Source organism: Lacerta agilis, chromosome 8 (genome assembly GCF_009819535.1).
Source record: "Lacerta agilis isolate rLacAgi1 chromosome 8, rLacAgi1.pri, whole genome shotgun sequence".
Classification (NCBI taxonomy): domain Eukaryota; kingdom Metazoa; phylum Chordata; class Lepidosauria; order Squamata; family Lacertidae; genus Lacerta; species Lacerta agilis.
This window is the reverse complement of record NC_046319.1, coordinates 70,259,574-70,319,354: the sequence shown is the minus strand read 5'-3', so window position 1 is coordinate 70,319,354 and position 59,781 is coordinate 70,259,574. Positions and strand designations below refer to the sequence as shown.

Sequence of the window (59,781 nt, the reverse complement as noted above, 5' to 3'; positions counted from 1 at the left end):
TGGAGCCTCAACTTCAGGATCTGCCCTTCCAGCGAGCACTCAGGGCTGATTTCTTTAAGGATGGATAAGTTTGATCTTCTTGCAGTCCATGGGACTCTCAAGAGTCTCTTCCAGCACCATAATTCAAAAGCATCAATTCTTCGGTGACCAGTCTTCTTTATGGTCCAGCTCTCACTTCCATACATTACTACTGGGGAAACCATAGCTTTAACTATACGGACCTTTGTCGGCAAGGTGATGTCTCTGCTTTTTAAGATGCTGTCTAGGTTTGTCATTGCTTTTCTCCCAAGAAGCAGGCGTCTTTTAATTTCATGACTGCTGTCACCATCTGCAGTGATCGTGGAGCCCAAGAAAGTAAAATCTCTCACTGCCTCCATTTCTTCCCCTTCCATTTAGCAAGAGGTGATGGGACCAGGTGCCATGATCTTAGTTTTTTTGATGTTGAGCTTCAGACCATATTTTGCACTCTCCTCTTTCACCCTCATTAAAAGGTTCTTTAATTCCTCCTCAAGTTTACATTTGCCAGCAAATACTTTTTTTGGTTTCAAGGTTCTGAAAACTGAGCTGCGCATTAGATTCGATGGCGCATTAGACTTGAGAAAATACTACTGTACAGTAATTTGCACAAGCAAACACAGACACAGTTTGCACAGCAAGGAGGCTTGACGTGCATAAAGTATTATACCAAGTTAATACCGGTGATAACCTCCGCTCCGCTGTCCCACTTTAGCTAGCTCCCCACCTGGCTCCCGCCTGCCTTGTTACTTATCAACCAGTCCAGGAGGTGGCACTGCCCACCAGCTTCCTAGAATTAGCTGTTTCTGCCTACATACAGTGCAATCAAAGCACGTCCAAGGCACGTTTAAGGCACATGTCTTCCCCCAAGAAAGCTGGGAACTGTAGTTTAAGCGTGCTGGGAATTGTAGCTCTTTGAGGAGGAAAATGCAGTTCCTAGGAAATTCATGTACTGTATTGAATGTATGGAGTGGATCCCCCTATGGCTCCATCTCCACTTTCTGTTGGCTGGTGAGTGTATTCTGCAGACATGTTTAAGACTTTGTGCATCTGATTATGTGGAATCTAGATCATAAAAGCATCATGCTATAATTAACGCCTTAGGCTTTAAGACTTTCTCCTGCGACAAATTATCTGTCCAGAAACTGATGCGGAGGCTATTTATGCACAGGCTTTGCCCAAACCATTGCTGTTCTGCCCCCAAAGGGTCAGTTACTTGGTGATAGCAAATCTATGTATTAGTATTAGGTGGCAGGAATAACAATGCTGCACTTTTAAGAAAAAATAGTGCCTCCCCCCCCCCCCCTTTAGACCCCAAGGCAGGTTGGGAAATGTAGGCACAGCAATATACTTTCTATTGGCTCTGACCAGAGAGTGGGAAGAAACCTCCCTTCCTCCTTTATAATCTAGTGCCAGTCTAGTAGTGGAAAACCCAAGAAGAAAAGGTGAACTCACTTTGTCCTTACAGAGCTCCACGGAAAACTTCATAAAAAGCTTTTAAGCATCTGCATTCAGAGCCTACTGGAATGTGAGCAATATTTCAACATATGCCTTGTTTATCTCCAACAAATCTATGTCTGAGAGCTTTCTATCCAGAAAGAGAGAGAAATCTCCAGACGGAACAAATGCCATCAGGCACCTTCAGTCCCTGAACTGTGCCAGCCAGTCTTTATGAGGAGAAATTTGCATCAGTTTGATTCCCTGCTCCCTCTTCCCTCCCTGTCCCTTTCCCATTGGGTGTTGTGTTTTTTGAGACTGTAAGCCTGAGGGCAGGGACTGTCTTGCTTTAATTTATTGGACATAAGCCGCTCTGGGAGCCACTTCAGGAAAAAAGTGCTTTCATACATTTATTTAAGTATTTCTACGGCATCTGCATTCCCCTATCCCAGAAGAGCCTGTACTTTTGTAATTACCTTTGTAATTTAATTTTTTTAAAAAGCTCTATGATATCATTTCCCAAAATGTAAACAGCCATGGCTGTTTACATATGGTCTCCCTGAAAGTATTCTGGGAAACGTAGTTTGTTAAGGGTGCCGAGAGTTTATTAGGAGACCCCTGTTCCCTTCCCTGTGTTACAGAGCTACAATTCCCAGATGGAATTCCCAAGGGACTTTGGGAATTGTAGCTCTAGGTGGGGAAGAGTGGTCTCCTAACACCTCAACATCCTTTACAGGTCTTTGGGGAAAACAATGACTGTTTAATGTGGTACCATGATGCGTTAAAGGTACAGTCATACCTCATGTTACAATTGCTGCGGGTTACGTCTTTTCAGGTTGCGCAAACTCGGAAGTACCGGAACGGGTTACTTACGGGTTTCGGCACTTCGCATATGCGCAGAAGCGCTAAATCGCGCTTCGTGCATGCGCAGAAGCGCCGAATTACGTCACGCACATGCGCAGAAGCTACGTGATACGAACGCTGCAGGTTGTGGACGTGCCTCTGTCACAGATTACGTCTGCAACCCGAGCGTCCACTGTATAGTACGAATGTAGCTTGAAAAATCAGGAACCATAAAAAGGCAGAGCAAGAAGGAACCTGAACCTGAGCAGCAGACTGAGCAGCCAGGCACCCATAGTTTTCCCCACTAGTAGTTCTATTTAAATTATAGTACAGTAACTATTTCTAAATTTGCATCTGTACATATAAATCGCCAAATACAAACTTTATGCAAATTGGCACCTCCTTTCATCCCCCTTTCCCCTGTGATGCGTAACTAGCCAGCCTGTTTAATAAAAAGCTTTGCAATTTGGATCAGCGTGTCATTTAAATTGGGGAGGGCAGGGAGAATGGCACATAGGCAAGCACCCCTTTCAGAGCAGTTGCTTTAGCTTAAAAGTTTTTCAGCAGACCTGATCACAGAACTCCTATATTGTGCCTGTTTTGGCTCCCAATAATATATCTGATGTCTGAGACGTGTGTGTTTGTTCAGATGCAATGGCTTCAGTTCACATATGATGTCCTGAATGAGAGATTAGCGGAGCAAAACAATTGCACACTCTTGTAGCTCATTAGTCCTCCTTAAGTTGCAAACTAAATAGTCCCTGTTGTTTGCACTTCCAATGACTGGACTCCCATCAGCCCTAGGAGACATGGGCCATGGGCCAGGGGTCGTGATTGCTGAACTCTGACAAAGTGAGAAGGTGATTTTCCACAGCTCTTAGCACCTTCACGCAGATATACCGTATTTTTTGCTCCATAAGACGCACTTTTTTCCTCCTAAAAAGTAAGGGGGAATGCCTGTGCGTCTTATGGAGCGAATGGTGGTCCCTGGAGCTGAATTGCCCAGGGGCCAAAAGAGGATCATTCTTTTTATTTTACAAAGGAAAAGGGAGTGTTGAAAGGACCCTGCTCAGCAGCTGATCAGCAAGAGATCGGGAGAGAGATAAGAGTCCCGGCTCCCTTTCAGCCCCGCCCTCCTTTGTTGAATGTGCTGCAGAGGGAGGTTGTTTGTTTCCCCAGGACATGTGACTGGCTGATTAGATTATCTGTCTGGAAACTGTAGAAATGGCTCCCTTTCCTTAAGATATTTCAGAAATGTGAGTTAAACCTCATAAAAATGGGGCTTTTCCTCTTTGCTTTTCCCCCTTTGCAAAAAAAGCTGCAAAACCTTTAGCTGATCCTCGAAAAAAAAAACCCAGGGCTTTTCCCTTTGCAAAAAAAGCTGCAAAACTTTTAGCTGATCCTCAAACACACACACACACACACACACAAGGGCTTTTAGAGGAGGAAAATCAGAAAAATATTTTTTTTTCCTTGTTTCCTCCTCTAAAAATGAGGTGCGCCCTATGGTCCGGTGCGTTCTATGGAGCGGAAAATACGGTACCCAAATCTGGGGTGTGTGTTTCACTGATAATGGCAAACTGCAAATTCCAACCGTTTAAAGCACACCTGGAATCCTCCTGATTTAAGACATGCGACCTTAACTCAGTGGTCAAGCACATGCCCTCCATGCAGAAAACCTCACATTCAAGTGAAAAGGGATCAAGTAGGAGCAGGTGATTTTACTCCTTTACTTAATATTTTCATTCCACCTTCCAGGCAATTATTGTCTCCCCCAAACAGCTCACATAAATGAAACGAGGGAGAGAGGCCCGGACATCAGACTCACAGATGGAAGAGACAAAACACGCAAGGAAAAGGGGAGGGGAGGGAAAAGGAAGAGGAGGCAGAGCAGCTCTTGCAAGGCCAGATCAAAATGGTGAGCTGTGAGCATTTATAACCCTTTCAGGCCAGGCTCATTTTCCTTTGCTGGCATCCTTGCTTGAATGGAAGTTGGCAGACCTTGTTCCTTTGGCTCAGGGGTGGACAACCTTAGGTCCAGGGTCCCAATACAGCTTTCTGGGCCTCTCTTTCTGGAAAGTTCCAAGGGCCCCATCCTGCACATGTCCTGCTTTGTCCCTGGAGTGTTTTTGTCTGCCTGGAATATGACATTGGACTTTAATAATGCCTCTACCGTGCCTGGATGGAGCACAGGGAAGAGAGTGTGTGTATTAGCTCACCTACTATACAAAGGTAGAATTTACATGTGTTGCTCCACCCACTTTTGCCCCTGGCTCCACCCACCACTGCCCTGTGACTCTTGGGTGGTTGATCAGAAGGGGATGTGGTTCTCAGGGTGAAAGAAGCTCCCAGCCCCTGCTTGGGCTGAAGGATGGGGTCACATTGTCCTTCCGCCTTTGCTTCTGCAGTGTTTTCTCAGGAAGCAAGCTCCTTTTCGCAGCTGCTCCTTCTCCAGTTGATCAATAGGACCAATGAGGTCTACCCCTTGCCTTAAATGTTATTCCTGAGAGGCAGTGGGTGCAGGCTCCCAGTGGCCCTTGGTCCCCTCTCTGACCGCAGGGACCCGGATGTGTCCTCCTGCTCTGCAGTTTGTGGTGATGCGAGAGACAACTTCCCTAGAGCAGCTGCTAGCACAGAACACAAACGAATAAATTGATCTAGTATAAAGACAGCTTTCTGTGTCCGAGGGGCTGAGTAGGGTAGGGAGATTTGCCATGCAGAAAAAGCTGTGGGTAGGCTGAGGTGCCCATCCAGAGGTCCTTTATATTGTGCGTCCACAGATGCTCAGTTGGCATCATCCATCTGTCTCCGGGAGACAAAGAAAGATTGTGCCTTCAGGGGTGAAGTCAAACCGTTGGAGAACTTCAGCGCCTGCTGTGGCTGTAGATACGGGAGAGACATGTTCTGTTGCAGGTAGGGCAGACGAAGGCACCCACAAGGATTTATGCTAATGTTGGGGCACCTAAGACATGATCCTGATCTCAGGACTGTTTGCACCTGCAAACATTTCAGGGCTCCCATTTCTAATCGCTTACACGTCCTGTAGTAGCTCCTTGTTGGAAGTTCAGTAACTTTTCACACCTAACAACCCCGGGGGGATGTTGCGCTATAGACCAAGAACACGGTAACACTGAGGAGGCATCGCAGAACAACGACTGAGGCAGAATGATGTCCGGACGCTCCAGTACAAATCTACCACTAATGCCCTAATATTGCATCCACAACATATTGCAGAATACACCCGCTGAGATGGTGTCCTTTGGCCTCCCAGTAGATGCCTCAATTTGCAGGACAGGTGAAGCAAAGTAGACATCATGGGGTCCCATTTTCTTTTGCTTTCTCCTCCCCCAGGAGGACAGTGATCTGTTTCTTCAGTAGCTCAGCTCTTTCCCGAGCTTCCTGGCTGGCTCCCGAATCTTCTGTTTCCTCCAGAACTTCCAGGACAGAGCGCAAGGCATCAGCATTCTTGACTGACTCCATCTGTTCCTGGTCCGCTTTGATCTCTTCCACCCAGTCCAGATATGCCTGCAGCAGCCCCATGTCGGACAGGAAACTGCTTATGATCTTAAGCTCCGGCTTCCTGCGACTCAACTCGGAGAGGACTTCTCTCCCGGCTTTGCTTAAGCGGTTCCCCACAATGCTGAGAAAAGAAGACAGGTGTTATAAAGGTACACTGTGGGGGGGGGGGGGAATGTGGATAGACATGGGGTTGGGTCCAAGCTAAGCTAGGCCACATGCACACTATACATTGAATGCATTATGATACCGCTTTAAACAGTCACAACTCCCCCCTGCACCAAAGAATCATGGGAACTGTAGTTTGTTGAGGGAGCTGAGAGTTGTTAGGAGCCCCCTTTCCTCCCACAGAGCTACAATTCCCAGAATAGATAAACAACCAATCCTTCTTCCTAGGGAACTCTGGGAATAGTAGCTGTGTGAGGGCATTGGGGTCTCCTAACAACTAATTTAGTGCAACCCATGATAGACAAAAGACCTTGTAATAGGAGAGCATACTTTCTTTCTCTCTCTCTCTCTCTCTCTCTCTCTCTCTGGCGTAGTGAGGGCGGGGCGTAGGGGGCGGGGTGCCCCGTGTTCCAGGGGAGGGGGGTGATACTTGGGCCAGCCCCGTCCCACCCCGCCGGCGGGCCCCAAGCAAGCCGCAGAGCGAGGCAGCCTCGCCCTGCAGCCTGCTCGCAAACCTGTCCGGCTGCCTCGCTCCACGGCTTGTTCGGGGCCTGCCTGCCAGCGCCACTATGGGGCTGCCAGCGGCTCGTGGTGCTGCTGCATGCGAAAAGCAGCACGGCCTTATGCCCGCCGCTCGCGCTCAGCAGCCCCATGAGCCGCCGATCGCTCAGCAGCTTGCAAGGAGAAGCAGCGGCCCAGCGGTGGAGCGCGCTTGCGCCGAATTTCGCGCATGCGCACTCCGTCCTGACATTGCGTCATGACGTCACAACGCCTCACCTCCAGGGGGTGCCTCCATTCGCCGCCCCGGGTAGCGAGGAGGCTTCCTCCGCGCCTGCTCTCTCTCTCTCTCACACACACACATGCTCAAGAAACAAGTGAGGGGGGTTTCAGGGCGAAACACACAAGGGGAGCACTTCCTCAGAACTACACAGCCAGAATATGTACTACCTCAGCAAAGGTCATGCCATTCTGACTGGTTGCTAAAGCAACACCTCCACCAGTCTCCTTCTTGGATAGTTGACTTTAACAGAATTAACCCTTAGCTCCAAACTGAATGATCCCTGCTGTTTCACTTCCAACAGCTCGACTCCCATCCAAACCCCCAGGAAGCATGGCCAATGGTCAGGGATTATTTGAGTCGTAGTCCAGCAAACATCTGGAAGGCCACAAGTGTCCCACCCACCTCTGAATTAATGGCTTTCCCTTCCTCCTCACTGCAGCTCAACTGAGGAAATTCATTCCCCACCTTTAAAATTATATGGTTATTTTATTTACAAATACAGTGGAAAGGAAAACCAAATCTGATAAGTATATCTATGCATGCACACTTTAAATATTTATTTTTTGGGGAGGGAAAAAACTATACTCATGATTACATATTCTGCAAAACACACTATAGAAACTGCAACACTTGTTGGATTAAGAAAATAAATCGAATCAATTGATTTTATTTCAGCTTTAAGCTCATAGAAAATAAAATAAAAATTATAGAAATTCATGAAGGTATTATCTGGTTGTGTGTGTGTGTGTGTGTGTGTAAAAATTCCTAGATGTATACAATATTATTCCTTATTTCTCTTGCATAGCAATGCAATGTATTTCCTCTGTGTTGGGATTTTTGCAAAAATGTGATCACCTCTAATCAATTATACCTCCTGCCAAAATTCTATTCTGGTAGGCGGCTTGTGATTTCATTTCCAGAAGTTTGCAAAATATTATAATGCAATCTCATCAGAGCATACTTACGTCAAGAGCCTGAGCGTTCTGTTGGCTAGCAAGGAATCCATAATATTATCCAAGCCGCTATCTGTGATTCCTGTGATATCCAGATAGAGCTCTTCGAGGGTAGTGTTCTCCTGGAGGGCATCCCATAAACCCCTCACCCCTTCAGAGCCCAGGCAGTTCCCACAAAACCTTAAGAAATTGGGGTTGGGGTGGGGGGAGAGAGTAGTTTAATTTAAAGCAAAGAGGAACTCCCGTAATCAGTGGAATTCAAACTAACACATTGCAAATTCCTGTATAGGAAATCCCCAGTTCCAGATTATCCTATCAGAATGAATAAAGCAAAAACACACCCTTCCTGGGAATTAGGATTTTACTTCCATAGAGCTGAAACTGGCTACGAGGTCTGAACTCCCAGTTAAAGGAGGAGGCAGGGACATTATACAAAAGCAAAGAGCTTTAGAGAACTAAAGCGTTAGTTCTTTGGGGAACTCGAGCAAATAAACCAAGCCACATGCTGCAGGTGAGCTGTCTGAATTTATGGACGGACATAGGATTCTACAAACTAGAACCACAATGATAAGAGATACAGAAGAAACCCTTGCTATACATTGGAAGCACACAGCTTTCTGCAAAGAATGCTGGGAACTGTAGCTTACTCCTCACTTAGCTGCAATTCCCAGCACCTTAAACAAACTACGCTTTCCAGGACTCTTTGGGGAAGGCCATGTCCTTTAAATGCATGATGTGGATATGACCATAAATCAAGGACCACCTCATCCCATATGAACTGACCCTGTAATTGTGAACCGAGGCCCTTCTTCATGTGCTTCCTCCATGGGAGGTCCAGGGGGTGGCAACACTACAATGGGCCTTTTCAGTGGTGGCTCCCTGTTTGAGGAACGCTCTCCCAAGGAAAGCTCACCAGGCACCATCGTTACTTATCTTTAGGTACCAGGCAAAATCATTTATTTCCCACCAGGTCTTTGGCTTTTAATTATCTGTGGCCTTCCTTCAGTGTGATGCATTATTGTTCTTAAGTAGAGTTTCCATACGTCCCAGACATTTTGTGTGGTCCCCCCCCCCCGAAAAAAGCTCAACAACTTGGGATAATTCACCCCCAAAAAGCAGCTTTGGGATTTTTTTTTAAAAAAAGAGGGTCAACAATTTGTTTGTGTCCAGATTTTCACTTTTTAAAAAAGCACCTAAGTAATTATTATTATTATTATTATTATTATTATTATTATTATTATTAATAGCAGTACCGTACTTTTCTGTGTATAAGACTAGATTTTTTTTTTACAAACTATGGTAAAAAGTGGAGGCCTTCTTATACATAGATAGTGCATAGGCTGGACGTTTGTTTCTTTGATTGATTGCTTCTGCGTGTTATTGTGCATGTTATTGGTTGCATCAATGGCTGGTGTTGATTCGCTGATGCTGTGGCAATTGGGCGGGTGATTGGCAGCTTCTGCCGATGATGGGACAGACGAGAGGCGGATTTTGCGACAACTCTGGTCAATCCTCCGCAGAAAAAGCTAAACAACTCTGTGCCATCTGCCCCCATTTTCTTAAATTTGAGTCTCCCAAAATAGGGGTCATCTTATACCTGGGGGCGTCTTATACACAGAAAAATACGGTAATTGTGTCACTGGTGGGAGTGATGTCAAGACTTCTGTAGGTTACATCACACACATACACAGAAGGACATTCAAGGTGACTCACAGAAGTCGTTTCACCTGGCACCTTGGGGACCTGAGTATTTCAGCTTCTATGGCTGCTGCCTCACAGTCCAGAGAACAGTACCGCAACCTGGAAAACAGGAGATTGCAGGTGAGAGCTGAGCACACGGTACAGACCAAAGGTGGACAAACTATCCCATAAGGAGCATGACTTGTCCCCCACCAGAAGTACTACCCCTCCCCTAACACCCCAAAGAGGTCTGAATACGTAGCACAGACTAACTTTACTGTTTTCCTCCTCTTGTAAACTGCTTTGAGTTTGCACACGTTTCATGGAAATTATCTAAATAACTAAATTCAATCACATCCAAATCTGTTCCTGCTCCTTTAAACACTGAGGGCATATGTATGTTGCAGACTTAAAATGGATTTTTAAAAGACATTTGGAGGCAAGCCAGGGAAGTTCTTAGTATTTGATGTTGTATTCTGTTTTTATTAATTTTTTTGTTAGGAGCCACGCAGAGTGGCCAGGGCAACCCAGGCAGATGGGTTGCATATATATATGTATATGATTATTATTAGTTATTACCATTATTCCCTCTGCATACAGAGCACTGTGGGTGTTGAAGTTTTGTGGCTTGGCCTCGGGGTCTCTTACAGGCTATTCACAGTACCCTTGCCAAACTATAATTCCGAGAATTCCTGGGAGAGACATTACAATTAAAATGATGCAAGTTTGCACTGGATGCCTGACCTGAATGCCTGACCCTATTCCCTATTCATAGCAGGGAATAGGATGCTGGCATCCTGCAGCCACTGCCCATGGCATATGGCTAAGGCCTAGGACACTGCCAACCAGGTACTCACTGGAGAGTCTCACACCGATGGAGAAGCCCCCGGAGTCGCCTCAGACCCCCGATGCCCATGTTACTGTAGCTCAAGTTGAGGTTCCGTAGCTTCTTATGCTCCGAGCAGCCCAGGACATAGGCCAGGGCTGCACAGTCAGCTGGGTTCAAGGTCACCTTGAACAGATCCACTTCATCCAGGTTGGAAGCCACCTTCTGCGTCACCCAGTCCTGGTGGAGCTCTGCCAGGCAATGCAGCAAGGAGAGCAGCTTCCGGTCGGATTCGTACTGAGCTTTCTTCCCCAGCCACTCTGCCAAAGGCACAAGGGGGTCCCCTGTTAGGCCCTCAGCCAAGCTCTCCAGCTTCCCCTGCATCCTGGAGCTCAAGAGGCCCATGAAGAACCTGGAGAACATCTGCAGGTTGTCCCACTGTTGGCCTCCGCTCAGGAACTCCCTAGTGTAGCTAAGAAGTCCAGCCGCAGCACGTCCATTTGGTGGGGGCAGAAGTCTCTCGGCCTGCCCACCTTCTGGAGCTTCTCCATCCCACCAGAGATCCAGGCAGGAAGTTAACTCCTCAGTACTGGGGTCCAAGATAGCCACCGAGTACAACGCAGCTAAGAACTCCTGTATGGTCAAGTGGAAGAAGCCGTAGACCTCGTCTTTCTCCTTGAAGAAGATCCGGTTCAAGAAAGTGCCAGGCAGGTTCTCCGGGTCAAAGCCGAAACCCCGCAGCTCGTCTGCGTAGAAGACAACCTTCCCCCTCAGCAGACCAGCGTAGGCCAGCTTGCCAAGCTGCAGCACCAAGTCTTTGGCTTTTTCCAAGGCGCCGCCGGCTCCCCCTGCTCGCCGCAGCCGGAGGATGGTGCTCAAATACTGGCGGTAGACCTCGGTGATGGTGCTCGGTGGGGAGGCCTCCATCACCCCTGTCCCTGGGAAGAATTCCCCCAGCGCTGTGCAGAGAATGAAGCAGTAGAGGGGAATGAAGCTGAGGCTGGCTAAGCCCTCGTGGGCAGATATGTAACCAAGCACATCTGCAGCTCGTGCCGGGTTACGGAAGAAGCGGAAGAAGTAGTCCTTTACCTGCTGCTCTTGGAAGCCAAGGATAATGACATGGCGGTCAAAGAGGTCTTCTGGAAGGGCGGCAGAAGGCCTCGATGTGACCACAATGGTGGCCTCGGGTAGCAAAGTCCCATAGAGGAGGCCGTGCACCAGATCTTTGATGTGAGCCGGCTGGTCCGATTGGAAACAGGGGTTCTTGCTCTCGAGGGAGTGCCGGAACTCATCCAGGCCATCTAAAATCACCAGAAGTTCCCCAGGCCGATCTAGCAGCTCGGGGAGAACCCCGCTCAGGTGGACATGCTTGCTGTGGATCAGGTCCTCAAGGCTCTGGGGTGTCCTGATGAGGCTGAGCTCCCGGAAGGAGAAGTCTAGCATGCAAAGGGCCTTTTGGAAGGCCGCGCCCAACGCCCAGTCGTGAACAATTTTCTGGGCCGCGACGCTCTTGCCGATACCGGCAGCCCCGCTCAGCATCACCCGGCGAGGTGGGGAGCTCTCCTCAGGGAGCGGCGAGAAAAGCTGGCTCAGAGCCAGGCGGCGTGGGGCGTGGAGGGAGTAGAGGCGGGCACGGCGAGAGGCCAGGTGCAAGTAGTCGTGGCTGCTAGAAGCGGAGCAAGGGCTGTCAGACAGCAGCAGGTCAGTGTAGCGGATCTCGATGTGGCCACAGGATTCAGTGTCATCCACGTTGGTGCAAAGCTTCTCTGTGCGGGTCAGCAGGGAGCGGCGGTGGTTCTGCAAAGCAGCTGGCAGGAGGGTAGCAGTTGGAGCAAAAGGTAAGGAGGAGACCCAGAAAAGTACGGCAGATAATCCTGATGGAACGTGCAGGGCTGACTATTGTAGGGCAAGGAGATCCATCCCTTGAGCTTGCAGCTCCCGTTTGAACAAACATCTCTCTAGACCCACATCCACATCTTTTGGATGCATTTTCACAGACGTATTACTTTGGGGATCTTTACTGGAGATGCAGAGGTTGTTGCAATGGGCAGGATTGCTTTGAGTCAGACGTCTGTGTCGGAATCCTAGGCACCATACAGTTAAAGACTCCTGGGAACTGTAGTTCGCTAAGGGTGCTGAGGGAGACCCCTATTCCCCACTCCCGGAGCTATGATTCCCAGAGTTCCCTGGGAAGAAGGGTTGACTGTTAAACCACAGTGGGAGTTGTAGCTCTGGGAGGGCGATAGCAGTCTCCTAACAACTCTCGGCACCCTTGAACAAACTAGACTTCCGAGGATTCCTTGGGGGAAGTTTAAAGTGGTGTGATACTGCTTTAGATGAATGTGGCCATAAAAACATAGAATTTTTAAAGCTGGAAGGGACCCCTGCTCAGTGCAGGAAACTTGCAGCTAAAGTTTCCTTGGCAGCTGCAAGATTCATGTGCTGAGCAATCCATCTTTATCCTCGCTGCCTTCCTTAGCATTCATATATGTATTAATTATATTATGCTACTTATTTAACAAGATTTAGATACTGCTTAATCAAGTGTGAGAATGCCAATGCCTCTTGCTTGCCTGGACAGAGGATGGAAAGGCATGGAGCTGAGCGGATAAATCTCTGATCTCTGTAAGGCTGGACTGTAACCTGCCGTGCGAAGTTATGAGTTGCATCTGTTGCCCAGCCCAGTTTGGCCTCTGGCCCCCCAAAAGGTTGTCCACATAGGAATGTGGCCCTCAGTCTGAAAACAATTCCCCACCCTCTTCTGCACTGAAGCCTCTCTTTGTCTTGGATTCTGCTTGCACATCCTTTCATTGCTGTTTCTCCTCCTCCTCCGTTGTTACCTTTGAGTTGTCGGCTCAGGGCTCTTCGAAACGTCAGGTCGTTGCTATTTTCCTTATCTGCCACAACAAGAGAGCATTTAATGCACAGGAAACAGGCGCCCTGCAGAGACCTCCAAGCCCAAGAGATTTTGCTGCCTGAGGCAAAGGACAAGATGGCTCCCACATTTCTCATACAGAAGCTAATTGAAGTGGCAGGGAAATCTTATTTTGACACTGGGGACTGGACAGTGTCCTCCTGAGGGCAGCAGGGGAGAATTGGGGACGCAGGCAGCCTGGTGTCCAGCTCTTAGCCACTGTTCCCTAGCTCCCATCACTTGCTGCCTGAGGCAATCATCTCACTCTGCCTAACGTTAGGGCAGGTCCCAAACTTGCGCCAGCCCTGCCTGTCACAAAGCAACACAAACCAGCTGACTGATGCACTGCTCTTTCACTCTTTCTGCAATCATTTCCAAGAGCACATAAAACTGGAACCATTTCTCCCAGTTCAGCCCCTTTCCCCATACTGTCAATAGATCTGAGTATCGTTACAAGTGCCACATAATGTTCATCCCACACATGCAAGGAATTGATCCTTCCATGTAGCAGTAACTACACTTTGGAACTCCTTGCCCATTGATAATAGGCAGGCGTCTTCACTGTACTATTTTTGGAACCTGCTGCTAACTTTGTCTAAGCAGAGCTATCCAGGCATGTAAATCCGACACGCCTTTTAATATGCCGGCATTCACTATTGTTGTTTTCAGCCTGCAAATGATATGCAATTGGGGAGGCTCCCCCCTCATTACAGTGGTGTCTCCTTTGCACTGAAGTGAACATTGTGGGAATAGTTACATCATTAATTATGATAAATTTGTAACTTAACATAAATAAGCACATAAATTACGGTAAACTGCAGATAGCCAACAGATAACATTGTCTTTGGCAGAAACCAAACTGAAGCAGAAAGGAAACAGCACAGATTGTGACAAAGGCAGGTCAGAATGAAAATTGCTGCCGCCTTAAGATCCCTACTGAAGAGCTGGAACAATATGCATTTTGCAATGCTCATTTCAGTAGAGCATCAGGAAAGGCAAGCAATGCATACTCCTGTTAAGCAACAGGTAGGCTTCCTCACACCAGATCCAGAGAGAGAGAGAGAGAGAGAGAGAGAGAGAGAGAGAGAGAGAGAGAGAGAGATACCCCGGCCTGCAACCCACACCATTTCTTCAACCTTCATGATATTCTCTCTCACCTCAACTCACACTCCAAATACACACACACACACACACACGTCTCTTACATCAGCCCCCTCCCTCTAACAGGGGCGGGAATTTGCCAACTCCATCGTCCTCTGATGGTTTTCCCACTCCAAAATGCTTAGAGAGGCGGACCAACTGTCTCTCAAACCAGGGGTAGCCAATGTGGTGCCTTCCAGATGGTCAGGACTACAGCTCCCATCATCCCTGATCATAAGCCACATTGACTGGGGGGCAATGGGAGTTGTAGTCCCAACAACATTTGTGGGGCATTCCATGGGCTATCCCTATCCCAAATGCTAGTTCTCCTTAAGAGGCATCAACTACCCACCTAGGGCTATTAACCAGCAACCTATCGGACAACAGAAACTGTTCTTATGTTGACCCTCCATGGCATCGAACCTTTTACACATGTTAAAGATAACCAGCTTTGAAATTGTGGCCAAAAAAAGGTGGGGCGCCAGCCCCAGTGGGCAGCTTGGTGGGGCGATGATGCTCAGCTGACCTCCTGGTTGAAACATTGCTGCTTACAAGGAAGTAAAGGAGCATAAAGCAAGATGGCGGCAAGGTCCATGCTATGCGCAGATGCACCAGTGGGAATGCCAGATTGGCTTTGCCGATACATTTACATCATACTGACCGCACAGCGGTCTTGTCCCTCCCCCTCTGCCACCTGGTAAGCAGCGGCAAAGCAACCTGCTGGACGCCAATGAGCCCCACTGCCCCACCGTCCGCTCAAAGATACAAAGATATACACAGAAGCAAGCCCTCCTATGGAGCAAGGTGGGAGGGTTGACTTGCCTGCAGGCACTGCTGGGAGCTTGTATTTCTTCGAATTCCAGAATTTCAGCAAAGCTCTTTTGGGAGTTTTGGGAGGAGGCTCTAGATTGAAACAGGAAAGAGGATTGTGAAGGCAAAGCAGAGCGAGAGCAGATGCCCGCCGGCAGGTCTACGAACCAGGATGCCTGTGTGTGGAGTGGGGAAACTAGCAAACTATACAGAGGCAAATATTTGTGTATGTTGCTCGGCATTCATTTACACCTGGCCCCATCCACCATTGGAATGTGGCCACCAGAAGCTTGCCAAGAAAGGAATGTGGCCCTTCCTTCCCCCCCCCACTTCTGCCCTAGAGGCTAGTTGCATCACTGCCATGCCTGGCTGACTTGGAGAAGGTCCCCCTTTTCCTTTCTCCGGACAGCTCTTTTCCAGCCAGTGCTGGAGCTCAGGACAGTAGGCCTCCTGCAATTCCCATAGCACGTCCAAGAACTTCCGGCTCTTCTCCGGCTTGCTGCAGACCCTGTCCAGAAGCGCAATGACTTGGTTGCTCTTGGGGTTGGTCTCCAGCAGGGAAAAGTACTCTGGCTGCGTTAAGAGCCCGCTGTCATGGAGTAGGCGGAGCAGAGGAGCTGGGTTGGGCTCCACCCAGCGCAGGAGAAGTTCCCGGTGCTCCTGGATGAGCCGAGTGCAATCCAAGGGAGCAGCCATCTGCAGGGAGGGAAAGAAGAGGGTGAACAGGAGGGCAGTAGGCCAATACCATTTTGTTGCTTGGTTGGAAGAGTGTTCCCTGATTATAGGGGGCAGAAATCGCCCCCCCCCAAATGTTAATGTATGTAACAACAGCAGATTTTTTTATGTGCAGACATGGAAAGAAGAAGTTCCTACCAAAGAAGAATGGATTATGGACTCTGCAGAACTGGCAAAAAATCAACAGCAAAATTAAGATCACCCAGTGGTGAGTGTTTTAATGGAAGAATGGACACCTTTTTTCAGAAATACTATAGTATGATGAACTCACGAGCAGGATTTGAACTATGAGCAACAGAAGTTATTAGGTTTATAATACTGTAGTTATTATTTAATAGATAGGGTGTAGCCGAAGGGGAGAAACAACAAATCCATGGGAAACGGGTTGGGAAGTCAACAAAAATAAGAGGAAAGACGAAATTGTGTTTTGATTGTATATGTTAAAAAAGCTGAAACTTAATGAAATATAAATGGAGGGAAAGAAAGAACTTTTATATATCTGCCTACATGTCTAAACACGCATATACGTGAACTTATCTCAGATGGGCAACTCCAGGCCAGCTCACTCTTAACGTTCTCAGAGACAAACAGTTTAACCCCAGCAATGCCTTCAGCAGTGAATTACTGTGCTTCTGTGGCAAAAGATGGGGTGCTGTGACAGTCCACCTGATGTTTTTGGACTACAACTCCCATCATCCTTGACCATTGGCCACGCTGGCTGCTGGGAGTTGGAGTCCAGCAACATGTGCAGGCTCTAAGCCAGTCTTCCCCCAACCCAGTGCCCTGCTCCAGATGTTTTGAAATAAACCTCGCATCATTCTCATCCTTGGTGCCATCATCTGGAAGCCCACAGGTTCCTCCACCCCTGTGTTTGTCGTGTCCAAACTGCGACTCAGTTTGCTTAACCTCTGAGGTCCAGCTTTACTGCTGTTTGAGAACGTTACCTGTGTAGGCTACAGAGTATGATTTTGTTGGCATAAGCCACAGCTGGATTAAGAACTATGCCACTGCTTGAGTGTACAGCTAGAGAGACAACCACTGCTGTCTTGAGCATAACTGCAAAGCAGGGCCGGATTTAGGTTTGAGAGGCCCATAGCTACTGAAGGTAATGGGGCCCTTTATATGTCCAGCTGTCCTTTGTGAACAACAAATTGTCAGTGTTTTTTGTGTTGAATATACAGGTATGACATATGGTAATTTATGGACCTAATAGGTATCTAAACCATTTGCACATGCAGAATGTAGGCACCCTCTATATAGAAATGAGGAAACCAGTGATACTTCAGGCAGCAGGCAAGCAGGCGGGGCCCATTACTTGCACCATAGGAGCGTACACAACACAAAACACTGTTGCTGTACGTAGGTTTTGTTTTTTATCTTATATTTTGAAAATGTACCAGTACATCCAGGTTGTTTTCCTTTAATTTTTTTGCCCCCCCCCCAAGAGAGTGGGGCCCTAAGCCAGTGTTTTTCAACCTTTTTTGGGCAAAGGCACACTTGTTTCATGAAAAAAATCACGAGGCACACCACCATTAGAAAATGTTAAAAAAATTAACTCTGTGCCTATATTGACTATATGTAAAGTAATTCTCTTGAATAGGAATCAAATAAACACAATTTTTCCCACGGCACACCAGGCAACATCTCGCGGCACACTAGTGTGCCACGGAACAGTGGTTGAAAAACACTGCCCTAAGCTATAGCTTGTTTAGCTTATACGTAAAGCCAGCACTTCTGCAAAGGCACCAGCTGCTCAAACAACATTGGGAAGAAGAATGACGAGACTCTGCATTGCAGGGGGTTCGACTAGATGATGTTTGTTCGTCCCGATTCTGTGCATTTCCACATATGTAATTGCTGGAGGTTATTGCAATTGGCACAGTTGCTTTGAGGCAGACGGTTGGTCCATCTAGCTCAGCACTGTCTGCACAGACGGACAGCAGCTCTCCAGGATTTCAGGCAGGGTTCTCTCCCAACCCTATCTGGAGATGCTAGGGATTGAACCCCAGACCTCCTGCATGCAAAGCAGATGTTCCACCACTGAGCTACGAGGTGACCCTGTCCACTCTGATGGAAATCACTACAGTACTAGGAAGGGAGGTTTGTGAGCTGCAGCAGCAACTAGCGTCCTGCTGGTGCTTGGCCAAAGCTGCAAAGGCCAGAAGGAGCTATGGGGTGAGAGGTTGGCTGATTTGTCTCTGTTTGCTGCCAGAGCCTTTTTGCTTCCACCTACAGGCTCAAACTGCGGGAGGCAGTGGAGGATAGGGGTGCCTGGCGTGCTCTGGTCCATGGGGTCACAAAGAGTCGGACACGACTGAACGACTGAACAACAGCAACAACAACTGGCTCAAACGCAAAGTTGTTGCTGCCTCCATATGAATGACACATTTGCAGCACACCCAAACGTGTTGTGCTGCCACCTACTGGAGGGTTTGCATTGCAACATCATGGAACACCAACCCCCTCCACTGATAGTGTCCTTGCATCAGCTGTGACTAAAGCCAGAAAGCATATTCTTCCAAGATGGGGATGAGGAATCTGTGGCCCTGCAGATGCTGTAGGACTGCAACTCGCCCCAACCCCAGCCAGCATGGCCATCACAAGCCAGGGGGGAGGGAGTTGCAGCTCAGTGACTTCTGGAGGACTACAGCTTCCCATTCCTGTTTCAAGGAAGAGGGGAAACGAGGGTGCCTGGAGGATAAACTGACAGAGAGGAAAGCGTGGCAGGATAGAGGCAGCCGTAAAGCAGAGGGCAAGGAAGATGGAGGCAAAATTGCAGAGGGGGAGATTGGCGCCAAGGTGCAGCAATGGAGGACGAATGGGGAATTGCACTTTAAAAAGTTGGGATGAATGAATGATGAGTGGGAAGATGTATAAATAAATTCCTTTCAAGCAGATCAGGAGGAATGCAGGGCCAATGCGACCCACCTGCAAAGAAACCGGAACGGATGCTCAATAAACACCAGAGGTAATTTAACCTTCACGTAACCTTCATGCAAGCAAATCAGGATGGCTACTCCATAAAACAGGTCATCTGAAAGGGCCTTCCATTGTGCTTTTGCTGCAACAAATTTACACAGCTGGAAAATTTGCATTACAGTGTAGAATCTCCTCGTCTCTCATCTTTGAAAACAGCTCTCTTCCTTACTACTATGTTTGGATTAAAATGCCGGTGGGTTAGCAGGGACCAGGGAAAATCATTTTAGGCTCTGATACAGTTCTTCAGCAGCCAGATAAGCAGCTACTTCTCAAGTTGGGGAAAGGGCCGCAACCTGTTAATGCAACAGGAAATAGCTCTCCTTTATCGCCTCATTTCTCAAAGATAGGTACAGATAATGGAAGCTATGAACTCGACCTTTCATTTGGGCAGAGTCAGCGATAAAGGGTACTGGTTGCTGATCAAGCCCAGAGGTTCAGCGAGGGTGTAGAATGTGATATGAATCTATTGTAAATTAGCGAGTTGAGGTCATACCCAGAGCCTTCTTTCCCATAGGGCTTAGTGGTGCGTCGCGCCAGGGTGTCAGCCTCTCAGGGGCACCCCAGCAAGTGGGGGAGCTGTGCAGCTTTGCCAGCAGCCTCCCCTTTCCCTGCACGACCGCCAGCTGTGCCCCACCAACCATAAGGCTGGCAGGCGTGCAGCTTCCCTCCCAAGCTTCTGCGGGGATTGCTCTCCTCCCGAGGAGGCTTGGGAGGGAAGCTGCGCTCTCCTCCTGCAAAGGCTTGGGAGAGGTGCAACTTCACTCCCAAGCCTCTGTGAGGATCGCTCTCCCGCAGCAGCATGGGGGAGAGTTGTGCCCCCCCCCCCGGATGGCTGGCAGTGCGCAGCTACGGCCACCCCAACGCTATCCGTGGTAATTTGGGGGCCCTGGCTGGATATTTGCACTTTGGCGCCACATCTGCCAAAGACGGCCCTGGTCATGCCTTGTACTCTTCTAGGGCTGCCATCTTTTACCTTGCTCCAGTTCAGAAAAATGAACCCCACTGAACACAATAGGGCATAAGAGAAGATGGAGAATCCTTTTGGAAAGGGCAGGGGCGTCGCTGGGGAGGGGCGGTAGGGGCGGTACGCCCCCAGTGACAGGGTGACAAGCGGCGGGTTGGGGTGACAAGCGGGGGGTCCTCCCGCCACTCCCACGCGCCGCCGCTCCCTCCGTCACCCCGGGAGCAGCAGCGCTGCACGGACAGGGTGACCGGTGGGGAGTGGGGAGTGGCGGGAGGGGCTGCTGCTTGTCACCCCCACGCACCGCCGCTCACTCTGTCGCCGAGGGAGCAGCAGTTCCGGGGCAACGGAACGAACGGCGACACGTGGGGTGACAAGCGGCGGCCCCTCCCACCACTCCCATGCGCCGCCGCTCCCTCCGTCACCCGGGAGCAGCAGCGCACGGCCCGCCTCCAGCCAGTGGCGAAAAAGCTGCTGAAAGAGGGGGCTTTCCCCCTTTCAGCGGCTTTTTTCGCCGCTCCGCTCCCTGCCCACTGTGCTCAGGGAGCGGAGCCCGGGGGGAAAGGACAGGGGCAGGCCCCTCTCCTTTCCCCGGGACAGCTCCGCTCACGGAGCGCAGCGGGAGAGGGGCGGGGTGTCGTTCCGTGTGCATGCGTCATGACATCATGCGCATGGAGCGACGCCCCGCCCCCATGGGTGCCACTTGGCTTGCCGCCCCCGGCAGCCCAGCGGCTAGCTACGCGTCTGGGAAAGGACTAATGGCCCCTCTGGTCTAGCATCCTCTCCTTGCAGGGGCCAGCCAGGTGCCCATGGGAAACTTGCAAGCGGAACCTCAGCACAACAGTGGCTCTACGTACCTGCAGTTTGCAGCAACTGGTATTCAGAGGCACGTTGTCTCTGACAGTCAAGGGAGAGCACAGCCATTCTGGCTACTAGCTATTAATAGCTTTGTCATCCCTGAAATTGTCTAATCCCCTTTCAGAGCCATCCAAGTTGGTGCCCATCATTACTTCCTGTGACAGTGAGTTCCATACTTTCACCATGCACTGCATGAAAAAGCACTTTCATCATTCAGCTTCACTTCTTTATTTCGTTTTAATTTTATTTTGACAAAGTAATAATCATAAATAAATAAGAATAAAAATGTGCACCCCACCCCTGAGACCATTCCAATCTCCCAAAATTTCAGCACCTCTTGCGATGGTTTGACCCCTTTCTGTTTTAACAGTACACATTCTACAAACACTTTCTGTATCTCCTCAGAATCATTTCTCCTGCATATTCCCTGTCTTACCTTAATAGCACATGTTAATTTATCATTAGTAGCAATATCCCATACCTCTTTATACCATATTTGAAGAAGTGTGCATGCACACGAAAGCTCATACCAACAACAAACTTAGTTGGTCTCTAAGGTGCTACTGGAAGGAATTTTTTTCTTTTTTCTTTTGTTTCGACTGTGGCAGACCAACACGGCTACCTACCTGTGGTGTAGTGGTGTAGTGGTTAAGAGTGGTAGACTCGTAATCTGGTGAACTGGGTTCGTGTCTCCGCTCCTCCACATGCAGCTACTGGGTGACCTTGGGCTAGTCACACTTCTCTGAAGTCTCTCAGCCCCACTCACCTCACAGAGTGTTTGTTGTGGGGGAGGAAGGAAAAGGAGGATGTTAGCTGCTTTGAGACTCCTTCGGGTAGTGAAAAGCAGGATATCAAATCCAAATTCTTCTTCTTCTTCTTCTTCTTCTTCTTCTTCTTCTTCTTCTTCTTCTTCTTCTTCTTCTTCTTTATACCATTCTTCCATTTTATATTCGCCTTGCCTCTTCCACTTCCCAGTTATAATATTTGCAACTGTCAATAAATTGGTGAGCAAGTCCTTCCTAGCCTGTGAACCTTCTACCCCATTGTAAATTGATAATAATGCTACCTCTGGACTTTCGGTCAGCTTTAACCCAGTGATTTCTGTTATCTCCTTAAACACCTCCCCCCCATACATATTTACACCCCACCACCACATGTGAACATAAGTCCCGGTTTCCTGGCATCCCCTTCCAACATAACACCGAATATTCCTTGCAGCTTCTCTTCTGGGTACAGGTACATGCAGAAGGAGATGTCCCTACTTGCTAGCCGTTAGAGGTATTTTGCCGTTCTTGCTTTCCTTCCTCCCGCAACAGAGGCTGTATTGGTGTACCCCACGGGTGGTGAACCTCAGACTTGGGGTCTGATTGCGCCCCACCACCACCCCAACCTCTCTACCTGGCCCTCCAAACTCTTTGCAAGCCATGCCCCTCTCACTAGGCCACACCCCCTCACTGCCCCTGCTCCACACATCCCTTGAGTGTGGCTGAAATGTTTCCCTGAACTCTGATTATAAGCCTCTTGCTTTTTTGCTTGGCTGGTGAGTAGAGGGGGTGTATCATCTAGCTTGTTTACACTACATGAATTGATTGATCTGTCTGATTTTGCCTCTGGCCCTAACTCACTGGCCCTCCGGCCCCCAGAAAGTTGCCCAGAAAGGAATCCTGACCTGTAATAGTTGTTTGAGAGGCGGGCAGTCCCATCCCACACAAACACCACTGCATCTTTGCTGCATACAGTACATAAAAGCCGTTTCCTCCCAAAGAGTCCCAGGAGCTGTAGTTTACCTCTCGCAGAGCTACAATTCCCAGCACCCTTAAACTACAGTTGCCAGAATATATATTTTTAAGAGTAATTTAGATGTATGGTGCGGACGTGAACCAAGCCTGTGGATAAGAGGCACCTGTTGAACGGCACACAGCCATTAAAGGGATATGGAGGGGGCTGTCAAAAAGAAGCGTCCTCTGTAATCTAGCACCACAAACAACAGCGGGGTCGGCAGGGCGAGGGGGTGGTGTGGAGAGAGGAAATTGCTGCCATCTGGGCTTCAGTCGCCTCTGGCTCAAATCCCTTTTCATCCGGGGAGCTCATTGGATGACCTTGACTGGCCTGTATCTCTCCAGCTTAACTACCTCAGGGGGTTATTGGAAGGATAAACAAGATAAGAATTACAAAGCACGTTGGGACACAAAAAGTGCCAGAGGATTGATTAATAATAATCATAAAACGATAAAAGTTGTGTCAGGGAAAATAGCTGCTTAGCAAACTGTACATTCCTTGGTAGCTGACACAGCAGTTTGTGTGTGCCCGAGAGGCAGGCAGGCAGGCCAACAGACAAATCACGCCCTCAAAAATGAAGAAGTAAATTTCGGATTTAAGTAGGGGGCGGCGAAGGAGAAGCTAAGCTCAGCCTCAAAGCCCTCGTGTTCTTCTTGTGGTCAGCAGATTGCATTGCTCAGTCCATCTGAAGGACTAATGTGAGGCACATCCCATCAGGCAGCGGTTCCCAAATTTTCTACATTCCCAGCCTAACCTTTATTTTAATCAATTAATTTCACACTGCCGCATACGTACATGTCTCAAGGCGATTTCCAGTTACACCATGCAAGCAGTTAAAATTCTTTTCAAAACGGTAGAAAAGCAACAACAGGAAAGAAGTTTAAAACCATAAAAAATGGAAATGGAAATGGATGTCTACTCGGTAACCTACCTTTCCATCCCAGAATCTAGCATGCACAACGGAGGTCCTTACCTGTTAGGCAAAGCCGGACAGCCAAACGTTTGCAACATCAAACACGAGGGAAAGCGATGTGCAAGCTTATTTCTCTGCACCGTGCCTTTGCTTGTTAATAGTTACCAAGGAGTGGCTCTAGTCAAATATTTACCACAGGTAACTTGTTGCAATGTCCCATTCACCACTGTGATGCAAAATATACCAGGGCAGAGAAGTGGTCGGAGGACCTGGATATGGCAGGATTTCTGCTTCGGAGGACTTTGAGGGTCCCTAAATATTGGGGAAGGGACACGGTGGCGCTGTGGTCTAAACCACAGAGCCTCTTGGGCTTGCCGATCAGAAGGTCAGCGGTTTGAATCGCCGCGATGGGGTGAGCTCCAGTTGCTTGGTCCCTGCTCCTGCCAACCTAGAAGTTCAAAAGCATGCCAAAAAGTGCCAGTAGATAAATAGGTACCGCTCTGGTGGGAAGGTGAACGGCATTTCCATGCGCTGCTCTGGTTTCGGTGTTCCGTTGCGCCAGAAGCGGCTTAGTCATGCTGGCCATGCATGACCCGGAAAAACTGTCTGCGGACAAATGCCAGCTCCCTTGGCCTGTAAAGCGAGATGAGCGCCGCAACCCCGGATTCGTTTGCGACTGGACTTAACTGTCAGGGGTCCTTACCTTTTTTTAAGTATTGGGCAAAGCAGGTTATTAATTTGTGGTTGGCTACAATCTGCCCCCACAGTCAGAGGCAGGCAGAAATGTTTCTGAATACCAGTCAGTGGAAATCATAGGAGGGGAGAGCACTCAGGTCTGGCTTGAGGGTGGCCACTGCGAGAACAGGGTGCTAGACTAGATAGGACCTGATCCTGCAGATTCCTCTGAAGTTCTTAAGCCAGAGGATGGGCATAGTAAAGATTGGAAATGGTCTGCATAACCTAACAGTATAATTTTGGCCCACTGCTTCAAAGCAGAGGCAAGAGAGATTTTGCAAACTGTGTGCACTACATTTAGTGATGGGGGGGGGGGTGGATTCCATTTTTGTTTGCATTTTAATGAGAAGTTACTTCCCTCACACTTCTCGGATCAACATGTGAACTGAAACACAGCTGGCCTTCAAAATTCGCACTGCCTCAAATTTTGTGATGCACTGCTCCAGCCAAACAGCATGTTACAGAAATGCATGCATTAGGGAAAGCATGTATAAGATATATATTATTGGTGTACAAAATTGCATCAGGGGAAATTGCTTGCAGGGAAGTTGTATGTTAGTCAAAATGCCAAAAAGAAGTGTTTATGCAGAGAAATTTGCACTAAATTGTCACAGGATTTTCATGAGGATTGAAAGAGAAATGCGAACTGCTGTGCTTTGGCTTGGAAAAATGAGAAACAGAAACTGACAGATCCATTCCTAATTAACCTCATGACTTAGAAACCACCACCCCCCCCAAAAAAAATTCCCCAGCTTTTTCTTTTTTATTTATTAGTAGGGTACTTTTCAATTGAAGAGTGGCATATAAATTCTTGAAAACACACACACACACACACACACACACACACACACAAAATCTATGCATTCATTCATACATAAATAAATTTGCTTATTTTCATAATTTATGCTGGTTGTAGGATCCAGGTTTTCTTTGCGCAGAACTTTGATTTATTTGTTCGTGTCTTTTTCAGCTAAAGAGTAGCCTATAAATCCTTAAAATCAAATAAAAACTACAGTGAGACTATCCATCCACCTGCTTAGCCTGATAATACATGCAGGTTGCGGAATATATCTTTTCTTTGCGTGGAATTTCCGCACACACATACATGCTGCCCTGTCTTCATCCTTGCAACTACAAATGACGCCAAACAGCCGCCGTCTGGGTCGCCCTCCATGTGTTGCTGGACCACCACCTCTCACCATCATCAACCCTGGCTTGTTGGCTGCGCTGGCTAAAGCTGGTGGAAGCTGGAGCTTGACAACATCTGGAGTGACCACAGACTGGGGAAATCCACTGTAATTGGTCATCTGCAAGGCTTCACCCTGCCCTCATATTGAGGCCTTGAGATGACTTGAGCGCGGCAGCATGTGAGGGATGCCGGAGAAAAGGGAAACAGCCAGAGAGGAGCTATTTCTGCTTTCCAAGCCTTGCTTCCGTTCTCAACTAAAAATGCTGCCTCCGCAATAGACAGCCCACACATTGCTCAACATCACCTCGGTCCCTCTGCTGAAGGGCCCCGCCCTTGCCTCTTTCCACCTGGCTTGGGGGGGGGGGGCTTGACAGGCTTCACAAGTACTGCGGCTGCTGCTTAGCACTGAGGCTCCTCTTCTCAGTTGTTTTTGATTTTTATCTGTGTTGTTTCAAATGAGACCATCTTGGCTGTGAGCCCTGGAAGACCTGCCTGACTGGCCCCTTCCCATCTGGCCCGGGAGAGTGGAGTGCTGACTGACTCCAGCTACAAAAGCTGAGGCTGTTGAACAGATTCTTGGGCCGGAGTATTGTTGAGAGAGCTGTTGCCGTTATTGATATCATTGTTGTATCTTTCGTTTTAGATCTGACGATTTATATGGAAATTGTTTCCCTTGGGTTGTGTACTTTTTGATGTGCTGCATTTATTGCCTATGGTTTCTGTTATGTTTGTAATTATGTAAACCCTGTCATGTTGTAAGCCGCCTTGAGCATAGTTTCAACTGTGGAAAGGCGGCTTACAAATACAATGTTGATGGTGATGATGTTTTAGGTTTCCGGCTAATGCAGTCCACTCTTCCCACTAACATTGCAGGGATGACCATTTGAGGCTAGCAATGCAATCCTAGGCACAGGAAAGGGGGGCCCTTGAGAGATGTATCCCATTCTGAGGTGGGGGGGACCATGCCTGAGGTGGATGGGGCCAGAGACAAAGGTGGGCAGAGAAATTAACAACACGTTTGCCTTTGTGCAGGGTGCAGGTTTCTAAGCACACTCATACCCCCTCCCTGCTCACTATCCTCCATGCAGGCAAGCAAGAGTCTCCATCTGAGTCCAAGGATGCCTCCCAGCCAGGCGAAGACACTCAAGGAGGATGTGAAGCGCAGCTGGTGAGGGAGGGGTGTGGCTTGTGAAAGGGGTGTGGCCCAAGGGCCAGATAAAGACATGCGAGCCTGAAGTTCCCCACCACCATGCTCTGCTCCGTCAGAATCAATCCCCATTCAACTCAATGGGGCATCTTGCGAGGTAAGTAAAGATGCTGTCCTGAACTTGTTGGATGCAGAGGGACAGTGGGAGGGAACAACGGAGGAACCCCGCCTCCCAAGGGAAGAAGGCTCAGAGCCCAGGGAGTGGTGGAGGAATGACGATGACTGTAGGCAGAAGACTGGGAAGAGGAGGTGTCAGAAGCTGAAGAGGTAACAGGGCTTAGTGAGCTGGGAGAGTCTGGAAGAGGGAAGTTCAGAATCAGAGGCAGAAGCTGATACAGGAGAGGAGGGAAACCAAGAGGCAGGGAGATCTGGCTGGTGAAGAGTCACGGGTGTCTCCCCCTCCTGCTGCAACAAGCTCCCCTCCCTCCTGGTCTAGAACTGGAAGAGGTACGAAGAGGGCGGTGGAGAGACGGGCAATGTGCAGGCACAGTCTCTGACTGCTTGGGGAAATCCCTGGTGAGGAGGGATTTCAGTCTCAGCAACTGATTTTCATGGAGGAAGACCACTGGGAATGAATGAGCTGCTCTGCTCGTTAAGCCTGACACTCGCAGCCAAGCCTGTGGAGGTTGTCTTTGTGCTAATGAAGAGTTAACTCCATCTTTGATCTGTGTGATTACTGACCGACAGTGACTGGTGTTCTTGGGCTGGTAGGCTCGCAACATCTGGAGGGGAAAGGGAACGTAACTTCCCACCTCTGTGCTCCATAGGAAAGGGTTTTGAGAAAGAGAGAGAGAAATGAAGCAAGGGAATCACTCCCACCCCAGTAGCTGCCTTTGCTACAGCAGAAGTGCATGTGATCAGGTGCAAAAAAATAAAAAATATCAGAGGCTGGTGCAAGGCCTTGAAGTTGCGTGTCTGCAGTGCACAAAATCACTTCATTAGCAATGGCGACTAATTCTACTGTTTGCATTCTGCCTCTGCTGTCAAACACTTTATGCTTCTGAATGGCCACTCACTGGAAGCCACAACATGAAAGAGTTGCTTTTGTGCTCAGGTCCTGCTCGCAGGCTTCCCAGAGGCTTCTAGTAGGCTACTGTGAGAATAGGATGCTGGATTTAACGAACCAGCTGCGCTGAAAGCATTTCAATTGCTGCGGGGGCAGCTGGGCAAGTGCGATTTTGAAATGTGCTTTCTATTTTTATTCCGGTGGTCTGTGGCGAATTTGCTTCCTGTGCTGTGACTTTTTAACTGCTGCTGGTTTTTCACACTGAAATAGTATATTGGAAACTCATTGCAGTGTTTCGATATTTTGCATGGTTTAAAATAAAAATAACAATCCTGTAAGCCACCTTGTCAGAGTAATGTGTCCTGAAAGATGTGGCAAAGGTGCATTAAATAATTTTTTTAAAGTACTTGGAATCCTTCCTCTTGACCAGAACCAGAACCACAGTCAGAAATAGTGTGATATTCTTAAAGATGAAGTGGCTTTTTAAAAATAAATAAACTGAACATTCACAGAAGAGTTTACTGCAGGCATGTCCAAAGTGTTTTGGGGGGCTAATCCAGCCCATCAGACAGTTTAATCCGGCCCCTGTGGCAGTTTATCCCCTGAGGTAAAATCCTAAAAAAAAACCTGCACAATTTCAATCCTAAAAAAAAGCTCAACAACAACTTTGGTTGGCCCTTTGGCCAGCCCTCACGGCCCTTCACTTCATCAAATCTGGCCCTCTTTGAAAATAGTTTGGACACCACTGGTTTACTGGAACGTCCTTAAGGGCTCCCAGCTTTTCTTGTGTCTTCCTCCCCCTCCACACACCCCACCACTCCTTAGGCTACAACGCACTGGCCAGTTCAGGTGGGGTGGGGTCAGCCAGACATGAGCGCTTCTCTCCTTACCTCCTAGTACCACATCCCTTCACTTCATAGGCTAGGGTAGTTGTGCCTGGAGGAGAGGGGGGAATAGTTCTCTTTCTTCCATGGGGCTGGGGCTGCTACTGAGTTAACAACCTCAGCTGCAGCCGCCACTCCTCCCTCTTCCGCCAGTGTGGAATAGTAAAAAGCTAGAAGCTTTGGTTTGTGCAGCAGCCAATGCAGCAGAGGAGAATGTCCCCTGGGGGCGTTGGTCAGCTTCTGGAGAAATAAAAGAGGAGGAGGAGGAGGAGGAGGAGGAGAGCCATCTACCTCTCCCTTTTCTCCTTCCTCCCCTTTCTCTCTCTTTCTCCCATGTTTCGTGTTGCTAGGCACCCATGTCTTGCAGAATGGTCAAGATCAAAATGGGGACACTTGTATTCTTGCAGTTGAAGAAGAGAGAGTTGTGTCCATCTCTGGGCGCTTCCAGGTCATTCATTCTGATTTGGTGGAGGGGAGACCAGACTTCATGGCATCAAAGCCACTGTTACTCCCACATTTCCTTATTGCAGAAAGTCCAAACTTTTGGAGGAGCTGCTTGTTGTGCGAACAAGGCCTCCCGACCAGCTCTAATAGCATGACCTGACCAGCACAGCATTCATCACGATCGGTTTGCACAAAGTTCTGGGTGCCACCATAAAGATATTGATAAGTTGGGATGTGTGCAAAGGGGGGCAACCTAGATGATCAAGGGTCTGGAAGCCAAGTCTTATGAGGAATGGTTGAGGGAACTGGGCATGCTTAGCCTGGAAAAGAGGAGACTGAGAGGAGATGTGATAGCCATCTTCAAATATCTATTGGGCTGTCACATGAAAGACGGAGCAAGCTTGTTTTCTCCTGCTCTAGAAGCCAGGACCCAAACCAATGGCTTCAAGTTACAAGAAAGGAGATACCAACTAAACACCAGGAAGAACTTTCTGACCGTTAGAATTGTTTGACAGTGGAGGTTTTTTAAGCAGAGCTTGGATGGCCATCTGTCATGGATGCTTTAATTGAGATGTCTTCATTGCCGTGTGCTGAATTAGATGACCCTCGAAATCCCTTCTACAATTCTGTGATTCTGTAAAAGTTTGCAGGGTGTGTTAGATGACATCAGTGATTCAGTGTTTCGTTCTTGGTTTGTTTGCAGGGATGTTAGAAGATATTCCATCAAGCAATTGTCATTCCACACTTTCCAGTGCAGTTCTCCGTCATTTTTTGGGGATGTGGAGGGACACTGGGATTTCTGGCATAAGAGCACCAAATCAACCTGAGTTTGCTGATTGAGTCCCACCCAGTCTGGAAGTGCCTGCAGTTTTGTTTTGTCTTTCCACATCAAAATCCATTTGTGGTGTCCTCCCCCAGCCTTTTTTTTTGTTGTTGTTCATTTTGGCGGCCTCATTTTCGGTGGTGTGTATGTGTGTGTTTACTATTGTTAAAGAAGCTTCTGTGACCTTCAAATCACTCAGAGGGCAGAAGTCCCATGTTGGGCATAAGCAGCCAGTGCGACAGCAGCCAGATGCTGTGGACTTCAGCTCCCATCATACCTGACCTAGGGAATGGGGAAGGAATTCAGACTGGTTTGCATTTAAAGGCAAATCTACCCATTTCACACTTTCTGAAGCAATATGTGAACTCTTCGTGGGGATGAAAATGTCCCCGTTTTAATTGCCACCAGAGATTTATCAAGCCGTTTGTGGATTTCCAAATACTGCACAGCATTTCTCCGAATGTTGCAATGCAGCCCTCCAGCCCAGTGCATATTCTGGGGCAAAGTGTCCATAAAAATGGATATATATGGTTGAGAGGGACATTAAAAATGCATTATATTGGAGGAAAGCACATTGCAAAAGTGTGTATATCATGCATTATTATTATTATTATTATTATTATTATTATTATTATTATATTGTATGCAGGGTGTGTGTGTTTGTTTGCCTTTGCCTGATTCTAGTGCAGACATAGGCACAGTATATTATTCCCCCAAAGGCATCTCTAACCTCAACCCCAAAAGCAGCAGTGAGAGGATGTTTTTTCTCAGATCAGGAAATTGGGTCTTGCCCTAGAAAATAGTGACATTGGGAAGTTTCAGTATGGAGAAGTGAGAGTGAGCGTTTGGCGGTGAGAGAGAGACCGAGAGAGATCAATGCCCACAGTGTTTTTGTTTCGTGTGTTTTTTTAAACCACTAGAGGGAGTCCCACACGACTCTGATTCTGTAAACAAGTGAATAGGGATGTCCACTGTATTTTACAAATCGCTTGCATTTCTCTTGCACCTGTGTTCAGCGGGAACAAGCCAGCCAAAGTGAAGCACACTAAAATGCCATGGGCATTGAAAGGCTGCCATCCCAGACTCTTCAAGTGTCCTTGTTTTCCAGGAACAGTCCTTGATTTACAGAAGCCGTCCCGGATTCTGATTTGATCCCAGAATGTCACGCTTTTTCTTAAAAAGGTAAAGGTAAAGGGACCCCTGACCATTAAGTCCAGTCGTGTCTGACTCTGGGGTTGCGGCGCTCATCTCGCGTTAGTGGCTGAGGGAGTCGACGTACAGCTTCCAGGTCATGTGTTCAGCATGACAAAGCCGCTTCTGGTGAACCAGAGCAGCGCACGAAAACGCCGTTTACCTTCCCGCCAGAGCAGTACCTATTTATCTACTTGCACTTTGACGTGCTTTCGAACTACTAGGTTGGCAGGAGCAGGGACCAAGCAACGGGAGCTCACCCTGTCGCGGGGATTCGAACCGCCGACCTTCTGATCAGCAAGCCCTAGGCTCTGTTGTTTAACCCACAGCGCCAGCCGCTTTTCCTTAGGATGTCCCTATTTTCATCAGAGAAATGTGGGCGGGTATGGAGCTTTGCGACCCTCCAAGCCAAGTAGATAAGTAGCTAGACAACCTTTAGAAGACATCTGAAGGCTGCCCTGTGTAGGGAAGTTTTAAAATATTTTATTATGCTCATCCAGATGAGCAGAGTATTATTATTACAGTACTATTTATTGTTGAATAGGACATCCCCATTTCCATCAGAGAAATGTTGGAGGGTATGCCATCCTAGGCACACTTAGAGTAAGCCTCACTGAATGTACAGGAGGGTTGCTTCCACATAAACATCGCACTGAAATTCCCTGTTAAATTCCTGGCTCTTGGCTTGGCTTTGCACATTGAGTCAAAACTTAGACCTAGTGGACCTGCCGTCAAGCAGAACTCACATTTGCCAGCAACGCCATCCTGCACTGGTCCTTGTTGCCAGGGGCTGGTTCCTGCATCAGTCTTCAATGCCAGGGGTCAGGCTAGCAACACGGGGAATAAGAATACACAACAGCACCTCTGCGCAGGTGCAGAGTGTGTCTCCCTTACCGTGGGGATAATTATGGATAATTTTCACATTGTGGATTAGGGAGAAAAGTATCCATCAAACATCACGCTCTTGAGCACTGTCGCCTCTTTTCCTAGATGTGAAGCATATGCTCTCTTCCCTACTCAAACCCAGGCGCAGCTGGCTTTGCCTAGCCATGCCACAATATGCTCGTGAACAGATGGGTGTTGACCACTTGATGATTTGTCTCTGAGGTCTGGTCAGAGGAGGAAATGTGGGGAGGGTGAAATGGACTGTACCACTTCAGACTGCAGGTGGGGGAAAACAAGTTTGGATGCTCCCCTGCCTTTAAAAACAAACCCACTCCCTGCAAGGAGAAAACTAGCAAATCTAGCTAGTTTTCTATCTGGAGGGAGGTTAGGTTCTGTTTTTTGTTTTTTAAAGGGCTCAACTCTAACTTGAAATGGCACAGTCCATTTTTTAAGCACTTCTGCAGATGCTTGCCTTCCAAAGGCCGTGAATGAAATGATGTATCCAAGCGGTTACACTGAGGATGTGAGTGGCACCAAGATTTTGTTCCACAGGAAGTAGCAGCTGTGGTGAGTAAGAACTCACAGTCATAGGGGCAGAGCTGGCACTGCTTATGGGCACTGCGTGATCCTCGTTCCACATTTGTGAAAACAAAATCGAAAATTCTTTCTAGTAGCACCTTAGAGACCAACTGAGTTTGTTCCTGGTATGAGCTTTCGTGTGCATGCACACTTCTTCAGATAGGAAGAAGTGAGAAACCACATTTGTGAGAAACTGATGTGACAGCACTTATACTTTCGAACTCACTGCCAATTGATGCCAGGCAGGCACCTACAATGAGAGTTGCAGTCCAATGGCATTCAAAGGACCCACAGATTCCCCCGAATGAGTGGGTTGTGCCTATGACTGAGTTGCAGCCTGACCTGAGGTGGGCTGCAATAGCATCACTACCACCATAAGGAGCGATAAGAGACATTTAATATAAACACGGTTTTTACAAAATAAACAGACGGGGGTTCTGGCCAACTCAAATCGTGCTCAGAGTAGGCCAATTGAAACGAACGGGCCTACTTTAGCTGCACCCATCAATTTCAGTGGGTCTCCTCTGAACAGACTAACAGTGGATGCCAATCCGGATAAAAAAAATGCATGTTTTAAACTCCAGGCTTATCCCAGTTCTATTGGCGTTGGCCTTCAACAGAGGGTCCCTGATGTGCTGAAATAGCATCAGAAAATGATAATAGAGCGAAAGGGAAAGGAAGGAGATTGGAGAGGAGAAACAGAAGTGAAAGAAATAGCATTTCAGAGCTGGGAGGGGTCCCAGAAGGCCATGCAGGCTGACTCCTGGCTCAGTGCAGGGATCTTGCACCTACAACATTGTTGACAGATGGCCACACAGCCTCTGCTTAAACACCACCACTAAAGGAGAGACCACCCTCTTCCCAGGCAGGGTCTTATGCTTTAGACTCGTGTTGGATGCTAGATTCATAAAGGCTGGAAGCCACAGCCCCCAATCACATTTCAGAAATGCTGAGTGAATATTATTTGTTTACATTTATATCCCCACTTGTCCTTTAAGGAGCTCGAAGTGGCATACAAAGTACTCCCTCTCCCCCTTTTAGCCCCACAATAACAACCCTACCAGGTAGATTAAGCCAGGAGTGAGTGACTAGCCTGCAAGGATAGGGATCTGCGAATGTGTCAATTTCAGTTTCTCTCTGTTTTTAATTTTCCCAATCCTAAATTCAGATCTCTCTCTCTCTCTCTCTCTCTCTCTCTCTCTCTCTCTCTCTCTCTCTCTCTCTCTCTCTCATGAAACTTCATCAGCGTTTTAGCCCAAATCTCTCCTGATAAACACACCTTTCTATGCCATTTCTGCCTCGTATCTGGTTGCAAGAAACATCCCCTCGTATAATGCACCTTTGCACGCCGTTGTCACAACCATGCGTGCATTTTTACGCACGCTTTTACCCTGCTAGAGCATGCCTTTTTGTACACATTCCTTAACCGGGAAAGTGCAAGGTTCGGGGACGTGTTTCGTTCAAAAGGACAGCGGCTCTGGGAGCACATAGCCAAACATTCCTCTTTGCCGGTAAAACCAGCAGGTAGTGAGGCAGGTTGGCGACTGAAGGCCAATTGGTGCTGAAGGCTGGAAGCAGCGGAGCGCAGAAACTTTGCGGCGCCCTGGGCCAGAGAGAGAGAGAGAATGAGAGAGAGAGGGAGAGAGAGAGAAGTGATTATTTATAGTTGGCAGGAGCGGGGAGAGGACACGAGAGGGAGGGAGGGAGGGATGAAATGATAAAGAGAATGACACACAGAGAGGAAGAAATAGAGCGTGAGGAGGAAGCTGTCCCGCTTGCAGGTGCTGGGGGGCAGCAGCTGGAGACCCCCCCTGGTCTGTGATAGGTGAGTCCCTTGGAGGGATGTGTGTTGGGGTGGGTGGGGAAGGGGCATTCTTTTCTCGGTTGGGGGTCGCTTGGGAGCAAAGCTTGTGAGAGGGAGAAGTGTTTACTAGTTGTTTACACAACCAGTCAGAGGAAAGAACCCAGGAATCCAGGGTGGGGACCATGCCAGGCTAGCCCTTCTTCTTCTTCTTCTTCTTCTTCTTCTTCTTCTTCTTCTTCTTCTTCTTCTTCTTCTTCTTCTTCTTCTTCTTCTTCTTCTTCTTCTTCTTCTCGTACCCCCTACCCACACCGCTGCCCCCCCCTGTAGCTGAAGGAAGAACCCAAGAAGCTTCCCCTCTCCCGCAAATCTGCGGAGATTTTGACAGCTAGGGGAAGTAGATTCTCTCAAACCTGCAAAGAATCATCTCCTGTCCCGAGAAGGGAGACTTGACCCTCTAGGACCCCGTTTCGAGAATCCTGGGCTGAATTACCTCCTCCACCGCCTTCAAAGGAAAACCAGCATAGACCCCACAGATAAGGACAACAACTCGAGAGAAGCTGCTAAGACTCTGCTGCCCTCTCAGGCGGAGGGATAAAAGGCCCCAGAAGAACTCTGCCTTTTGCTCTAAGCCTCTAGCCACTAGCCATTACTTCCCTCCGATGCCTGTGACATTTGGAGAAAGTCATGCTTAAAACGAAAACAGGGAGTTTTCCAGGGCTGCAATACTGTGCTGGTCAACCGGTTGGATGGATTGATGAGAAATGTTGTGGGTGGCTGAAAGTATTTTAAAATGAAATGGTGATTTCAGGCGGCAAGTAGCATTTTTTGAACAGGCATCCCTTCCTCCTGTGTAAGAGAATTAAAGTGGGGTCTTTGCCTCTTCCTAAGAGGGTGCCTGCTGCATTTGACCCATGAACAAGAAAGTAGGGGGTGGGGGCCGTTGTTCTTGTTATTTACTGTTTGTTTTATTTATATCCCACCCTTTTCTCCAAGGAGCTGAAGGTGGTTCTTCCCCATCTCATTTAATCCTCTCAACAACGCTGTGAGGTAGGCAGGGCTGACAGGTAGTGACTAGCTCACGGTCTCCCAGTTAGGTTCACAGCTAAGTGGGGATTTGAACCCTGGTCTCGCATTATGCTCCATTTCTTTAGAATGATTCCCCTCCCCTCAAGTCTGTAAAGGAATGCGGGTTTCATCGATTAATCCAGGGATGGGGAGCCACAGGTCTAAGGAGAGCAGATGTGGCCCTCAAGGTCTCTCTATATGGCCCTTGGAGTTCTTCCCAGGCCACACCCTTTTCCTGGCCCCGTTCTGCACCCCTCCTGAGTGCTTTTGGCTGACTAGCATGTAGTCTTGGACTGTGACAATGCCGCACCTTCCAAGATACGGAAAGTACCTGGGGGGGGGGATTGTGAGTGTCTGGGCCCCTGGGGGGCCCTGGACTTGATGCCAGTGATGGGGCACGCTCTCAGATAAAGTATTTGTAGGATTTTGGCCTCAACTGAATGACCACCTTAGAGAAGCCCATGGTCATGTTTGCTTGCCCCAAATCTGGAAGTTTACTTTTGCTGGGGAAGCTGCTTTGGAAAAATGTGTTACGTTAGGCAAAAATTGCATATGTGCATGCGTATGTTAGGAGCAACTAAAATGCTGAGCAACTTCCATGAGGACTTCTTTACAACAACAAAAAATAATAAAATAAAGACATTGCAAACTGATGTGGGAATGTGGATGTTTGGAAAAATGAGAAACTGAAGTGGACCTGTTTGCCCAATCCTGGTCAGGTTGTGTTATGTATTTATTGCTTTCACATCCCATATTTTTTCTCTAAGGAGGTCAAGGTGGCAAAACGTGGTTCTCCCCCTCCTCATCTAATCCCCACAACAACCCTGTGAGGAAGGTTAGGCTGAGAGGCCATGATTGGCCCAAGGCAGGCTTCCACAACCCCGGCCCTCTAGTTGTTTTGAGACTACAGTTCCCATCATCCATGACCACTGGTCCTGCTAGCTAGGGATCATGGGAGTTGTAGGCCAAAAACACCTGGAGGGCCGAGGTTGAGGAAGCCTGGCCCAAGGTCATCCAGTGGGATTCCTGGTTGAGTGGGGATTTGAACTCTGGTCTCCCAGGTCCTAGTCCTGACACTCTAACCATTATGGAACATTGGCCCTTGGACTGTTATCCTCTTGGCCAGGGGTCAGCAAACTTTTTCAGCAGGGGGCTGGTCCACTGTCCCTCAGACCTTGTGGGGGGCCGGACTATATTTTTTTTTGGGGGGGGAACGAATTCCTATGCCCCACAAATAACCCAGAGATGCATTTTAAATAAAAGGACACATTCTACTCATGTAAAAACATGCTGATTGGGCCGGATTGGGCCCCTGGGCCTTAGTTTGCCTACCCATGTTCTTGGCCCAGCCTCTTGCCTGAGGTGGGAAGATGTTGGGGAGAGAAAAATATGCAGGGAGGTGGGGATTTGAGGCTTCATGATGCCGGCGTGCATGAATGTCCACAACAGGGAGACAGATTTTTTTTTAATGTCCAGGGAGCAATGTATGCCAGGAGCAGAGATGAACAGATAAAGTCAGGGTGGGTGGAAATAGGAATGGTTTGGGAGAGGGAGCCCATAGGGACAGAGAGAGCGAGTTTTGCAGAGAAAGAGAGGGGTGTGTCAGAACAGATCGAAGGGCTTGTAATTACAGCTGCACAGATAACTGTTTTGTTTTTTGAAAGTGTGTGCCTGTGTGTGGCCTTTTGCCTTTCAATCGTTTTTTTTTCTCCCAGTGCTAGTCTGTGAGCAATTTATATGGGTGACCATTAGTAGGTTTGTCAGCAATGGGATACTGAACCGAAAATTTAATGTGCATTTAAAAATGTCCAGGCAGATTTCCAAATCCATGTTCAACATTAGCAAATATGGGTTGCGGTTCCTGAAAGCCAGCAGCCCCAACCTACCCTTCTTCATCCAGAAAAGCCAGAAAAACAATTTTAACATTAATCAGAATACTAGGCAGGGCCTGTTCCAGGGAGTGGGGTTTTTTTGGGGGGGGGGGACTTGAGTGAAATGCCATCTGATGTCCCCACTCCTTGGTCAGTGGGCAGGTTTACCAGGCTATGGTAGCAGCTCTCTAAGCTGCAGAAGGAGGCAGGAAGTGGTCACCCATCTAATTTCCCACAATGCCCCAGAGTGGTGCTAGTTAGGGCATTGTGGGAAAATAAAAGGGTGGCTACATCCCGCCTCCTGGGGTTGATCAGAATGGCAGGCCGGAAGGCCATTTCAGCTGGGTGACTGACGTTTTACCGTAATTTCCTGCAACAAGGACAGCCCTGCTGAACCAAAGACGAAAAACACATCTAGGACTTGCGTTGCAAAAACAGAACAGTCTAAACAACAACACGCAACGCAATGGCTAATAATATACTAACTGAATCTTTATAACGTAATATTGTTTCAAAGTTCGTAAACAGAAGAACTAAATATATATAGGAAAACAAATAAACTGTTTCAAAGATGATTCTTCATCAGCAGCTTGCTACACTATTCAGTGATTGCTGATCCATGGCTATTTGTTGTACCTTTTAGGATGGTTGTTTGCCGATGAAGAATAATCTTTGAAACAGTTTATTATCTGGAAAAACTGTTCTGTTTGTTGCTGTGCTCACAGTACCCCATGCTACAACCAGAGAACCTACCATCACACAATTGTAGGACATTGACTTTGGAAAGGCTTTTTGCCTCCACCTTAGAGACTGACCGCACCGAACATTCATTTGAATCTCATTATTTGTGTTTTCCTTTATATATATAGTTCTTCTGTTTATGAACTTTGAAACAATATTATGTTACAAAGATTCATTTAGCATATTATCAGCCATTGTGTTGCGTGTTGTTGTTTACACAAGCAGGACTTGAGCAGGACCAGGGAAGAGGAACCTGCGGCCTTCCAGATGTTGTTGGTGTATAACCCCCAAGGATCCAAACAGAAAGGAGAACAGCCTGCGAAATGTTTGCAAGTTCTTTAAATTCAAAAGCATTTGCCCCGCGAATCTGAACTGAAGAACCAAACATGAAGTTGCAAGGCAAAATGTCTCTTGCTGGACTCCAACTCCCATCCTTCCTGAGCATTACCCATGCTAGCTGCGGCTGATGGGAATGTCTTAGAAGGCCACAGGTTGCCTTCCCTGCTCTACATGCTGAGCAGGTGCATAACAACACCAACAACCGACTTCCACCAAGAGGGCTGGTGGCAGAGAGACAGATCACCACACACCCTGTTCAAGGTGTTACAAATAGTATATAAAGCCCTAAGCGCCTTGGGACCAGCTCACCTGCCCCCTCCCACTATGAGCCTGCTGTTATCATCACACCCTGCTCCTTCGCAGGCAGAAAACCAAAGCTAATGAGTGAGCAGGTAGGCAGAGGTATCTACTGAACCTTCTTGGTTTACTGATCCACCACTGACTGAGCCAGAACGAGGGATGGTGGACAAAGAGCTTGCAGTGGGGAAGAGAAAGAGCAGGTCAGTGAGCCCGCACCTGGGATGTGGCCTCCAAGCAGATGGCTAACTAGGTTGACCCTCAATGCCAGCTCTGGAGCAATCCGTCCCTCTTATGTTAGCCTGCTTACTCACCTGCATGGAATTCCTGGTCACCTGTGGTGACCAGGCAAGTAGTTAAATACAAAACTGGGTGCAGGCGCACACCCACCTATATTTCACTTTGTTTCTTTGAATTTGCTCATTGCTTGATGGTAGGAAGCCTGCCAAAACTTGTCAAGTCACAGGGGCTGGGTAGAGTGGGCAGCAGGGCTGAGGCGAAGCAAGGAGTTGCAGAGGAAACAGCAGCCCTGCTCTGGAGGCAGCTTGGTCCATCTCAGTATTTGACTAGCAGCAGCTCTCCAGGATCTCAGACAGGATCTCCCCCTCCCCCCAGCTCTACATGGAGATGCTGCCACCAAGCCGGCTGCTTAGATCCCGCGGGTGAAGCCTCTGCATGAGCCTCTTGTTCACACATCAAGGGGACAGGAGTAAGAAACAAGCAGACAGGAAGTGGGCAGAGATGCGTAAAGAAAGGAGCACACAGGACACTGCCTGCCCATTTGATACTCAACCAAGTTCAGGGTGTTACTCTTGGTATAACAACTTGGGACCAGGTTACTTGAGGGCTGCTTCAGTCTGTGGGACTGGTCCTCTAACAGGTGCCATGTTATATTTCCTCTGCATTTGCAAAAAAAAAATGACCTTGGGGGGTCATCTAACCTAACCCCGTGGAATCCAAGAATCCTGCCCACAGCCACCCCTGGGTGGGCTCAGATGACCAACCATCTGATTAATAGCCACACACAGTAGCCCACTGCACCACTAGCTGCCCTGGGTCAAAGGAGTTTGACTAATAATAATAATAATAATAATAATAATAATAATAATAATAATAATTTTATTACTTCTACCCAGCCCATCTGGCCGGGCTGCCCCAGCCACTCTGGGCAGCTCCCAACAGAATATTAAAAGCACAATAAAACATCAAATATTAAAAAACTTCCCTAAACAGGGCTGCCTTCAGATGTCTTCTAAAAGTAAGATACAGTAGTTGTTTATTTCTTTGACATCTGATAGGAGGGTGTTCCACAGGGTGGGTGCCACTAGTGAGAAGGCCCTCTGCCTGGTTCCCTGCAACCTCACTTCTCGCAGTGAGGGAACTGCCAGAAGGCCTTTGTGCTGGATCTCAATGTCTGGGCTGAACGATAGGGGTGGAGACGCTCCTTCAGGTATACTGGGCCGAGGCCGTTTAGGGCTTTAAAGGTCAGCACCAATACTTTGAATTGTGCTCAGAAATGTACTAGGAGCCAATGTAGGTCTTTCAGGACTGGAGTTATATGGTCTTGGCAGCCACTGCCAGTCACCAGTCTAGCTGCCGCATTCTGGATTACCGGTAGTTGCAGTTTCCAGGTCACCTTCAAAGGTAGCCCCACGTTGAGCACATTGCAGTAGTCCAAGCGGGAGATAACCAGAGCATGCACCACTCTGGAGAGACAGTCTGTGGGCCATCAAGTTGCCGTGAAAAGCACAGCAACAATAGGCCAGGCCGGTCAGTTGGCAACCTCGCCCCCACACAGCGCATGTGCTTTGGGAAGCCACAGCTAGCGACTCCCGGCCTGTATGTAGATGGGGTCAGAGAATGTGAGTGCCATAAGCGGCAGACTTCGTTTAGGAAGGGAGAGAACACACAACATGTGCAGCGCCCTTAATGAGTCATAGCCAGCCTCCACACATCAGGGCAGCCTTTTTTTCAGATGGGAAGGCGTAACATTGAAACTGCCTCTTCCCCACCCCCTCTTTTGCTTTAGAAATTAAGCACTATTTAGCCGGCGGGGTGCAAGCAAGGGAGGGGAGGGGGGTGAGAGGCAGCGGCTTCAAATCGGTGTGGACAGCAGCTAGATCGCCCCGAGGCCACCTCTCCGTGCATCGCTAGAACATTGTGCGCTCTTGGTGGTGATGCTGCCGATGACACAGAGCCCTGGCTCTGTGGTGGGCTGCAGGCCTGAGCGAGAGGAGGGTGCAAATGTCTGTCGCTTGGGAGCCAGGATGCAGGCAGAGAGGAGGGGGCAGCTGCTGGTTTTTGTTTTTGTTTTCTGTGGAGGGGAGTGGGCTATCTCAAATCCCAAAGGATTGGGGGGGGGGGCGCTCAGCTGCAGGCAACAATTAACTGAGCCATGCTAGAGGTGACTGCCCAGCATTTGAGGTTCTGGTGCTCGCCATAGAGGCTGGGAGCTGGGACTTGGCAGCCTGCCAGCACCTTCGGGGGCCAAGCGCTTGCTGGCTCACGCGCCTCTGTTTGTCTCTCTCTCTGTGTGTGCCTGCTGCATCCCAGCAAGCCTGTGGATGAACTCCAGAGCAAACCTGTTCTATCCAGAGGTGACTTGGGGTTTGAGGTGGCTCTCACTGCACCCAGTGTGCTCCCACCACTGGCTTAGGAAGTGGTGCGCGCACAGCCAGCATCTATGCTGTCCGAAATACTGCATTTCGATGCATTTCCCCTAAAGCCAGTTCTGATCCAAATTGATAAAAAGAATGTTTCCCCTCCCTATAGAACAAAATATTAGGCGGAAACATTGTGCCAAAGTTGATAAATGTGAGTCTGATTCACATCATACCTCTAAAGCAAGCATCCCCAACCTTTGACCCTCCAGATGTTTTGGACTACAGTTCCCATCATCCTTGAGCACTGGTCTTGTTAGCTAGGGATCATGGGAGTTGTAGGCCAAAATTCTGGAGGGCTGCAGGTTTGGGGTGCCTGCTCTAAAGCAGTGTTTTTCAACCACTGTTCCGCGGCACACTAGTGTGCCGCGAGATGTTGCCTGGTGTGCCGTGGGAAATTACTTTATATATAGTCAATATAGGCACAGAGTTAAATTTTTTAACATTTTCTAATGGTGGTGTGCCTCGTGATTTTTTTCATGAAACAAGTGTGCCTTTGCCCAAAAAAGGTTGAAAAACACTGCTCTAAAGCAATGTGAGACCACTTTGAACAGTCATGGCATTCCCCCAAAGAATTCTGGGTGCTGTAGTTTGTGAAAGGGGCTGAGAGTTGTTAACAAACGCACACATCCCATTCTTTTTTCAGATGTACAGTTTCCAGAGAAAGCTGATAAAAGAGGCATCGGTTGTTAAACTGCTCTGTGAATTGTAGCTCAGTGAGAGGAATGGGGGACTGGCAACAGCTCTCAGCACCCTTAACAAACTACAGGTCCCATAATTCTTTTTTTTGGGGGGGTGAGCCTTGACTATTTAAAGTGGTATCATTATGTCATGAATGTGCATACCCTCCAACATTTCTCTGATGAAAATAGGGATGTCCCATTCCATAATAATAATAATAATAATAGTACTATTTATACCCCACACATCTTACTGGGTTGCCCCAGCCACTCTGGGCAGCTTCCAACATATATAAAAAACATAACAAAACATTGAACGGTTTAAAAAAAAAAACTTTCCCAATACAGGATTGCTTTCAGACAACTCGGGGGTCAGATAACTCCATACCCTCCAATATTTCTCCAATGAAAATAGGGACATCCTAAGGAAAAGTGGGACATTCCAGGATCAAATCAGAAACTGGGACTGCTTCTCTAAATCAGGGACGTCCCTGGAAAATAGGGATACTTGGAGGGTCTGAATGTGGCGCTAACTGAATTTTAAGGTAGTAATGTGCCCAGAGCTCACATGTCTTGATGGCACCGGGGTGTAAAAGTCCTGCATCCAATACTGTTTGTGCCTGCAAAAGTTTTGTGGTCGGCATACTGCTTTGATTCCAATTCTCCATAACATCCTGCTGAAATACTGCAACTTTTTGCCCTACAAATATTCTGGTTTGTGTGTGCAGGGGGTGGGTGTTGTTCTGCTATAGTGAGTGCCGCTCTTTGTTGTTGTTGTTCAGTCGTTCAGTCGTGTCCGACTCTTCGTGACCCCATGGACCAGAGCACGCCAGGCACGCCTATCCTTCACTGCCTCCCGCAGTTTGGCCAAACTCATGCCAGGAGTGCCACTCTAGACAGCAGTAACATTGAGGAAGCACCGCAGAACAAACATTTCTATACTCACCCACCCAACGTGTGCTTACTTGGTATAAACTGTATCCCCCCCTGCTAAAATAAAAATAAAAGGTGTGTTTACTCTTAGAAATGTACAAATATTGGGAGTGGGGGACAGGGAAGCGAGGGCAAGAATACAAAGAAGGAGGGAAATGTGTAGAAAAGAAATGCCCATAAATACCTGTGATAAAGCAAAAAATACGGCTGGCTTTCCCAGTGCTTCCAATATTGGATGGCTTTAGCATATTCAGGATTCAAAAGTTTTGTATCTCCTTTGTAGGAAATGTATCCTTTTTTGTGTATTCCGCAATGATGGGAGTCAAAGTGCCCCATTGCACATCACATTTGCCATAGTCTGCTTTCGCTTTCCATCACTTTGCAATTCCTGGTGAGGGAGGGAGCCCAGCAGGGTGTGTTTTCTTTGCACTATTTCAGTCTCTTGCAAGGCCCTTTATCCCAGTTTCTCCAGGCCTTGGAGACTTTTGCCAGGAGCCTGGCGTTTCGACATCTTCACGTTGCAGCAAGAAAGTTAAAGGGGGCCCTTTAACTGGGGTTTTTGTTTTCGGATGGGCTTTCAACAGCCTTGAGATGGGCAGGAATCCAGCAACACGGAGCTTCACCCCTCATGGCTAGGGGCAGCCCAAAATGTTAGATGCTGTCCCACCTCACCAATCCACATACAAAAGTTGATTCAACTGGTGGTTAAATCTTACTTTGTGAGGGTCATAGGGCAGTGGGAGAGCTTCTGTTTTTGCATGAAAACAGTCAAAGCCCTTGCAAGAAGACAGAGATGCTCTGTTGCAGTTCTCTTGCCCTGAATCTCCTACCATTCTGCTTAATTGGATGCCAGCAGCTTCTAGCATTATGAGAGGGAGGGAGAAAATCTTCGTTCCGCCTGCTTTCTCTACATCAAACATAGTTTGATACACTTCTATCAAGCTCCCCCATTCCTCACTTTTTTCCTCTAAATTAAAAATTCCCAACAATTGTAATATTTCAATCATAGAAGAGCTGATCGTTTTGACTGCCCTTTTCTGCACCTTTTCCACCTCTGTCATATCCAGCTAAGGCTGGGAATAAGCCCCATTGAAGTTAATAGGACTTACTTATGAGTAGGGATGGGCAAGTCTGTCCATTTTGGTTTTTCACAGTTTCTAATTTGCCCACTTTTGAATACAGTTTGCTGCATTTCCCCATTAGTTGGGAAACTTCATTTTTAAACATCCTTGTGAGAATTTGCCCGCATCTTAGTGTGAATTTCTCCTAATATTAACCTTTTTCGTGCGCAATTTTCACCTATTATGCATATTTCTGCAAAGCAGTTTTCTGTAATTTTGTATGCTCTTTTTGCTAGTTTATATCTTTGTGCACCCTACTTTGATGGAGAACTGCATTGGAAAATTCAAAGGGCAGATTTCGAAGGATGACTGCTTCAGTTTGCATATTGTTTCGGGAACTGTGTAGGTTCCCCTGTGAAGGCAAACTGGGTTGAATTTCTCCTTCAGCCCTACTTCGGAGCAGACATGGTTTGGATTGCACTGTAAGACAGCTGAGATGTGTGTTCGGTGGGGGTGACACATCGTGCCAGGAGAAACAATGGGGAAAGGCCATGTAAATTTGGCCACAGAAAGAGGCCAAAGTATGAGTCCAAACTGTGTATTTCAAAGGTTTGTGAAATCCTGGACGTCCATTAAAGACAAGCTGCCTCTTTATGCTTCTTTACACACACAGCCCTCAGTCTGAACATCCTGGCAGCAATTCAAAAAATCCAGAACATTTAACAACTTTGTTCCTTGGTCATGCCTTGCAAATAAGCTCACTAAAGTTACTAGCCCGGGAAGAGGAAACAATGCTTACCAGCTAGCGGCAGACCAAAGAAGGACAGAGAGCTCTGAAGGGGCTTCCATCCCCTAGTCTCCCAGGTCCTAATTCAACACTAACCACTACACCAGGGGTCAGCAACCTTTTTCAGCAGGGGGCCGGTCCACTGTCCCTCAGACCATGTGGTGGGCCGGACTATATTTTTTTTGGGGGGGGGGATATGAACAAATTCCTATGCCCCACAAATAACCCAGAGATGCATTTTAAATAAAAGCACACATTCTACTCATGTAAAAACATACCGATTCCCAGACCGTCCGCGGGTCGGATTGAGAAGGTGATTGGGCCGCATCCAGCCCACAGGCCTTAGGTTGCCTACCCCTGCACTACACCATGCTGGCTCCCATGGAGAATCAAATTTGGCACACACCTGATTTTCTTGACTTCTGTTTAATTTCCTCCAGCTTTTCCTTCTTCCAACTCACCTATGGGCTTTGCTGTGCATGACGGAAAAGAGACGGATTTCCCATTCCCCCAGCCCTGAGCCTCTCTCAGGGCTGCGAACCCAGAGGTGCTTCACAACATGAGACTCTCCGGCAAAGGTCTCCCACTGGCATGTCTCCTAGGTAGGTTCCTTGTTGCTGGCAGGTCTTATCAGGAAGTCCATGTCGCACAATATAGAATTGGGTCTTTAGCAATGCTTTTCTTCTAAGAAAAGTGGTACTGGTAGTGTGTACTCTTGAGTATTCCACAACCACTTAAAGACCCGCTGAAAGACTCTCTCCCTGCACATTTTCTCCAGTTCTGTTTTACAGCCCTGTTTCTGATGCCTGGACGTCCATGCTGCCCAGCTCCATCCAAGCCCTGAAGGGCTCCTGCGTGGTCATTCCCTGCTCGTTCACCTTCCCGGGTTCCCGCGATTCCTGGGGCGGCAAGTTCAGTGTGGCTTGGTACCAGTACCGGTCAAGGGGGTACCCTGAAATCTACAACAGCAAAAGCCAGGGCAGCGTCCTGTCAGAGTACCAAGGGCGGACAGAGGTCCTGGGAGACCTAGAGATGGGCAACTGCACCCTTAGCATCAACCCCGTGCGCAGCGAGGATGCCATGAGCTACTATGTCTGGATCAACCCCGATTCGGTTAAACACCGCTTCTACGACGTCACAGTCCGGGTGGATGTAGCAGGTGAGGTGGACCCGTGCATCCAGGCCAGGGAGTATTGATGATGATTTGATGATGATGATGATTTAAACTTGCATACCGCCATATACCCGCAGGTCTCAGGAAGGTTCACAACATAAAAACACAAAATGCATAGTAAAAATGAAAACAAGAACCTCTCTCCTCCATCCTGAGCCTCTCCTCCCACCCTGCCCTCAGAACTTCCTTCCAAACTCAACCCCCCCCAAAGGCTCATGCCTCTCCGAATGTGGGCTCCCCCCAATGCCCCCACCACTTTGCTAAGAGGCAAGCTCCCCACTGGTCACCCTCACCCCAAAATAGGGGCCTCACCTTACAAGCTGCCCCATCTCAGGCCACCTGACCCAATCTCCACCCCCACTTGGCCGGGACCCCCCAACCTCCCCGTGCCCATGTCACATGACCCATGGGGCTCAACACCCCCTTTCTGTGGGTGGGGTTTTAGGTGGCAGCTCAGCCTTCCCCTTCCCTGCATCACGTGACTATTGCTCCTCCCAGGAGACTCCTATCCCATCGCACTGCCCGGCTTGGTCTTGGTCCACCTTCTCATTCCCACTGCATTCCAGTCTCTCACTCGCTCATGGAGGAATCTCATGGCCAGGGCCCAAATTTGGCCTTAATGGCATCTCTGTCTGGCCCTCAGGACTCTTCCCAGGGCACACCCCTTCCTCAGGCCACACCCCTCACTGCACCTCCTTGAGAGTTTTTGCCTGGCTAGAATACGTCCTTGAACTCTGATCATGCCTCTTGCATTCCTGGACAGAAGTTTGAGGGGTGTGTGGGAGAGGAGTGCTCTGGCCCTGTCCACCACTGGCATGTGGCCCCTGAAAGGTTCCCCACAATGGAATGTGGCCCTCGGGCTGATTTGTAGCCTTTTTGCTTGCAGACACTCCATCGCAACTGGAGATGAGTGACCCAGGCTTACTGACCGAAGGCGACCGCACCCTGATCGCTTGTTCAACCCTGCACACCTGCCCCTTGGCTCCACCTACTCTGACCTGGAACCTTGTGGGAGGCAAGGCTGCCACAGTCCAGGAACGTCTTGCTGGGGGTTCCTGGAGGACAGAATCGGGGCTCAGCTACACCCCTTCGCACAAGGATCATGGCAAATACCTACAGTGCACAGCCACCTTCCCAAACCAGCAACAGTCTCGCAATGGAATCTACCTGAACGTTAAATGTGAGTGTCTGGACACAGTATTGTGGATGGAGACTCGGTCGGAAGGCCCCCTTCACTTCAAAGCTATAGATGCTCTGCCCTTGAAATTCGGCTCTCATTTTAAATTCTTAAGACATTTTCTTCCAGCTACCATGAGGACTAGTTACTTGCTAGCTTTATAAATAAAAGTGGGCATGTTTTTTAATCTAAGGTGAAAAGATTCCTGCAGTTTAGGAAAGTCTGGGAAAGGGTGGAGGGGGTTTGAACAATCATTTTCTAAACCCACTTGAAGCATGGAAACAAGATGTTTATAGCCCATGGCTCCCCCCAAACAATCATGAGAACTATAGCATCACAGTGCTACAATTCCTAGCAGCCCATGATTCTTTGGGGAAAGCTGTGTGCTTTAAATACATGGTGTGGATGTGGGCCCCGTCACCCGTTGCAACCATATGGTGTTATCCCCCTTTTTGTGTGACCCTGCACCTTTAATTCCTAGAAAACAGGTAGAAATTCAGCAGGTGCAGATGGAGGAGTTGGGATCAATAGGTGAGGTGTAGGATGAAGTGTGCATCCTTAGCAGCAAAATGGGTTTCCATTGACTTCTGCCCTACTCTGATGGACTCTTCCAGATTCTCCCAAAAATGCTGTCGTCTCCGTAGTGGGGAATCCAAACCTGAAAGAAGGAGACAGCGTCACCCTCCGATGCAGCAGCCAGAGCAACCCCCCGGCTGTCAGTTACCGGTGGTTCTTCGGGCCTCGCAAAGCACCACTGCGGGCAGCAGGTGTTGGGGCAGAGGTGACCCTGGCAGATGTGCGGAGGGACTCGGGGCCATACCACTGTGTTGCAGAGAATGATGTCGGGATGGGGGAAGACTCGCCGCCCACCTACCTCAACGTGGAGTGTAAGGAGAGGCTTTGATTTCTTGTTTCACTATCACCATATTTATCTGTGGCCTAATCAGGGCTTAGTGGCAAAGTCACACCGTTAATGTTTACTATGTCAAGTTGCCACCTTTTTCTTCGCCTGGAGCTCCTATGCCTTTATAAAAATGCAATGGGTGATTTTTTTTTTTATTGCTGTTGTTGCTGTTGTGGCATCTCCATGCCTGGGAAAGCTTTGCCGGATGAATTTCTGCCTATCAGACACAGTCCAATAATGCATGTTAAGCAGAGACACCGAGATGCGCCCAACACTGGGGGGAGGGGCCTCCAGTTTAAAGCACATTACTTCCCCCAAGGATCCTGAGAACTATAGTTTACCCCTCACAGGGCTACAGTTACCAGCACCCCTAACTGCAGTTCCCAAGATTCTTTGGGGGAAAGTTGTGTGCTTTAAATGTGTGGTGTGTGGTATATTCAATCTCTGTCTAGAGATTTGAATGACAGGACAGAAGGAATGGGGGAAACTATTTCCCCACCCACTTTTTCAGCCCTTCACGTCTCTGTCTTCTTCCCTGTTCTACTAGCCTCCATAAACTGGTAAAAAAACCTCTTGCAGGCTAGTACTTATTTGCAAGGCTGCATTAAGTGCACATTTTAAAACCCTTTAAGCTTTTGAAAGTGTAGCAGCTTGGACCATGGGAACACACACTGTGACGTCTGGTTGTTCTAGTTTTTAAAATATCCCTCTGCCATCCTTGCAGATAAGCCAGTGATCCTGCCTCAAGGGAACTGCACCCGGTCACGGACTGGAGAGATAGTAACGTGTTACTGCATAGCCGAGGGAAACCCCTTACCTGAAATCGAGTGGCGTCTACCAAACCGTACCATTCCTGGGGAGTTCAACAGCTCTGAGCTGCAAGCAGCCTCAGTCTCCTGGGGACAGGCCATCATTGGGATATTGACAGGCCCCACCTCCAGCCTCACCAATGTGTCTTGTACAGCTACCAACCAACACGGGCCAAGCCAAATCACGCTGCCCACCATCCAAGCAGGTAAGGTCTAAGTGCTAATAAGAGGTATCTGGGAACATAGGAAGCTGCCTTAAACCAAGTGAGACCATTGGTCCATCTGGCTCAATATTGTCGGCTTTGACTGGCAGCAGCTCTCAGCACTATATGGAGATGCTGAGATCTTCTGCATGCAAAACAAATTATCTCCATGAGATATGGGGACAAATCTGTCACTTTTGGTTTCTCTCTGTTTCTTATTTTTCCAATATTCAGTTCTCCACATCAATTCACAATTATATTTAAAAAAGTTGGTATGAGGATACGTCAGTGTGAATTAGTATGAATCTCTCCCAATGTGCACATTTTTGAAAGCAAATTCCCCTCATATAATGCATTTCCCCCTCTTAACTAGTATATGCAGTTTTACTCACATTACTTGTTTGGAGTACAGTGGAACCTCAGGTTATGGCGGGATCCGTTGCAGAGGCCCCGGTGCAACCCGAAAATGATGCACATCGAAGCGCCGCATTTGCGCATGCATGGAGCGCGATTCAGCGCTTCTGCGCATGCGCGCGTGACGAACCTGGAAGTAACTTGTTCCAGTACTTCTGGGTTTGCTGCGGACGCTCGCTGAAGCAGACGCAAGCAGAGGTGGACGCAGAACGAGGTTTGACTGTACTACATTGCAAAAGTCAGAAGAGTGTGAATTTTGGAATGGTTACAGCACATGGTTTCAAGATGTGCAAATTAAGTAGATTCACTACATGAAAGGGCTGAACTACATGTGATGGGTTTGGGCCTTTGCTTCCTAGCTGTTTGATTTACTAAACAGGAGACACAGGAGCTGGGGGTGTGGGGAACAATCCATATCAGAGGAGGGTTATAAAAACCCTTTCCCCATGCCACGGTCGAGATCCAGACCTTTCCCCACCCTCACCCAACCCCTGCACTTCTGAAATGGCAGTGATCTGTGCTCTAGGTCTAGACCAGAGGTTGTCAACCTGGTCCCTACCACCCACTAGTGGGCGTTTCAGGATTCTAGGTGGGTGGTAGGGGGTTCTACGGCACAAGCTGAATCCTCCTTCCATCGAGCACTGGTGGGCGGTAAGGAAATTTTACCATCAAGGTCTGGGCAGGGGTATTTATAACATTTCAAACAAAGGATTTAAAATTAACCAATCATATTTCATTACATCATTTCAGTTTAGTACGCATGTACACTACCTAATCTAATACGCATGCGCAATAAGCATTTCTAACTGAACCTTGGTTCTCACCAATCTGTTACATCTTTAAATTTAAATGCTTAAATTACCATTAGTAAGTGGTAGGTATAAAAAGGTTGACTACCCCTGGTCTAGACACTCGTTTTATTCCCCACAATGCCTCAGAGTGGCAGTAAGCCAGATGAATTGTGGGAAATTAGAAGGATGGCTAAATCAAGCCATCGGACACATTTTGGAATTCTGGACCAAAAAGGGATGGAGGACCGAGGGCAGGCACCACCAGTGACCAGTGACTTGGGGGGCTTGGCCGATGGCCAAGAATACTAGGGGCTGATGCTGACCTTTCTGGCAGGCTTAGCATCCAACAGGTGAAGCATGGTGGTGCCGTCATGGAGAAGGTACCACCTGGATTTCTGCCAGTCAGCTGACTGCTAAAAGGGACCTTGCATCTCATCTGCATGCGGACAACCTCTTTGCAAAGGACAGCTGCCAGGTTTCACTGTCTCTTTTTGCAGGGGACACCACCCTCCTGCTCATGGCCTCTGGGGGTGCCGTTGGGGGCCTCCTCTTCTTCTCCCTGCTGGGAACGGTGATCTACAAGGTGACGAAGAGCAGGTGAGCAGCTGGGTGCAGGGGACACCACCCTCTCCCCTGTCTCCATTACTATGGAGGGTTGCCAACTTTTTTTGGGGGGGGGCTGACGCTCCTGTGCCTTTCAGAGAAGCCATGAGCAGTTGATCCCCATGGCTGGGGAAGCTTCACCTGCATCAATCTTCCATGAACGGTGCTAGATTCTCCCACTGCTATCAGTTGACAACCTTATCTCTACACCCCACTTATAACATCGCGGCTTTCTTTCCCCCCCTCCCTTTCTGCTGCTAGAAAAAAGGGGCAGAAGCAAGAGGAAGATGAGGAGCAGGAGGACCCTACGCTGTATGTCACGGATGAAAATGGAGAGCAGAAGACGTCGCTCAAAGTAGAGAAGCCGTCCAGGTCCAAGAAGAAAGAGGAGCAGTTCAACATGTACAGCAAGTCGAAGGGAGGAGGAGGGAGCCCAGCTGCTGACAATGTAGGGGAAGGCTCAGGGCAGTACAATGCTCAGGGGTGGATCTACTGTGAAACTAGCTCAGTCCTGATAGCTCAGTTGGTTAGAGCGTGGTGCTGATAATGCCAAGGTTGCCGGTTTGCTCCCTGTATGGGACAGCTGCATATTCCTTCATTGCAGGGCATTGGACAAAATGATCCTCAGGATCCCTTCCAATTCTATAATTCTACAAAATTCCAGAAGCTGCTTTCGTCCACATTGCTTAAAAACTATGAGACCCCATATGAGTTGCATGACTCAAATTGATTATTATTTTTTCATAGAATCATAGAACTGTAGAGTTAGGGATGCCGGTGGCGCTGTGGTCTAAACCACTGAGCCAATCGGAAGGTTGGCAGTTCGAGTCCCCAACACGGGGTGAGCTCCCATTGATCTGTCCCAGCTCCTGCCAACCTAGCAGTTTGAAAGCACGCCAGTGCAAGTAGATAAATAGGTACTGCTGCGGCAAGAAGGTAAACGGCATTTCCATGAGCTCTGGTTTCCATCACAGTGTTCTATTGTGCCAGAAGCTGTTTAGTCATGCTGGCCACATGACTCGGAAAGCTGTCTGTGGACAAACACCGGCTCCCTCAGCCTCAAAGTGAGATGAGTGCCACAACCCCATAGTCGCCTTTGACTGGACTTAATGGTCCAGGGGTCCTTTACCTTTACCTTACCTTTAGAGTTGGAAGGGGCCTAGTCTGACCCCTCTGCAGTGACTGATGTAGAGTTCAAACCCACAACCCTGAGATTAAGAGTCTCATGCGCTACCAACTGAGCTATCTTGTTAAAGGAGATGACTTGTTGTATATATTTCAACAATCCCGAAGTCTGAGAGTCAGTAGTGCAGATGCTGTAAAGGTGTGATGATCTGATGTGGAAAGCCCCCACTGATGATGATCTCCTTTAACAAGATAGCCTCCCTCAGACAGGGGGAACTGGAGAAGGGCCTCCAAAGGCGATCTAAGGGTCTGAGTTATTTTCATATCAGGTAGTTTGTTACGGGTGCTGGGAATTGTTAGCCCCGTGAGAAGGGTAAACCTCAGTTCCCAGGTTTCTTTAGGGGAAGCCATGTGCTTCAAATGAACCAAAACTCTTCTTTTCTCTTTTTCCTTTTTAGGATCTCAGCACCAAGGCCTACGAATCCATGGCGGTGGTTGAAGATTATGAAAATGTATCAGCCGGTGAGCTGACTGGACTTTACGGCAACCTGGGCAACTGGCAGCCCAACTCTGGAACCGACCAGATCTACTCCAATGTCTGACCTGAGGAAGGAGAGAACTTTTGTCCAAATGCTTTCCTTTTCCTTTTTTTCTATTTAACAAGTGCTTGTATAATAACTAGAAGTAATGCTAGCTAGACCAATGGGGGTGATGGGGTAGGAGAACTGTGGAGAGGGGCATGGTGTCAAATTCGTACGCCCAAATAAATCTTCTGGGGCTCCCTCCATGCAACGGTTACCTCCTACAATTCCCTGGGGGAGTATTGTTAGTATAAACCCTCGGGACTCCCTGCTGCAGGGAAAACAAAATACTAGTATTAACTCTCAGGACTTCCTGCTCTTTTTGTGTGTGTCCAGGGATATGTTCTTGGGTGTAGAACCCCAGTTCCCAGTACATGAGGGGAAATATTTATGACCTTACCCACCGAGGCTCCTTTCTGTGAGGAAGTATTATTGATCCTCACCCCCTGGGATTTCTTGCTGCGAGAGGGATAGCTATTGGCACTGTGCCCCTCCAAGACAGCTGGCTGAAGGGTGTTTGGAGGGCTGTGCTGTTCTAATCCCATCTCTTTTTTTCTATGGCTGAGGTCTTTCCTGCTGTGCTGAGCCCATTGTGTCAGTGGATTTTACTGTCAAGACTTTCAAAGTATATGTCTCTATTTTTGTACTTTCAGCATGAATCTGTGGCTTTTATTACTGTGATTAATTTGGGAATGGGGTGGCAGGGAGGGTGCCATGGAGATCTCTCAGCGGGGGGGGGGGGGAGGTTGGCGGTGGTGGGAGGCTGCCTTAAAAGGAAGACTTCTTTGAGCGCACAGAAGATTAGGGGTTGCCGTGTTCCCTTTCCCAACCAGGCTCCTGTCTGAACAGCTACATGGCAGTCATAAATAAAGCAGTTCCCCTTCTGCCACTGCATAGCACAGGTCAAATGTCACCCTCCAGGCCTTTCTAGAGCTGGCCATCAGGACTTTCCCAAAACTACTGCTCTCATCAGCAGTAGCATAGTGGGAAAGTTCAGGGTCTCTTTCTGATAATCACCCCCACGCCCCTTCTAAGATTATACAATAATCTTATACAATAATCTTATAAAATAATAATAATAATAATAATAATAATAATAATAATAATAAATAACAACAACAACAACAATTGGTGCAGATCTCCATGTCTTGCCTTTCAGCAAGATCCACTGTTTTCTGTGCAGGTACACATGGGCAAACGTTTTGGTAAGTGGTTTTTTTCCCATGAAGTGGCAATGTACATAATAGAAGTTGCACACCATTCTCTTGAGACTGAAGCACCTTGTGTTTAAAGTTTTCCTAAATGGTTACCTTTGGAGCACACAGAAACCCCCACTTCAGTCTTCTTTCTTTTGCGCCTTCTCCAGGGTGACCCTAGGTTTGGAAGCCTGGAACCCCCCACTGGTCTGAGTACACCTTATTCTGGCCCTCCATGCGTGAAATTCCTTTTCCCCACTTTGGTTTTTCATGCTTACATTTTCCTTGTATTCATAAATTTATGAAGCTTTTTAGGGTGGTGAAACATTTTCACATGCAATACTATGATATACAGAAAGACAGCACTACACATACAACCCCAGACCCTCCAAGTGTCCCTGTTTTCCAGGGACATCCTTTATTTAGAGAAACCATCCCAGTTTCTGATTTGATTGTGGAATGTCCCGCTTTTCCTTAGGATGCCCCTATTTTCAATGGAGAAATGTTGGAGGGTGTGGAGTTATCCAACCCCCGAGTTGTCTGTTTAATGTTTTATTGTTTTTATATATGTTGGAAGCTGCCCAGAGTGGCTGGGACAACGCAGTAAGATGTGTGAGGTATAAATAGTAAAATTATCATTATGGAATGGGATGTCCCTATTTTCATTAGAGAAATGTTGGAGGGTATGCAACCCCCTTCCCCCCCCCAACCCCCCATAAGTTCAAACTTCTAGTCCACTGCAATTGGGGTAATGTGCAGAATCCAGTTGTATAAATATCTTTATCCAAACGCACAGAAATCTCACATTAGTTTAACGCCAGCCTTCATCACATGTGCATCCTGAGCTGAAATACCGGAGACCAAAACCTCATGAGGAGACCAAACCTTAGCTTGAAAGACTCAAGAACATTTAACCCGGAGAAGGGATTATTAAGAGGTGCTGCGATACTCATCTGCAAATATTTGAAGGGCTTTTACATAGGTGATGGAGCAAGTGTATTTTTTGAAGCTCTGAAGGGCCGGACCCCAGCCACTGGGTTCAATTTACAAGAGGATTTTGGTTAAACATTAGGAATGACCTGCTGACCGTTTTAGCTGCTTGACAGCGAAACAGCCATCCTTGGGAGACAGGGAGTTATTCATGGTTAGAGGGGTTTTTAAAGCAAAAACTGGATGGCTTCCTATCAGGGAGGCTATGGTTGTAGATTACTTGCATCAGCCAGTAGAAGATAAGGAAGAAGAAGAAAAAACAAGACCGATTTAGATGAGTCTATCTGCACCTGAAGCCCTGGAGAGTTGCCATCAGAGGACACAAGCCTTTGACAACCTTATGTTCCCCACATGCGCTTAAGACTAAAACTCCCACCTTCCCCTGCCAGCAGAGCACTATGGCAGTTGTGAGGTAAAAGTAATCGCAAACACTCTGTGAGGTAAAAAAACGAGCAAACCTCGCAGACAGTCATGAGGTAAAAACGCTTTAATTCCCAACAGTAACAAACGAGAGCGCACAAAGCGAGCAAATGAAAAAAACAGTGCCAAACTAATAAATAAGGAAAAATTTGTTGAAGGTGGTAGGGAGCAGTACGGGGTGGGGGGCAAGTTTGGGGAGCCTGGTGTGTGTGTGGTGCTGAGACGGGGAGCGGCCCGGCTGTGCCGAAGTCATCCTTGGCCCTCAGGCCCAACAGCACATGCCACATCCTTTGTTTCTGCAGCAATTGCAGCAGTAGCGGCAGGTGGGGAAATGGCTGTTGAAGCGCTTGGCTCTCCGTAGCGATGCCTGCAGTGGCAAAAAGAAAGAGCCTGTTGTTAACGGATTCATTTATTCGTTTTGCAGTCTACCCTCCCCATATATGCTTAAAATGAGGCTCTCAATGAGGCTTGAATACAAAACGCAAATAAAGTAAAATAATAATAAATAAATAAACCAGTAAGACCTATATCAGCCCCTCCAAGTGTCCCTATTTTCCAGGGACGTCCCTGATTTAGAGAAGCTATCCTGGTTTTGTTTATTAAGGAAAGAGGTACAGAGTGTATACTCCTTTTTCCCAAATGCGGTTAAAAGGGGGCTTACAACTAGTCTCGGATACGAAACAACAAATAATATAAAACATGGGAGCATAAATAAATAAATAAAAATCAGTAATACCGATAGTGTAATATTGAAACAAGTGGAATTAAGAGTTGCTACTGTTTTCTCTCAGGAAAGGGAAAGCAGAAGGGGAAACTGAAAACCTGATAGGCTTTCTAAGGTGTGGGATTGAGGAAGTATGGAAAAACCCCTGAGAGAAGAGCCATAGCTCAGAAGGTCCCTGGTTCAAACCACTGGCATCTTTCGTTAAAAAAGATCGCGAGAAAATGATCATCCTGACACCCTGGTGTGCCACTGCCAGGCAGATCTGATCTGGTAGAAGAGAGCTTTCTATGTTCCAGGACAAATCAGACTTGTCAGGGTCCTAATCGGCTGTCATTAGGTAGGACTGCCACAATTTATTTCATTTTATTTTTTAAATCCAGGTATCTCAAACTCAATGCTTCTGAGCCTATACATAGAACCTCTCTTCTCAATGGGCATTTGTTTTTTTTGTTTTTTTTGTTTTTAAGGGATTTAAGTGGGGAGCGGGGACAAAAGGAAGGGCAGGAGAAGCCAGAATTGCATTCTCGTTTGAGGCTGCAGGACTCTAAAGCAAGATTCAGGAATATAGCCTGGCACACCAAAGGATCTTAGTGTGGTGCTTAGAGAGACATCTATTTCTCCTTGCACCATGCTGCCCCCTTGTCTTCACACTGGAGTAGTACAAGCACCACTGGGATATAGGTCTCACCTGAACGGTATTTGCCCTGGGCTCTGTCTTGTATGTATCCAAGCTTGTGAGGTCTTTCTCAACATCTGTCTGTGAAGAGAAAGAAAGGAGGAGATTTGTTTTGGCTCTTCTGTTTCTGAAGGGGAAAAATCTTTCCAAAGTTCATGGGGGGGGGGAGCACGAGACATGGCACATTTTCAACTCTGGTTCCCTCCTTGTGCTCCCCACCCTCCCTTAGCACAGTGGCGCAGTTAGGGAAGTTTAGACCAGGGTTTCCCAAACTTGGGCCTCCAGCTGGTGTTTTTTGGGACTACAACTCCCATCATCCTAGCTGGCAAGACCAGTGGTCAGGGATGATGGGATCTGTAGTCCGAAAACAGCTGGAGACCCAAGTTTGGGAAACCTTGGTTTAGAATCAGGTTTCATAAACATCCTTCTCTCTTTGCAGTGGGTCAGTGGGAGAACATCTGCTTTGCAGGCACAACGTCTCAGATTCAATCCCTGGCGTCTCCAGGTAGGGCTGAGAGAGAGAAGCCAAAAGCAGCCAAGATAAATAATGTTTCTGATAATCAACTGCTTATTCAACTCAATGCGTTTCAGTGAAATTTTCCTTCACAGGGAGCTGCAAAAGCATTCAATTTCTTAGGACCCTGATTTGTCAAAGCTAAGAAACTGAAGGGCTGAGCTGGATCAACAGTTGATTTGTGAGCACTGGAGCTCTCCACTCCTTTTGATCTTTCTCCCCCTCTTGTTGCCAGGGCTGGGAGAGACCTGGAAAGCCACGGCTGGTCAATGTGGACAATACTGAGATAGATGGACCCAATGGTCTGACTCGGTGTAAGGCAGCTTCCTATGTTCCTAAATACCCATTTTCATCTGAAGAGAGGGGCTGTTAAGTCCACAGACTGAAAGTATCTTCTTGCACCACTGCTTAGAGAATGTGGAACAGCCTTTGAAATACAAAACAAAATGAAGCTTTCCTCAAAGGCAAGGGGGGGGAGGGGGAGGAGAGAACTGTGCTTGTTCAGGGACTGATCTTAGAAAAACAAGGGCTAGGGGCAACTGAAGTCCTTGCCCAAACCCTGCACAGCCAGTTATTGTCCCCGTTTATTATAGATAAGTTGCTAAAGCTGAGAAAAGTGAGGCTATCTTCAAACAAAGCCAGCCCATGACATTTTGTGCTCTGAGACGGAGCAGCCAACGCCCTCAATGTAGTGAGTACCCTAGTTCAGCCATGGCCAGATTCACACCATGCCTTTAAAGCACTACTACACGGTTTCAACAGTGCTGGCTTCCTTGTAAGAAACCTGGGATCTGAAGTCTATAGCAGTAGCTGAGAGTTGTAAGGAGACCCCGTCCCCGTCATAGAGCTACAGTGTTCAGAGGGGGTTAGCTTGCCAGAAAACTGTGAATTGTAGCTCTGCGGGGCAGGAACTCTCCAGAACTCAGTTCTGGCACCTCTCAGGTGGGCACCATTGCCATTCTAAGATAACAAGGGAGGTGCTCATGGTGAGTTCGGGCACCTCTTTTTCTAGAAAAATAGCACTAACAAAGTAACAATTTGCTATCTTTCATGGCACCCCAGATCTGTCACGAAGTGGCCACCATGCTTGGCCTCATAGGAGCCAACTCCTAAGGGCCAAGGTCCCTTAACCCCCCCCCCCCAAAAAAAAATTCAGGACCGCCCACAAAGCTGATTGGCATTGCCATTCAAATGGTGTGCATTTACCATGTCTTGTGGTCAATTATGCAGGGTGGGGATTACCTCCGCCCCCCCCCCAAATGTTTTAATCACGTTGGCATCCCTGCTTGGCCTAAGGATAGCTTCATCTGCTTGCAAGTTCATGGAGTCCGACGCAACTTAAAACAATTAATTGTGAAGCTATGCCACTGAGTCATACCGCTAGACAAATATGTGGATCAGAATTAAGCTTTCTGTGAGATTTCATAGTTCTTGGCTCGAAAAAAGAACTCCAAAGTGTATTTTTAAATATGTACAGGAAGAAATGTTTACTGTCAAGTAAAATACTTTTACAGCACAATTCTATCCATATCTACTCAGGTAAGTTCCAATGAGTTCAGTAGGGTAAGTGTGCATAGAACTCCAGTCTTATAAATGCACATTTTAAGAGAAAATGCATCCAAAAACATAATATTGTACTGAGATGTGAAATTTTCTAAGGCTTTTTAAAAATAAAAACCACAGCTTATATCTTTTTAAAACAATCACACACACAAACACATTTTGAAAGTTTTTTTTTTTAAAAAAAAAACACCTAACAATATAAGATGATGATGATATATGGAAACAGGCTGGAACGGATTTATGAGTGAACACATGTAAAAGTGATGAGGTTCACAAATAGACTGACCATCCTAGTTAAGGGGTCCTTTGCTCGGTTATATGACACAAAACTGGCCGACGCCAAAAGATCATTGGCAGAGGATCTGCTCTGCAAGCAGATGGTCTCAGGTTCGAACCTTGGCATGTCCTCGAAGAGTCACTTTCCAGCAAGTGCAGATGTTCCCTAGCCAGATGTTTCAATAGTCTGACTTCCTATGAAGTCCTATGACTTCCTATAGTAGCTTCCTATGTTCCATTGGATGAACTTGACTAGGAAGATCATCGCAAATTCCGCCTCGTAATTTATAACGTGATTCTCACCTGAAGTTTGAAGGCACAAGTGTTTCTGGTGGCCGTGCTGAGAAGAATGAAGACCATGCAGACTAGTTGCAGTTTCATCTTCCTTTCTTGCGATGGGTCCAGTCCCTTTCTTTTCAATCACTTTCCTCTCTCTTTTTCCCGCTCTCAGACTCTCACAATCTCTCTCTCTCTCTCAATCTCTCTCTGAAAGGTCTAGAATGTGTTATTCCCAAGTGAAGAAGAGGGCTACTTTTATATGTCGGCGAGTCCCTCCTCACATTGGAATCAGCCAATAGCCTTTGTTCCAAGAAAGAACACGTTTGGATGAGATAACCCTTGAGCAAACAGGTCAATAGGCTTATCACATTTTATCAGAAACTCATTTTCCACACACACACAGAGGAAGAGGGGGCCAAATTTCCTAACTGATGTAACTTGAGGTTGCTCCACGACACTTCACATCCTTATTTACGCCAGCATGTGCAGCAATTGAACGGATAAAGTCTGATGTACAACAATAGGATTGGCACATTCTTTCATAACTTTTAATCTACCATCCTTTCTGGGGTTTCCCCAGGCATTACAACTGATTTACTGTAATTTTGTGGTGGGTTTCTTTCCTTTAATTTTTTTTTTTAAACTGGAAGCCAAAAATAGTAAAATGCAGTTTATGCACTAAGACTTCCCCAATTTTTGCAACACACTTCCAGTCTGCGAAGAGTGGAAGTTTCACAGAAGGGGAGAATGGTTTAAGAAACAAATTGGGAATGCAATCGCCACAACAGGGTGGGAACACAGTTCCTGAGGAATACCGGTACTTAGAATGGAAGACATTACTGATCACTAAACCCTAGTTCTATGGCAGAGCCC

At 47.7% G+C, this 59,781-nt stretch overlaps 3 protein-coding genes across 4 annotated transcripts; 1 reads left to right on the top strand and 2 right to left on the bottom strand.

Annotated features, from left to right (window-relative positions):
* Positions 1–5,504: 5,504 nt before the first annotated feature.
* On the bottom strand, positions 5,505–15,818 carry LOC117052003 (NACHT, LRR and PYD domains-containing protein 12-like). Its single transcript, XM_033158730.1, has 7 exons — positions 15,449–15,818; positions 15,096–15,176; positions 13,060–13,116; positions 10,251–12,027; positions 9,427–9,513; positions 7,726–7,893; positions 5,505–5,935 (listed from the first exon to the last, which is right to left on the bottom strand). Exons 1-7 carry the CDS (start codon positions 15,777–15,779, stop codon positions 5,608–5,610), a joined length of 2,829 nt encoding a protein of 942 aa, XP_033014621.1. The 5' UTR covers positions 15,780–15,818; the 3' UTR covers positions 5,505–5,607.
* A 10,699-nt stretch (positions 15,819–26,517) lies between these two features.
* On the top strand, positions 26,518–52,922 carry LOC117051629 (myelin-associated glycoprotein-like). Of its 2 annotated transcripts, none has more exons than XM_033158195.1 (9): positions 26,518–26,536; positions 44,930–45,091; positions 45,268–45,648; positions 46,550–46,843; positions 47,455–47,727; positions 48,469–48,759; positions 50,459–50,558; positions 50,826–51,012; positions 52,148–52,922. In XM_033158195.1, the coding sequence occupies exons 2-9, from the start codon at positions 45,049–45,051 to the stop codon at positions 52,289–52,291; spliced, it is 1,713 nt and encodes a 570-aa protein (XP_033014086.1). In that variant the 5' UTR covers positions 26,518–26,536; positions 44,930–45,048; the 3' UTR covers positions 52,292–52,922. The 2 variants fall into 2 exon arrangements, with proteins under 2 accessions (XP_033014086.1, XP_033014085.1); XM_033158194.1 differs by lacking the exon at positions 26,518–26,536 and adding an exon at positions 33,974–34,076.
* Positions 52,923–54,928: 2,006 nt separating this feature from the next.
* HAMP (hepcidin antimicrobial peptide) lies at positions 54,929–59,096 on the bottom strand. Its single transcript, XM_033158193.1, has 3 exons — positions 58,933–59,096; positions 56,289–56,357; positions 54,929–55,243 (listed from the first exon to the last, which is right to left on the bottom strand). The coding sequence occupies exons 1-3, from the start codon at positions 59,008–59,010 to the stop codon at positions 55,139–55,141; spliced, it is 252 nt and encodes an 83-aa protein (XP_033014084.1). The 5' UTR covers positions 59,011–59,096; the 3' UTR covers positions 54,929–55,138.
* Positions 59,097–59,781: the final 685 nt, after the last annotated feature.

Excerpts from the sequence above, each read along its gene's own strand:
- LOC117051629 (XM_033158195.1), top strand. The coding sequence starts at position 45,049 with ATGAGACTCTCCGGCAAAGGTCTCCCACTGGCATGTCTCCTAG. Across the intron at positions 45,092-45,267 it reads CCCACTGGCATGTCTCCTAG|TTCTGTTTTACAGCCCTGTT; the intron begins GTAGGTTCCTTG and ends CATTTTCTCCAG. Across the intron at positions 48,760-50,458 it reads GCTGCCCACCATCCAAGCAG|GGGACACCACCCTCCTGCTC; the intron begins GTAAGGTCTAAG and ends CTCTTTTTGCAG.
- LOC117052003 (XM_033158730.1), bottom strand. The coding sequence starts at position 15,779 with ATGGCTGCTCCCTTGGATTGCACTCGGCTCATCCAGGAGCACCGGGAA. Across the intron at positions 15,177-15,448 it reads ACCTTCTCCAAGTCAGCCAG|AGCCTCCTCCCAAAACTCCC; the intron begins GCATGGCAGTGA and ends GTTTCAATCTAG. Across the intron at positions 7,894-9,426 it reads TGCCAGGTGAAACGACTTCT|GTTTTGTGGGAACTGCCTGG; the intron begins GTGAGTCACCTT and ends CAATTTCTTAAG.
- HAMP (XM_033158193.1), bottom strand. The coding sequence starts at position 59,010 with ATGAAACTGCAACTAGTCTGCATGGTCTTCATTCTTCTCAGCACGGCC. Across the intron at positions 56,358-58,932 it reads CTTGTGCCTTCAAACTTCAG|ACAGATGTTGAGAAAGACCT; the intron begins GTGAGAATCACG and ends TTCTCTTCACAG. Across the intron at positions 55,244-56,288 it reads CCAGGGCAAATACCGTTCAG|GCATCGCTACGGAGAGCCAA; the intron begins GTGAGACCTATA and ends TTGCCACTGCAG.